General features: G+C 38.3%; 1 protein-coding gene across 7 annotated transcripts; it reads left to right on the plus strand.

Annotated features, from left to right (window-relative positions):
• The first annotated feature begins 13,242 nt into the window (after positions 1-13,242).
• Positions 13,243-60,522, plus strand: LOC149830022 (protein MLN51 homolog). 7 transcript variants are annotated; one of them, XM_090016257.1, is made up of 11 exons: positions 13,243-14,156; positions 35,595-35,697; positions 35,892-36,103; positions 36,204-37,057; positions 37,995-38,109; positions 39,528-39,650; positions 59,017-59,069; positions 59,173-59,221; positions 59,362-59,522; positions 60,029-60,123; positions 60,218-60,522. In XM_090016257.1, exons 1-9 carry the CDS (start codon positions 13,579-13,581, stop codon positions 59,387-59,389), a joined length of 2,115 nt encoding a protein of 704 aa, XP_089872383.1. In that variant the 5' UTR covers positions 13,243-13,578; the 3' UTR covers positions 59,390-59,522; positions 60,029-60,123; positions 60,218-60,522. The 7 variants fall into 7 exon arrangements, with proteins under 7 accessions (XP_089872383.1, XP_089872385.1, XP_089872386.1 ...); XM_090016259.1 differs by having other exon boundaries at positions 59,176-59,221; positions 60,197-60,522; XM_090016260.1 differs by having other exon boundaries at positions 59,176-59,221.
• Positions 60,523-60,948: the final 426 nt, after the last annotated feature.

Consider the following 60,948-nt stretch of genomic DNA (forward strand, 5'->3'; position numbering starts at 1 on the left):
TTTAAGCCCTTATCGACAAGAAAAATTGTTGGGTCTACATGATAAATCGCCTTAAAGTATAAACATCTTGTAAAATATATTATTATTTTATTTATCGTAATTTGCGCTTTAGAAGTCTTTTGGTATGTAATCAATGTTGGGAGGAGGTTTGCATTTCTTGTGAAACTTGTAGTATGTGTCTTATATTTTCTATTTCAATGTTGGGAGGAGGTTTGCACTTTATAAGTATTCTGATTTACACAATGATTAAAGCGCAAATGACGATAAATAAAGAAGGGCACTCATAACTTGTAAACATGACACTATCTTGGAAGTAGATTGGCAGCTATGTTGGGACACATTCTATTTATTGGATGTAAATTGCAATTCAATAAATAAAAAACTTGTTTAAATCAACCAAAAAAACTCAGATCATAAAATGTTTTCTTTTTATTATCATTACACAAGTCCAACATTGTGCAACCACTTACCTGAAAAATGCAGGTGAAAGCTTACTCAGATCATAAAATGAATCGCAACCTTGATCAATGGCCCAATAAAGCTTACTTGAACAACCCTTCTCAACCCGCTTAGATTGACATTCCAACAATACCCGCGAATCACTATGCTGCGATGCCACAAATCGCTATTCTACGATAACCACAAATCTCCATTCAGTGATGTCATGAATAGACTTCCTGCAGTAGCCACAAATCGCTATCCAGCGATGCTCATAAATCATTGTCTGTCTCACAACACGAACTATCCAGCGACGAAGACAAATCGTTGTCCAGCTGACAGCACACATCGCTTTCCCCCGATAACCACAACTCGCTATGCAGCGAATACGAAGTCGACTTACGCAGCTCCAAGCGATAGCCACAAATCGAAGCTTACACTTCCGGACAATTGAATCATCATTCAGCTGATAATCACTACTACAAATCGTTGTCCAGCGAATACGAAGGACAACCTCAACATGATCAGGCGGCGCGCTTGGAATTCTGTTGCGGAATTGAATAAGGAGGAAAACCAATCACAAACAGCTTTGAATTGTAACACCATAATTGTTTTTCATTTTAATCCATCACTTATAAGACTCAATGCTTTTAAGATTGCTAGAGTGTAAGAATCAATATATGCAAATCGATCGCACCAATGGTGTTAGGACTGTTTTGTTGTAAGCTTGCATTCAAGGATTGTTTACTTAATTTTTCACTAGACAAAAGGTCTCTGTAATTATTACCGTTATCCCAGTAAGGTAGGCCTTCTTGAAATCCAGTGGACTATGGCAATTATTCTTCTTCTCCTTCCTCTTCTTCTTCGTCTGTATTGATCAAGGTCATAAGACCACCTCATCCAATTGATGTACTACTTACACGCCTCGCATTTTCCACAGTACTCTACGAGGAAAGGGAAATAGGTCCTCAATAGGCTGTCCTAGTAAGGAACGGAACGTTTGTTGTTTACAAATCGCAATACACATATGCGTTTTGTACGGACAGTAAAGGATGTAGCATAAATTTTTTGATTTATCGTACATTATTCATTGATCACGGTGGTTGAGCAGTAGATCTTTTGGGTCATAAATAGTCGCACAAGTACTGGACGGTGTGATTATCTTCTACTTCGTGAACCGGCAATAGTCAAACCGACGGTTCCTTTATAAACCTGGAGTTCCTCCCTCGAACATGTAACCAGCTACATAGAAAATTGTGGTCGGTGAAGCAAACGAAGACAGCTACACGACCAACAATGGCGACTCATGCGTATATTGTCTACACATCGTCTTCATTTTCATCAAAATTCGTCTCTTTCATGTCGTATTTGCGATTTGTGTTGTGTACTCTATAATGTAATTTCAATATCGTTCGTTGCAATGTCCTTATTCATTTCAGTAGAACATCCACCGACGAAGTTGGGCGAGAACTTAGTCAATCACTCCTGGAGGACATCAAAAGAATGCACAATGAATTCGCATAATGCAACATGATCGGTAATTTTGTTCGTATGAAACTAGTAGGAGTTGTCTATATACGTAAGTCATGTGTACGTACGTTAACAACACCATATTTGTTGCAAACAGACTATATCCGATTTCGTCAGTTATATTAAAAGCAACGCACCAAGCAAGACTATAAGCATCGTCAACCCGTATTTCATGGTATATCAGTTGTATTTTATGTTGCTTTTGGTTATTGATTTAGTCCAGTTAATTCATATGTTAACATTGCTGTTAACAAGGTTTCGGTTTGCAGACTATCTTATGTCATTTGCCATACTCCAGTGGATTTAAAGACGGCCTACCTTATTGGGTTAATGGTAATCATTGCAGAGACCTTTTGTCAAGTGAAAAAGTAAGTAAACAAACCTAGAGTGCAAGGTTACAACATAACAGTGCTAATAACATTTTTACGATCCATCTGCAGATATTGATTCCTACACTCTAGCAATCTGAAAAGCATTGGGTCTTGTACGTGATGAATTTACACGAAAAACAACTATGGTGTTACAATTCGTTAGAAGTTGACAGTGGTTTACGGCTTGACATTTCCCATCTCGTAAGATTCCATCTATATGAGTATCGTGTCGTGTACTGGGGTCATGAATTTACCTTCGGCTGCATTATTCTCAGATCGGTTTCATCAAAGTCATTTTGGGAGTCGACGTTAGCGAGTGGATCTATCGCACGGCATACCATGCTCCTTTACAAAATAATGGCGTTGATTGCGGCGTATTTGTAATGAAGTACATTGAAGCGATGTGCAGAACCCTGTTTCGACGTTGTATGTCATTTCTTGGCCTCTGTTATTGGGGATTAAATGCATGTCTATTGGTTCCACATTATAATTTGTTTTTGCAGGTTGATATACCTGGATTCCGCAAAGAACTCTGCAAAAAATTGACGTCCTTTCTAATTGCAGAGGAGAAACTAACCGAGCCGCCACGAGGATCTAAAAGGCAATGACCAACGGTGCCCACCACGCAAGGGTAATTTCATGTTCGTCTATTTCAAGTAGATTTTAGAGACGGTACAACCAACTTGTGTGTAAGCTATAATATGTCGACCGAATATTAAAAGTCGTTGTTGAGTGCATGAATCACAATCCTTTTTCGCGGTTTGCATTTAAAGTGTCTCAGCAAAAGAGCGATTACTGATCAACAAACAAATCTTACCGCTATTGACCTTTATCATGGGCACATATCTTACAGCAAAATGTATATGTTCGCCTAAAAAATAATAATACTCAACAGAGATAAGGAAGGGTTGTTGTTCTGAAATCGCAATATTCTTCGGCGTCATTTAATGAAAATTGCAAGGAAAAGATAGGATTAATACGGTAAGCAGTCACAAATAATGAAAGCTTGTAATTGATAAAAGATGTGCACTCAACCCGCATGATTGACAGTCGTAGAATTAGATTGCGATGTATGCAATGAACAAAGTCTTCTAATGTTCGAAATGATAATAGTCAACATCGTTATGAAATGTTTGATGTTTAAACATCGCTTTATTGCTGACACGCACAGAATGAAAATCACAGAAGAGATTTGAGATGAATGCGGTGAACAAGAGCCATTAATGTCGCTTTCGTAATTACAAATAGTACACAACGATAAGACAAGTTTGTTGTTGAGAAATGGTGGTCTAACGTCAGCTTCACTACTACTACCATGAAATCTTGTGTAAGAATTTGAATTTTTTTTGAATTTTAAATGACGTTTCCTTTAATTATGATATTGCAGACATATAAAAAAAGTCTACACGGATACCTCAACTGCGTCGAAGCCGCCTATACACTCGATTCAAGAACAAGTCATTTTTGCAGGAATTGTTGGTTTGTTGGTTCCTTATTCGCGAAGCAAAGTGGAACACATCCTTAACCTGTGTGATGTGTCATTCAAATATTAATGAAACGTCCTATCACCCTCCGTCAGTTTTCAAATAAGTACGACATTTTTAATAAACAAAGAGCAAATCTTAAATAAAATACCCTCTGCATTAATAAAATTGAATAATGTCATGTCAGAGAGCTATTCTCAAAACTAATCAATGCGATTGGACCTGGTAGTTCAAATCACGGTAGCACATAGTGTGTGGGTTTGATTGTAGAAATATTTTTTGGTCTTATATAAATCCACAACTAGGGGTGGCAATCGGGTCGGGTTGGCGGGTTGGCGTGTCAGCATACCTCAACCCGAACCCGACCCGTTTATTAAACGGGTCAGCTGTGGCAAACACGAACCCGACCCGTTTAATAAACGGGTAACCCGACACGACCCGCCAACCCATTTAATAAATGGGTTGGGTCGGGTAAACGGGTTTTCAGGTTCGCGGGTCAGATTGGCAGGTCGGGTTGGCGGTTGACGGATCGGGTTGGCAGGTAGGCAGGTTGGCGGGTCGGGTTGACGGGTTGACGGGTCGGGTTGGCGGGTTGTCGGGTCGGTTTGGCGGGTTGGCGGGTTGACCCACCCGCCTAACCCGTTTATTAAACGGGTCAGCCGGGTTGGCGGGTTGGCATACCCCCAACCCGAACCCGACCTGTTTAATAAACGGGTTACGCAGGTCGACCCGTTTATTAAACGGGTTGGCTTAAGCCCAACCCGAACCCGCCTAAGAGGCGGGTTGGCGGGTCGGGTTGGCGGTTCGTATCAGAAATTGCCACCCCTATCCACAACTTCGTCCACACGCGTCCCAACAAATCGCCTTAGGTGTACATTATGAACTTACACCTCGACATTGGGTCGTCTCGAGTCACTCTCATCTAGCCATGCACTACATTCGTTCACGATGGGGCATATATATTACGATTTCATTCTCGTAAGTTCAGCAACACAATGATTTCTGAGAACAAACCTTTCTTATCGATAAATACTTCGTCATTTGTTCAAAGCAAACATTACGTGCCTTTGTGGACCACAAATCGCGAAAATCTATTTCCGCGCTTTTCGTTCACGTAATGCGAGTTATACAACCATTTTGGAACAACAACAAAATATCTTTCGTTGTACAGTATTTTTAATTATTGAAGAGCAGCATTACTAGCATCGGTTAAGCGCATACAAAACAAAACTATTTCTCAATACGATTTAGTTTTCGTAGATGAAGTAGTACAACGATTTACAAGCGTGTTTTGTAATGTTCAAATTATATTTCAACGGAGACAGATTTACAAAATTTGCCTACCGGAAGTCCTCCTACATATCTCCAGTCTGTCTCTCCGGTTGTGTTGATACCAAAAACCAGACGATTCAGATTCTGGCAAGATGAACCCCCGTCACCGAAATGACCGCTCCTCTGAAACCTCCTCCTCACGAGGAAGAGGACGCGGTGGAGCTCCTGCTGGCCACCCTCAGCGCGCCGACCGCGTCCCTCGCCACTGCTGTCGACCGTAAATTAAATGCCCGCGACTGCACCGCCGACAACTCCACGTCAGCCAACTCCACCTCCGCCGACCGCTCCTCACCATGTTGCGACTACACCGCCGGAGTTGGGCAAGAACGGTGATGGCGGAGCTCGTTAGGTTGTACAGACAGAGAAATCGATAGGTTTCACATTACATATTTTGTCTCCCGTTCTTTTTAAACTCAATCAAATTTCCGCATATTTCATCGCGTAATTCCGGTATATCTTCCTGTAACAAAAATATGTAATGTGAAACCAATATATAACAAGAATCCCCAATAACAGCGGATACAAAACTCATACAGCGTCGAAAAAAAGGTTCTTCTCCTTTATATATTGTTTCAATATGCTTCATTACGAATATGCCACAATCGGCCCCATTACTTTATACAGGAGCATCATCATCACAGAGCAACATCCACTCGACAATGTCGACACCCACAAGGTCGTTTAGGAATCTCGTCTGTGATAAAGGAAAAATATAGTACAGTCCGGTCCACCTCAAATAGCTATGATTCACCTATGGGCAGAAGCTTACCAAATGCATAGCGTCACGTTCAACATCACTGTGGCAGTCCAATGAGTTGTAGCACCGTAGTTGTTTTTCTAGAAAATTCATCTTGTATAAGACCCAATGTTTGGGATTTTGCCAAAGTGTAGGAAGTAAAATCTGCGAATCGATACAATAATTTATAATTCCATAGACATATCGTGATGGGATGTAATGACTAAACCTTGGAGAAGAGATTTGTTCACTTACCTTTTCAAAATTCGAAAAGTCTACGCACTCATCATCGTTGTTCCAACAAGGTAGTGCATCTAGGAATCCACTGGTGTATGACTTTCGCTGGACGTATATCTGTTGCACGAAATAGTAAGGTTTAACCACCAAGAAAAGTGAGTAAGTCATAAAAGCAAATAAAATAATGGCACGCCAGACATACCATGAAATAAGGGGTGATGATGCGTACTGTATTGCTCGTTGCGTTGCTTTGAATATAATTGACAAAATCACACATTGTCTGGTTGCAAAAATTTATGAACTTCAAAACATATAAATCGATGACCTAGAAAATGATAGTGGTTACATACGTACAAAATTATTGATAGTGTTCCTGTCTGCAAATTCATCTTGCATCTGGTCGATGTCATCTACGAACTCGTTAGGGCGTTGCCGCCCACCCTTGTCTGTGGATGTTGCACTGAGTGCACCATGAGCGTAGTATTCAGAATTCGACATTGAAATTATTTTTTACAGTAAACAACACAAGTCGAAATACGACATGAAAAGGCAAATGTTGACTAAACCGGTCAAGAGGTTTAAAAAATATACGTCTTAAGCGCTAGTGCGGGTACTGTGCAAGTGGTTGTCTTCTTCTTCGGCATCGTGCCTGGTCGTATTGCTCCCATCATCCTCTCCTTTGGCGTCATGCCTGGTCGTATTACTCCCATCGTCATCTTCTTCGGCGTCATTCCTTGACGAAGATATCGATGTCACCTTTGCAACGCAGATACAGAATCGACGTCGTTAGTCAAATATAAAGGAAACGTCCTTTAACATGCCGCCCTTTTTCGAAAACCGCCCGCAAATTAAATAATTGCGTTTTAAATAATTAAAAATACGTCTTTTCACATGCCGCCCTTTTTCGATAAATGCACGCAAATTAAATGATTGTGTTTTAAATAATTAAAAAACCGCCATTTTACATGCCGCCCTTTTTCGAAAACAACCCACAAATTAAATGATTGCGTTTTAAATAATTAAAAAACCGTCGTTTTGAATGCCGCCTTTTTTAAAAAACAACCCGCAAATTAAATGATTGCGTTTTAAATAATTAAAAAATTATTGTTTCAACTTCATATTATAACAATAGTTTAGTGGGAGATTGACCCGTCCCGAACAAACCCGTTTTCTAGGTATGAATAATCTTTGACGATTATTGAATTGATTATCAAATATGGATACATCGATATATTCATGCCACATATCTTAGCCCTTATCGGTTTTTTAACAACAAACGTTCATTTCTGACAGGGAACCATATCGTATCGATTTTGGTTGGCCGACATCCTATTGCGCAATTGCAATTTACTTATGATCATCAGTAGCGATTTCTGATCATCAAACTTTTCTTATCGCTATTGACTATTATCATTTACGACGTTAGAACTCGTTAAATTATTGTTCACGGCATACATCGCAAATCCTTTTTGCGATTTTCTATCGAGGCGGAGACAAATACAGCGATTGCTGGGCAGAAATGTTCTATCATAATGATGACGACCTTAATCAATGTCACACATTCTGAACAACAGAAATCTATTTTCGATTAAAGTTTATTTATTTACAAGATCCACAGACGAAACGTGTCTATTAGATATAATAATAAAGAATTAAACAATAAAAGAATGTCACGTTACGACAATTAATTATACAATTACAACAAATACCTATCGTGATAAAAAAGAATACCTAGGGTTTATTCTGAGGCACTTGACGAATCAGATGAAATATCATAGACTTGTTTCTCTCTTTTTATTGGTGGACTGTCTATCCTGGGTGACCTCTTGGTTACGTCCATCTTACTAAAAAAACTGATCATCATCTCTACCACTGAGTTCAATTGTATCCCCATATTGCTTACTTCTGTCCTTAATTTCTTATTCTCCCTCTTCATAAGCTCGAACCTTGCGGCAGAGACAATGTTCTCTTTTGTAGCAAGTGTTTGCTCTTTATCGCGTTTTGTTACTGAGGGAATCATTATTGTAACCAGAGAGAGACGATGTTTTGGTTGTAGAGGCTGGGCTGCAACATGAGAGAGGGCATTCGAGAGGCATGGGTTCACAATTTTCTCAATCTTTCGATTTCGCCGCATTGGTTCCCAATACCTTTCGAAATAGAAGGGATCAAATTGTCCTCCTTTATAATCATACGATACGACACAGACACCACCTGAGTTCCAAATTAATAATTTGTCCCTGTAGCGATTGCGCCAATTCACGTTCCTGCCCCCACCACTATTCATCTTCCTTCTCACTTCCAAAGGCTTATTTGGGATAGATTGCCCCAAGCCAGATTGTAGGAGAACTCGACTACCATGCTGCAACTCGACTTTATAATTGCAAAACAGCCACAAATCGCGGTCAGACAATCTAGCAGCCTCTGCAACAACGTCTTGGTCATCGTCCTCCCCATCTCCATAAGGTCTCCACAAAACCTGTACATTGGTAAATTTTTGTAATAACGAGTGACAAATATATTGCAATTTACTTAAGCATGATATGGCGACAACGATATGTACTACGGAAGACAATCCTGCAACAATGATTACTTAAGAATGCTAAACATTACAACGATTTATAATAGTCAATGATAAATGCTGACACGATTGTAAACAATTTTAGAACGTTTACCTCATTTAGTTGCAGCCCATCTAAAATGGACTTAGCATTATGAACTGTGACGTTTATTCTAGCTCAGCGACCGATCTTTGGAAAACCATAAATCGTAGGGCCACAACGTGGATGCAATGGGATAATACGTTCCCACGCCGAAGCCTAACAAAAACAATATTATTAGTAACATTACAACCTTCAATGAGATTAGTTTACAATTACTAAGTATGTAATAAAGAAATACATGAACAAATGACCAAAATTCTCCAACTGTTTTCGTATCATTACTCGCACGGTAGAGTTGACTATACAAGTGTGCGAGCATAACGTCACCCCAGACATAGTTGTCGACTTCGTATAAGTCTGCCAGGTACTGCAGTCACATGGAACTTATTCTCAAACCAGAACAATCGGAAAATAATATAAGACCAAAAAAATAAAGAAGGAAGTCGCGCAACTCTTGGTCAGCTGTTTCAGATGCACAAGTAGTAGAGTGACCTTCCCATTTATTATGAAAAAATAAGACTTTTATTGATGTGGACTTGATTCCACCATAAATACATTGACTCCATTTGTCCATCGACATTCCTAAAAGGGCCGTGCATTTTTCTCTTGCATTATAGTTTGAATGCCGTAATAGGACATTACTGTCATCGCACTTAAGACCAGTAATTCTCGCTACATCTTTTAGAGTCATGGTGATCTCAAAAGAATCAAACTGAAATGTGTTCATCTTATCATTCCACTTATTTACCAGGTGGGTCATGGTATTCCAGCAAGTTTCAAAATATTGCTGGTCCAAAAGGCCACCGAAGTGCATATTTCGTAATCGGCTCTTCTGATATGCACTTAGCTGACCATACCAAGACAGAACTACAGGCCATTGACACCGACCTCCGAGCTTTTCACCTCGTGCTTTACTTCTCCTGTGACCTCCCCGTAACAAAAAATAACATATTATTCCTACTAATTGTAAATTAGTTCCATTTGTACTTATAAATAATATTCTACTAATCGCTATAAATAATATTGGTTGCACACAAACTATCACAGTAATCGCTATACATATTAATACCTAACACAGTAATCGATGTACCAAAATCGCTAAACATATATTAAATCTTCACAGACAAGACAAATTTATTTACCTTGGTCGCTATTTTCTCATGTTCTTCCTCTAACCTAGGCCTTTCAGGTTGGTCCACTACCTCCCACTGTCTTTCCCTTTCCTTCTCTTCTGGCTTCAACCACTTCTTCTTTTTTCTCTCCTTCTTTTTCTCATCCTCCTTCTCCTTCATTTCTCTCTCATTTTTCTCGTCATCCTTCTCCTTCCTTTCTCTCTCATTTTTCTGGTCTTCCTTCTCCTTCATTTCTCTCTCCTTCTTTTTCTCCTCCTCCTTTTCCTTCATTTCTCTCTTCTTTTTCTCGTCCTTCTCCTTCTGTTGTCTTTCTTTCTCTTCCAAATATTGTTTTCTTCTTTTTTGCACTTCCTCCTCCTGCTTCTTCCTTTCTCTTTCCTTTTCTTCCTCCTCCTCATTCTCCTTCCGCCGCCTTTCTTTCTCTTCCAAGTCTTGTTTTCTTCTTTCCTGCACTTCATCCTCCTGCTTTTTCCTTTCTCTTTCCTTTTCTTCCTCCTCCTCCTTTTCCTTCCGCCGCCTTTCTTTCTCTTCCAAGTCTTGTTTCTTTATTTCCTGCACTTCCTCCTTCTGCTTCTTCCTTTCTCTTTCCTTTTGTTCCTCCTCCTCCTCCTCCTTCCATTGCCTTTCCTTCTTTTCCTCATCCTCCTTCTTCTGCCTTTGCATTTCCTTACCTTCCTCAAACTCCTTCTCCCTCCTTCGCCTTTCCTTTTCTTCTTCATCCTGAGTCTTATTCCGTTCCTTCTCTTCCTCCTCCTTATTCATTTGCTTTCGCCTCTCCTCCGCCTCCTTCAATAGCTTTGCCTTGTTTTGCCTTGCTTTATTCTCCAAGTACCTCATCTCCAATTCTGCCTTACTCTCCTCCACTACATTGTTAAAATGCCTTTCCCTCTCCTCCTCATTCTTTTTTTGTCTTTTCCTCTACTCTGCCTTCTCTTTACATTATCCTCCTTATTTCTTTGCTTTGCCTTCTCTTCGTCATCCTTCTTCTGCATTTTTCGTTCTTCAGAATTCTTCCTTTAATCCGCAAGCTCGATATCTGATGGATAATCCTTCGCATAATACAATTCCAAGGCTTTTTTCCTGTCTCCATCGTTCTCAATCTTAAGTATATTTTGGTACCTTTCAAAAACCTTAGATAGATGAGACTGACGGATCACTTCTCTAATACACAACCCATAGAACGACGGGGTATCTCTAATATGATGAGCCGCAAACATTGCTAACCTGCACAACACATTAAACGATCATCATGATTAGAAATTGTCGAAATGTTTGGGTTCATAAGTACACATCATTGTAATATTTATCAAACTTACAAATCGTTGTATAAGAAGCAACCTTCATATTGAATAACGAAACCTTACACGAAACTAACCGAAACGATAGGATTTTGGATATTCCAAATGTAGAGTAAGCAACAATAACAACTAATATGCAACAGAAGGTGGCAACGATGCTTCGACTACGCGTAAGACGGAAACATATGCTCTGAAACAAAGGAAAGGATGCTCTGTTGTACACAGATGAAAGCAAAGTATGCTCCGATAGAGTTTTCTGCTTAGGGCGAGAATGAATTGTTTTGAACTATTTAAATCCTACAACATACAGTTTGCTACATACGCAAACTTTGCGAAACATTTTGGCGCGATAACGATAGATGACAGTTTTGTCCTTTTCACGAACCGCCAATTCAGTTTTCTAGACGGAGAGCATTTATTTCTAGAATGGCGGTAAAGGGTGCTTAAGTCTTTGCGACAGTACCAAATTACGATGCAATATGATGCAGACACACATGGGGATACATGCCGGTCTGCATCTTATACATGGCGCTCTTTGGGAACACCCGAACATGAGATGGAGTACCGGCCCTGTTCGGGAGGAGAACATATAACCTGCTTACCTAAGGGAGCAACAAGAGCGAGATGACGTTGCAACACGGTAGACACTCAACATCATTTATTCCGTAATCACTTTGTAGCGGTGACAACCTGAGACTTTTAGCGGCAACAAAAATTGCTGCTAAAAGTGTTATTTCCGAATAAATGATGTTCATCACGCCGCTATTAGTTGCACACTTTAAAAAGGTTGTGTAACTATCACGAGATTTTTCTTTAAAAAATTCCAACTTGTTTTTTCGGCTCCCTCTTTTGCAAGCTATAGAGCCCAATGCTGGTGGCAAGTCGCACTATCATCCCTTTTAAGTTCTAACACGTTGGTTGATGTTTGTTGTGGTCCTCTCTCTCTCTCTCTGTGTAAAACTAAAAGAGAGGCAAGAAGTGATTGTCCGTGGGTAATGTGGTGCCATGTCCCATTAGCAACAAGTGTTTTAATGGGTTTTGGGAGCATTCCAAATGTCTTTAATAATGTTGATGGGCTGTAATTTCTTTAATAATGTTAACGAAATTTGTGTCTGATTTTTGGGGCTTCGGAATCTATGCTAAAATGGGTTTTGTGATGTTTTTTTATTTTATTTGTAATGGTAATTTTACAATGTTATTTTTGTTAGTTGCTAATGCTTAATGAGTTAATGACTATGCTTATGATTTTAATACTGGTATTGAGTCCGGAGCTGGGTTTAATTGGGTCTACTATAAGAGAAACCATACCCCAAGATGATAACTACATGAACCAGATCCGGACCATACCTGATAAAATAATAAATTTTTATTATTTTTATCGGGTCTTAATCGAAACTCCGGTCAGGTATAAAATTTCACTTATTATAACTGGGTTCATGTATTAATCGGCCCTTCAAATTCGGACCAAGGTTCCAATTGGGTCTTCTCATTTGTCATCGGACCCTATAGGGTTTGGTTCCGGGTCAAGTCTCGGTAAACCCGACCCGTTGACACCCCCCATTCTTAAAAGGCCACAAAAATTTATCACTATTTATGAAAAAAGACTAACTCTCTTGTTATTACATTCAACCACCTACTTCTGTGCTTCCCATTTATGTTTTAAAAACATTCTTGGATTGTTTTAAATGAAACAAAAACCACTAAAACCATCCTCATAATCTTTCTTTTAACAAGTTTTGGGCCGTTTATTTCACTCATAAAAGAAGGGGGTTGAACGTACTATTTAGGCAATATTTTTGAGATTAGTGACAGGCCAGGAAGGTTTCTGTGAATTACTCTAATAGAAAGTACAAAATCTAATGCAGCATAGTACAGATCTAATCATCTAATCAAGCAATTAATGTAAATTCCCGATCATCAAAACCCTAGATAATGCTGAAATTTCCGGGAAAACCATCGGTTGCCGCTCTTTATATATATATATATATATATATATATATATATATATAGAGAGAGAGAGAGAGAGAGAGAGAGAGAGAAAAGGACCGAGATCGCCTCAGTTTTCTAGATTTTATCTGAAGGGGATAGATCGATCCGTATCCTCACCCAACATCTGTATCGTCACCGGAGGAGCATCGATCGTACGATCTGACTTCGGAAATGTTCGGGTTTTCTCTTCCTCTTCTCACTTTTTCTCTGCGTCTCTGCGGTGGATTCGGCGTGAGAATTTAGGGTTCGACGCGAGGCCTAGAGTTTGCGTTTCTCGCGTGATCTTTGAATACAGCGTTGAAGAATTAGAGTTTTTCCTTCTTGCGGAGGAATTTCCAGTTTTTTGCGGGGTTTTGGGTTGGGGGGAGCGATGGCCGTGGAGGGAGGCGAGCCGGAATTGTCGCCGAAGCCGGCCTGGAAGTCTGTGGAGGACGACGATGAAGGCGAATATGAGAGTGATCCCGAGGCGGTGGTGCCGTTAGCGCTTCGGCGGAGGGAGGCGAGTGACGATGAAGACGGGGAGGTGGATGAGGTTCGTGAGCGGAGGGATCGGCGGGTGGTAATCGGATCGGAGGGGGATTCTGAAGGGGAAGGCAGGCCGGCGGCGTATGAGGAGGAAGAGGAAGTGGAGTTGGAGGCGGAGGGGGAGGAAGAGGAGGAGTTCGAGGATGGGGAGGAAGAGGTGGAGTACGAGGATGTCAGGGAAGGGGACGATGTTCGTCAAAGCGTGGTTGAGGTGGTGCCAACGGTGGTTGGTGAGGCAGGCGAGAGGGTATCTGGAGCCCGGGAGACTGAAACCGCACCTGCAGCGCCAGATTTTCTAGGGAAGAATCGGGCAGCGGGTTTGCCTGAGGAGAAGAAGGAGAACGAACCGTTTGCAGTGCCGACTGCAGGGACTTTCTACATGCACGATGATCGATTTCGTGACAATGGCGGTGCCCGCCACAGGTGTTTATCTCTCTGCTTGCTGATTACCCTAAAAAACTTGCCCTTATTCATTAAATCCGAGAACCTTCCTCTTGAATTTGTTATTAGCTCCGACAGATATAGTATCGGATGTTCATTAATCTGATTCTTTTCTACTTGGAGCTACTCATGGTTTTCTTCTTAAATTTTTATTGTTTGTGTTTTTTTTTCATTTGCCTCTTGCCATCTCAACAGTGGCTTGCTAATTCATCCCGTCGTTCTTGGTATTTTGGTGATGACAACTTAGAAGACACTTCTATAGGGTTCACAGGACACTTGTATATATCGAACTGTATGATGCAAAAGACATGTTATGGACCCTTTTATAGTGTTGAATCCACCCTAGTGTTGGATCCACCCAGTCAAGGATCCACCCGAGGAGCCGCCTAGCCTATCTCACGCAAGTTGGGACTCTGCAGGATTTATTAGAAGTCCATCCTAGCATGGAGTCCTACCCAGGTTGGGACTAAGGTGGGATGCCCCGTTCAATGCAATCCCATCGAGGGGGGGTATTGTGTTTGTTCATTTATTCTTTTGCCCCTTGTAAAGTCTATATTATAGATTTACTAGCTTAGTTATTTTCTTAATGAAATTTATTAAGAGATTTTTCTAAGCTTTATTCTTGGTTTTTGTTATTGTTTTCTAAGAGAACATATTCTTCCATCGCCTTTCTTCTACACCCGTCATTGACTTGGAGTGAATGCCTTTTTTCTCTTCCTTGCCATCGATCCCCATCCACCTCACGCTTCCCTGTGTAGCTAACAGGAGAGATGATTTTCTCTCTCCCCCAACGTTGCATGCCTCTTCCTTTTCTTTACCTATTTGTGTTTAAGATGCACCCTTTTGTTATCCTCTCGAGGTCGGATTTGTAGAATCTGTTCCTCCCTAAGGTCGGATTCTAACCGTGGCATCAAAGTAGGTCTGTCTCGGAATCCCGAAGATGCTCTCTTAACCGGAAGGATCTTCAACAACAAGGGCTCCAACCCTTCTCGACTTTGCACAATAGATCCAACTGCAACCAATCCCGACCTTAGAAAACCTTGAAAAAATTATAAAAAAAAATATTTTTACATAACTGATACCCCAGACCACATGACCAAATCAAAGCCCCTCTTAAACCCTAGCCTACCCCTCTGCACCAGCAAAACTTCGGATTCATAGCATTCTGTCCTGCAAGCAGGCAACACTTGACTTGGAGGGTGCAGTTAAGATGGATTCATCGTGGTGCAAGATAGACGATGCCTTGTGAGATTTGGAGTAGTTGCACGAATCAACTGAGTGAAGGAAAAGAATGAATATAGTTTGAATCATTTATTGTGCAGATCTTTCATCGTTCTTCGTGAGACCATATGAAGATTGTTAGAGAACGAATCTAGTTCTCCATGATGTGAATCTTGTTGGGAAGTGACCTTGCACGACGCCGAAATTACAACGGGATGAAGACTTCGCTGTTACGCTCAAAATCGCTAAGGAGTCCGAACTTTCAATCCTTCTTCTTTCTCAATGCTTTAGTAACCATAACTATTACTTTTAGTCTGTGCTTGTATGTTTTCATACTGCATTTATAGACATGAAAGGGTTCAAGTTTTGAGACACAACCCTGGGAGAAATCCCTTCATCCCCCAAGAGACATGTCTCTTGTATTGTGACTGTTGGAATGGCCTCCAAGAGTCACTTATGGCCATACGACCTTATATCTCCTACTTGGCCATAAGGGACTTCCTGTGTTTATATGCTTGTTCTCAAAAGGAACCTTGCATACACACTTTCCGATTTATCTTTACTCACCTTGTGTTTATATGCTTGTTCTTAACCGGAACCTTGCATGCACACTTTCTGAGTAATATTTACTCTCATTGTGTTTATATGCTTGTTCTCAACCGAAACCTTGCATACATACTTTCTGAGTAATCTTTACTCTCATTGTGTTTATATGCGTGTTCTCAATCGGAACCTTGCATACACACTTTCTGAGTAATCTTTACTCATTTACTACTTAGACATATTTGAGTTCCATCTGACTTACATGTTTAGTGAAAACATCCTCAGTGATTGCCTTAGTTAGCAGGTCTGCTACCATGTCACTTGAAGGAACATAGTCTACTGCTATTTTAGTTTTTATAAGCATATCATGAATATATTGATATTTAACTTCAATATGCTTACTTTTAAAGCAATCAACTCCTGTTTGTATTAGTCTTATAGCAGCTTTATTGTCACAATATAGTTGAACTGGATCTTTTGGAATGTCCAATTTCAACTCATTTAAGAAATGATTTATCCATATACCAAATGTGCCTGCCATGTTACAACCAATATACTCAGCTTTCTGTGTATGCTGTGCCATACACACTTGTTTCTTGTATGACCGTGCAATTGCCCCACCTCATAACATAAATATATAACCAGAGGTGGACTTTGCTTCATGTTTATCACCAACAAAGTCAGCATCTGAGTATCCTACAAACTTTAAACTATCTGACTGATAGCATAGTTTAAGTTCCTTAGTTCCCTTTAAATATCGAAAAATTCTCTTCATTGCTTCCTAGTGAGAGAACCTAGGATTACTTTGATATCTACTTACTAGACTTATATCAAAACTTAAGTCAGGTCTAGTAAAAAGCATTATATACATCAGGTTTCCAAGTGCCTGAGCATATGGAACATTCAACTTTTGTTGTCCATCCTTTGGACAGTCATTCTTACTTAGCTTTTGACCTTTTACTACATGAGTATCTTTTGCCTTAGTACTTTCCATTCTAAATTTTTTTAGAATGTTGTCAAAATATTTTTCTTGACTTAGACATAGCAATCTCGATTTCTATCTTTGTGGATTTTAATTCCAAGGATATATGAAGCTTCTCCCATATCCTTCATTTCAAATTGAGAACTTAACTATGATTTAGTCATATTTATCATGTCTATGTTATTTCCTGCAATTAATATATCATCAACATAGAGGGATAACACAGTAAACTTACTCCTACTATTCTTGGCATATACACAGTGATCCAGACTATTTGCCTCATAACCCAATTTGGTTATAGCATTATGAAAAGTCAAATTGGTGACTGCTTAAGTCCATACAAAGATTTATTTAACTTGTATACTTTATCTTTTTGACCTTTAATTTCAAAACCTTCTAGTTGCTGCATGAAAATAATTTTATTTAATTCACTATTTAATAAGGTCGTTTTCACATCCATTTGATATAGGTCAAGATCAAAATAAGCTACCAATGCCAAAATAATGCGAATAAATGCCAATTTGGCTACATGAGAGTAAGTTTCTTCATAATCAATCCCTTCTCGTTGAGTATAACCTTTTGCTACTAATCTTGCCTTGAATCTATCAATTGATCAATCTTCCTTGAGTTTTTTTTTGAGAACCCACTTGCTACCAATTGCCCTATATCCATTAGGCAAAGTGGCTAGTTCCCAAACTCCATTATTTTCTATGGAGTCCAACCCATCTTTCATTACTTCCTTCCAGAATTCAGACTCATTAGAAGCAATTGCATTTTCAAAACTTAAGTTATCAAGAGTTACATCCAAATTCATGGAATAACATAATTCCTCATTCAAGAATATATAGTAATCATTCAAATATGATGGAGGAGCTCTTGTTCTTTTCTGTCTAGTTATTGGTTGTGAAGTTTGTTTGTTATTCACAACTAGATCGTTATGCTCTAACTCTTGAATGGGTATCCCAAGATCATTTATGATATCTAGAAAAACATTATCATCTTCTGGATAAAAAATGCTTTATTGAGTTTTCAAGAATTCTACCTCTCTACTTTCTATAAATTCTTTTTCAGGATTATATAGTCGATATCCTTTTGATCCCTTTGAGTATCCCATGAAGATGTATTTGATAGTTTTGCTATCTAACTTATCTCTCATTTGACTAAGAATCAACACATGAGCAGATGACCCCCACTTTCGCAAATAACTCAAGTCTGGCTTTCTACCAGCCCATAATTCATGAAGAGTAAGCTTTACCGCCTTAGAAGGAATCTTATTCAGGATATACATAGCAATGCAAATTACTTCTCCCCAAAACTTTTTGGAGAGATTTGCATGTGTCAACATGGATCTTGTTATATCCATTAAGGTTCTATTCTTTCGTTCTACTACACCATTTTGTTGTGGTGTATAAGGCATAGTTGTATGAGGAGTTATATTATTGCAAAAGTTTTTAAACTCATCAGAGTTATATTCACCTCCTGTGTCAGATCTAATAACCTGGATTTTTCTTCCTAGTAATCTTTCAACTTCATGTTTGTATGCTTTAAACTTTTCTAGAGCTTCAGATTTCTTAGAAATTAGGTATATGTGTCAATACCTAGAGTAATCATCTATAAATGTGATGAAATATGATTTTCTTATATGTATTTATACGGTTAAAGGTCCACAAATATCTGTGTGTACCAGAATTAACAAATCACATGATCTACTTTCCTTAGGAAAGTGTTTTCTTGTCATTTTTCCTGATATGCATGGTTCACATTTTTTAAATTCTATATTTTTAAGGGAATATAATAATCCCATGCGAATTATTCTTCTCATTTTATTGACATTTACATGCCCTAACCTTTAATGCAATAAATATGCATCAACATTAAATGCACAATCAATATAAACAAAAATATTCATTGTATTACTCTATGTCACATAGGTACGGGTGCGGACCCGGGTGCGGGTGTGAATGCGGCGATGCGACACTTTAAAAAAGCATGGGTGCGGGGGTGCAGGGAGTATATATATATATAATTTTTAACAATTTTAAGTTAACACTATGTGTATTTGTGTGCATTTATGTATTTATATATATAATATAGATAAAAATGAACTTGATTAGGGTTAACTGAATCTACTTTTGGATAGAAATGGACCTCGGTGTGGTTGACTTCACCTAACACAAAGGAAGCTGTGTCCAAGTGTCGCACCCGCCTAGGTGCAGGTGCGACGCGGGTGCTGTGCCCTATTAGAAGAGTCCGTGTGACATGGGTATTACTTGTAGAAGGAGTTACATTAAGAGGAAAAAGACCATGGTTAACATCATAGCGACTCCTGAGCTTCATTTTTCATCTTTTTCAATAGTGACCTTGTCACCCCGAAAGCGGATTTCAAAGCTCTTTTTAGCAAAATCTCTCACTGCTAAAAGATTATTTCTCATAGAAGGTACATAAAGTATATTTGTTAGTAGGAGATTGGTCCATTCTGCTTCCTATAGGTCCCTATCCCGACCACATCACTATAGGCGTTATTTCCCATATACACCTTATGATTTTCAGGCTTCAAATCCTTCATTTCCACAAGTCCTTCCTTTGTCTTAGATACATGCCGCGTCGCCCCTGAATCAATCCACCACCCTGGAAGATCACTATATGCGATCAATGATTCAGACACAATGCTTACTAATTCTTGTTCTCCATTTATTTGCTTTCTTGGAGTTTCTTTCTTGGTTCTATTTGTGCAATTATTCTTGAAATGCCCAACTTTTCCATAAGAGAAACATGCTTCCCTGATTGCAGTCTTGGAGTTCTTGGTTTGCGCTGATGCTTCTTGTTGAATTTACAACAACAACAACAACAACTACGCCTTCATCCCAAAACAATTGGGGTCAACGATATGAACCAAAAAAGAAATTCATTTTGGGTCTTCCACATGAATCCTTTTCCTCCAATCATTTCTATCCAATGCCAAATTTATTCTTCTTAAATTTCTTGAAGAATGTGCCTTTAGGCTTGAACTTGTGAAAAGTTGCGGGGAAAGACTCTTGAGTATTCATAACTTATCCCCTTTTTGTTTTTTGACATATGCTCTTGCTCAAGAGCTAATTGCAGAGGGAGCTCTGTTAGAGTAAGGATTTTCTGGTTTAACCTCATGGCAATCGACACCATCTTCCATGTTGGAGGAAGACTATTTAATATGGTGGAGATTTGCATGCGCTCGGAAATATCATTTCCTGATATGGTTAAGTCCTTAGCCATTACCAACATTCGATTCACATGATCGACCACGTTGTTTGACTCTTTCATCCTGTAAGAGTTGTACTGTTCTAAAAGAAGTTGAATGTGGGTTTCTGAAGTCATATCATACTTTTTCTTGATTTCTTACATCATTCTCTTCGCAGTGTCAAAATCTTCAAATACTCGGATGAGATCATCTTGCATGAATGTTAGAAGAGTTGCTCGAGCAAGTTGATTGTCTTCAATAAACTTGTTATGAGCTTTCTTCTCTTCTTCAATCGATTTATCAATTAGTTAAGATTTCACATTGTTCAATCCGTATAGGGTATTGTCACGTGTCAATAGATATTCCATTTTTCTTCTCCACATTCCAAAATTTGTCCCATTGAGTTTTTCGATTTTGGATAACCCAGTCATGACTATTCGATTTGCCATTTTCTTAATTATAAACAAATATTAAAATTAAAGTATATTCCAACTAATATTTATAAATATAACTAGTTTTGATCATTTTAAACTAGTTTATCATGCAATATGATCTTTAAGTATGCAAGAAACTCACAAAAATTGCTAAATTTAAGCACTTTTTGACAAAGATAACTAGGTATTTTTTTTAAATCCAGAACCACTTTATTACAATTTCAGAAAGTATTAAGAGAGGTTTTGTGTAAACAAAAATCACAGAAACCTATTTCTGCAACTTTCTGAGTTTATCAAAAAAAGATAAACCTCTTTTCTGCAATTTTCAGAAAGGCAGAAGCCTTTTTAAGCAAAAACAGAAACAAAAATCTCAAAAAGATTTTTTTTGAGTTAAATAGAAAAATTCGACCCTCTTTCTGTAATTTCAGAAAAGATCAATGCCTTTCCAAAATTATGATTTTTTTTAGTTTAATAGAAAAGGAAGGAACCACTTTTCTGTAATTTCTAAAAAGTCAGATACTGTTTTCTATTTTTCAAGAAAAAGTAACCCCTTTTTCGAATTTGCAATAAATGTCAGGTTTAATCTGATTTTTTTTTAATAAGCTTTATATATTAAACGAAGGGAACCCGATTAGGGTTTCTTTTCATTTAAAAAAATATGTTCTAAGAAAGGAGGGGAGCTCGCCGCTGCCCGCCAAAACGGCATTGGTTTTTCTGGCAAGGGTTCCTCCGGCAACTTCCCCCGGCCCGTCCGACGATGCACAAGTAAGCACTACCTTTTCCCCCTTCTCCTTCCTTTTTTTTTCTTCGTTTTTGTCTGCCGCTGCAGACGGACCAAGGCGGTCTGGTGGCAGCTCACGGCGCCCGCCTCCCGCGTCTTCCTCTGACCTGTCCGGCGATGCCCAAGTACGCACACCGCACCCGACGGCACCTGACTTTCAGTCGGCGACAAGATGCCGCAACATACTAGGTGATTGGCGGTTGCCTGTTTGAAGACCTCCGTCGGCGAGGGTTTTGAGGGTTCGAAAGAAAAATCCGGCAACAACGCCACTATAGACACCTCAGCGGCGAATCTCAACAGTCACCGCCTTCTGCCGCTGCAATTTCTCTCCGGTGAGAGGGCGGATGCCAAAAAGAAAGAGGGAAGAGGGCAGCAACCGAACCCTTTCCCTCTTCCCCTGTGTTTTTTTTTGCTTTCTGCACTGTGACCGTGCCGTGAAAACAAGTGGTCCGGTCGGCAACACACTGCTACCCTTCTTCGTCAAGGGGCCAGGAAACCCCTGCCGTCCGACACACACACACACACAGAGAGAGAGAGAGAGAGAGAGAGAGAGAGAGAGAGAGAGAGAGAGAGAGAGAGAGAGAGGGCCACCACCGGTGTTCGTGATATTTTTCTTTTCTCTACCCGAAAAAAAAAAACAGAAGAGTGTCAAACACTTTCGCCTATTTTTTTTTTTCAAGTTTACGCAAATCAGGAACCCTTGGTTCACCGATTTGTTTAAATACGAAAATAGAACTAACCTCTTGTTTGTTTGTTTTTTTTCTTTATGTGCCTCTTTTCTGTTTATGAGTCTTTGTTGTGAAAAAGGTGTTCCGGTGTGGCGTCACCGCCGATCGATTCCTGCATCAACACACCTACACGCACAGGCTGCTTTCGGCAACACCGTCAGAGGTCTTTATCGAACTTGCGCAACCCGTGCTCTGATACCAATGTTGGGAAGCGACCTTGCACGGGGCCGAAATTGCAGTTGGATGAAGACTTTGCTGTTATGCTCGAAATCGTCAGGGAGTCCGAACTCTCAACCCTTCTTCTTTCTCATTGCTTTAGTAACCAGAAGTGTTACTTTTAGTATATGTTTGTATATTTTCACCCAAGAGACATGCCTCTTGTATTGTGACAGTTGGAATGGCCTCCAACGACCTTATAAATCTTGCATCATTCTTCGAAGAAGCCTGCATAACCATGCAGGCACCCTAATTGATTGAAGATGCCTATAAAACAAGGAAACTCTGCAAATCTAAAATTGTGCTAAACACTTAAGGGAATATTGCTTGGTGTGGTCATCAACCCTACTTCATTAAGAAGAAATTATGATCAATAAAGACATGCACGAGCCCACAATGAATCTGAATTTTCATTGCAAATGTTTCCAGGCCTTCATCAACAAAGAGCATACCATCTTTGATCCGAGCGGCAAGAATGTAGGTCATGCTGCAGTTCATAAAGGAGAGTCGCTTGGCGGACATATGGTCCTGCCCTATCTTGAAGATACTTCACCTCAACCGTCTAAGATTCTGGGGAAGAGGAGGCAGAGGAAGGATGGTCGCTTGTGTTAGAATGCTATGATCTCCAGGTTCACCTGTGCAAGAAAAGTGAAAACACGATAATGAAAAGTGTTCTCATTGTATTAGGGTATGAGTATTTAACTAATACATACTTTTAGGGTACAAAATACCCTTTAATAACAGATAGAATTACAACACTATGTTTGGATCTGGATCCGATCCAGTACAAAGGTCTGGTCTAGTCACTTCTTTTCAGCCTCCCTCAAGTTGTGCATGGTCTTGAACCATGAACAACTTGCTTTTCAAAAACCAGAATTTGTCCTTTGTGAGCCCTTTGGTGAAAATATCCGCAACTTGCTCATCGGTTCGCACAAACATAGGCTCAATCTCCTTTTCTTTAACCTTTTTCCTGACGAAATGTTGATCTATCTCAATATGCTTGGCTCGACTGTGATAGATGGGATTAAAAGACATATTAACGACACTTTGATTATCACACAACAGAAGTGATCGAGCAATCGGTTCTCCCATCTCTGTTAAGAGATGTCTTATCCATGTAGCCTCAGCAGTGGCAGCAACCATCAATCTATATTCAGCCTCTGTACTCGACCTAGCAACCGCCTTTTGCTTTCTACTGCTCCAAGACACCATGTTTGACCCAATGAAACTACAATACCCAGATACTGACTGTCGTTCATCTGGGTCACCCGCCCAATCAGCATCAACATAAATAATGATTTCATGGCCATTTTGATTTGATTCACTTTTCCTGTACACCAGGCCATCACCATCTGTACCTTTTAGATACCGTAGTATTTGCTTAACTGCCTCCATGTGCAGTGTATGAGGTTCTTGCATAAACTGAGATACCTGATTAACCGAATACATGATATCAGGTCTAGTAAAAGTTAGGTATTGCAGCATGCCAACTATGCTGCGATACTTAGTGGGATCCTCATATAAATCTCCTTCTTTAGAACTCAGTTTCTGATGGATGATACTGAGAGTTGCTAATGGCTTACAATCTTTCATGCCTGCCCTAGTAAGAATATCCATGGTGTATTTGTGTTGAGTAAGAGTAAGGGTATCACATGTCTTATCAACTTTCACCCCGAGAAAATATCGCAGATCTCCCAGATCCTTCATTTTGAATCTCTGATTTAATAGCGTCTTTACTTCCTCAATATGACCTCTGCAGTTCCCTGTGATAATAATATCATCTACGTATATCAATAGAAGAGTGGTAACATTTCATTTATTGTGAATAAATAATGAGTGATCTAGAAGAGATCGAGAGAAACCGTGCTTCTGTATTTCCAGTGAAAAACTCTCGAACCATGACCGAGAAGCTTGTTTCAATCCATAGAGTGCTCTTTTCAACTTGCATACATACTGATTGGCATCTTGTTCTGCGTAACCAGTGGGTTGCTCCATATAAACTTCCTCCTTTAGGTCCCCATGTAAAAAAACATTTTTTACATCTAGTTGACTCAATGTTCATCCATGTTCAATGGCTAGACTCAAGACAATACGAATGATCCCCATCTTAACAACAGGACTGAAAGTTTCATCAAAGTCCTGTTCTTGTTCTTGTGTGAACCCTTTAGCTACAAGTCTAGCTTTATACTTTTCAATGCTCCCATCTGGTTTATATTTTATCTTGTACACCCACTTCGATCCAACCACATTTCTATTTAGTGGTCTCGGCACAACTTCCCATGTGCCACATTCATGTAAGGTTTCCATTTCTTCATTCATCGCTCCAATCCATCTTCTGGAACTCGCAACTTGATAGAATGTGAGAGGCTCATCTTCTTTATTTATGGACATTAGGAACAGTTGAAAATCCAAAGAAATTTTTTTATAGCTTACCCACCTGTCAAGCGGATGTCGGGTCTGGGTGGATCTCCTGACGTCCAACATCTGTGGAGCGGAAGTAGAAGGACCAACATCGGTGCCAGGGATGGATGGGGGCCCTTTCTCACGCCGGGTGTAGACAATACCCTTATACCTTACTGGCTCAAAGTTTTGTGTAGTAACCTTTTCTGGTTGAGAGTCATCTGCTGATTCCCCACATACCTCTTCCTGCAACCTGTAGGACAATCATCCCTAGTATTGGAGAAGAGTTTTGAATTTAACCATGGATAATTCACCTCAACACTGGGACTAGGAGTGGCAACATGAAGGTTTGAATTAGCAGGTGTATTCTCAAAATTCATCTCGTCAAACACGACATTTCTTGATATTTTGACACGTTTGCTTAATGGATCATATCACCTATACCCCTTGAAGTCTTCAGCATATCCCAAGAACATGCACTTTAAGGCTTTGTCCTGAAACTTATGTCTCAATGAACCATCAATGTGAACATAGCAAACCGATCCAAACACACATAATTCATGATAGTCGGGATGAACGCCAAATAAAGAGAAGAATTGTGACTTATTTTCTAAAATAGTCATGGGAAGTCGATTTATCACATGGACTGTGGAGTGAAAAGCTTCTGTCCATAGGGTGATAGGGAGATTACTTCCATGCATCATGCTCATTGCACTTTCAACAATATGTCGATGCTTCCTCTCAGCAATCCCATTTTGTTGAGGTGTATGTGGGCAAGACACTCTTCTCTTTATCCCATTATGCTGAAGGAAATTAACAAAATCATTAGAAGAGAATTCACCTCCTCCATCACATTGAAAATTTAGAATGTTTGTAGATAAATGATTTCTGACAAAGGAATGAAATTTTTGGAACAATCCAAAAACTTCTGATTTGTGTTTCATAAAAAATATCCATGTATAGCGTGAATAACTATAAATGAAAATAAGGTAATATTTACTGCAAGAAACAAAAGCAATTGGGGCAGGACCCCAGACATCAGGACATATGACCTCAAAGGGCATTGAAGCTCTCTTATTGATTGAATTGAAAGGCAAAACACGACTCTTACATAAATGACAACTAGGACACTTTGTATCACTGGCTTCTGGACTCAGACTGGATTTAGGAATGAAATTATTCAAGACAAGTTTTTCAATAAAATGACGACCACAATGACCCAAACGACCATGCTAGAGAGTTGGCTTATTACATTCAGAAATGGCAGACACATAATCGGAAGAAACAAAAAATGGATGTTGATGGCGCTTTAAGGATGAACAGGCAGAATGAACTGAGAATGAGGAATCTTCTTGAAAGACGTACATGTTGCCTCGTCTCTTTCCCTCAGCGAATGTCTCCCTCGTGCGAAGATCCTTGACATAAACAGAAGAAGAAGTAAATTCAACTAAGGCATTAACATCATCAACAAGTTTTGAGACATAAACAATATTCTTCTGAATATTAGGAGCATGAAAAACATTTGAAAGATTAAGAGAAGATTTGGACATGGGTATAATGGCATTTCCAATATGTGAGATGGAGTGATGAGAACCATCTCTTGTGACTATGCTATTTTTTCCAACATAAGGAGTAAGATTCAAGAGCTTACTCGCATCACCCGAAACGTGGGTCGCGACTCCCGAGTCAACGTACCAAATACCTTTGTCATTTTGTTTCATGTTCAAGCTTGCCAATAGCAACTCCTTTACTTCTCCATCCCTCTTAGCCTCTGTTTGTGGGGTTTTCCCCTTATTTTGAGGGTTGAACAAACAATTTGCTTTAATATGCCCTTTCTTATTGCATAGGAAGCAAGTAGGAATGGGCCTTTGTCCCTGTATATTGGGCGTTGGAAGTAAACCACGACCTCCAAAAGCATTCCTCCCTTGTCCTCCCCTTCCTCGAAAAGAATTTCCTCCTCTACCTCTACCATAAGTCAGTCCGGTGGCCAGCACATCCTGAGTCCCTGAATGGGTATGGGTGTCCTCAGAAAACCCTTTCAGGGTCATTTCATACTGCAGAAGTTTTGCACGAAGATCTTCAAATTTTGGAAGCTCTGGGAGACACAACAAGGACGTCACCAGAACATGATAGTCTGACCCCAATCCACTCAAGGTCTGTTGCACTTTGTCTTTATCACTGACGAGACATCCTATAATAGTCAATTGATCTGTGATGCCTTTCATTTTATTCAGGTACTCCATAATAGACATTGAATCTTTCTTCAACATTTGAAATTCTCGCTTGAGAAAAACGATTCTCGCTTCAGAAATCTGCGAATATGTCTGAACTAGATTGGCCCATAGTTCCTTGGCTGAACAATCATCGGGAATGGCTACAAGAACTTCTTGTGAGAGTGTTGAGGTGATGTATGCCACTAATGCTTGATCTCTTTTCACCCAAGCAACATAATCTGAATTTTTGAAAAGAACAATAGATTGCGCCCCTTTATCGTCCTGCTTTTCCTGCGAAGTGAACTTTGGAGGGGGTGAGACTGTGGAAAAGTTGAGTCCATTGGAAGATATTGTGGGAAGAAAGAGAAATTTCAAGAAAATTTTCTGAACCAAAATTTTAACTCACAAGGAACTCAGTTACTTGAATATTCTGTCCTCTTTTTTTTTTTACAGATATATTGTATTCGGGTATGATCAGAAAGGAAAACTGATCAACTAACTGAATATCAACATTAACGCAGTTCCAGATTAAGTAGAAAGATGAAACGAGAGTATGAATATTTCAAGATGAAGAATATTGCAGTCTGATATAGCAGAAATATGAATTTCAGAGAGTATAATATTCAGATCGACAGTAAAGAAAACTGACTATCAACAGGAAAAAGGTTCCAGATTAAGAAAGAAAAATAAAAAAAAACATGAAAGACAGGAATACGAGTATTTCGAGATAACAATTATGCAAACTGAAAACTCCCAAACATTAATTTCACCAAGCACAGGATTCTGGTCGACTGCCAGAAACGGATTGATGTCTCTTCACGTCGAGAGACTCATAAAAAAGACGTCAAGAGACCCAAAACGAGGATCCTTTGGTTTTCGAATAGGTTAACTGATTCTGAATCTCTAGAGATTCAGATCTGAAGAAGAGAGTAAGTCTGTTATGAAGAAGAGATAAGAAAAGGAAGACGTTGACGTCCTTACCATATCTGGAAACAGAGAAGAAAAGGGAGAGAAGACGCTCAAATCTGGTTCTTACCAGATCTGCAAACAAAGAAGAAAAGGTGGAGAAGACGCTGAAATCTGGTTCTTACCAGATCTGCAAACAGAGAAGAAAAGGGGAAGAAGACGCAGAAATCTGGTTCTTACCAGATCTGCAAACAGAGAATAAAAGAGGGAGAAGACGCTGAAATAGGGTTCCTACCAGATCTGCAAACAAAGAAGAAAGGTGGGAAAAGACGCTGAAATCGGGGTTGAGGAAAAATCAGATTATCTTCTCTCTGTGATCATTCCTTCTGAAAAAAAAAAATCTCAGGCCCAGTCTAACACTGCTCTGATACCATGTTAGAATGCTATGATCTCCTGGTTCACCTGTGCAAGAAAAGTGAAAACATGATAATGAAAAGAGGCTGCAGAAAAAACAACACGATAAAGTGTTCTCATTGTATTAGGGTATGAGTATTTAACTAATACATACTTTTAGGGTACAAAAATACCCTTTAATAACAGATAGAATTACAACACTATGTTTGGATCTGGATCCGATCCAGTACAAAGGTCTGGTCTAGTCACTTCTTTTCAGCTTGGTCATGGAAGTGTTGGTCCAATGGACCAGAAGTAGAGGAGACGAAGCGACTTGGGAAAATGAAGACTGGCTGACGGAGTTCTCGCCTTGAGGACAAGGCGTGTTTGAGAGGGGTGGATTGTTACAGAGCCTTTTCTGCTCCAGGTTTGACTCAGAAGATTCGCCTCAGTGTTGGATTCGCCCAGTCCAAGATCCGCTCTAGAGGAGCCGCCCAACCTATCCTACACAAGTTGGGACTCTACAAGATTTATCAGAAGTCCATCCTAGCTTGGAGTCCTACTTAGGTTGGGGCTATGGTGAGACACCCTCCCTGAAATCCCATCCACGGTGAGATTGTGTTTGTACATTTACTTTCTTGCCGTTTGTAAAGTCTATATATAGATGTACTAGCTTAGCTATTTTCTTAATGAAGTTTGTTCAGATATTACTCTAAGCTTTGTTCTTGGTTCTTGTTCTCCTAGTGAATGTATTTCTTGTTAAAATGTACCTCCCAAAATCTTTGTTGTAAGTATAAATATATATACTTATATACATAGAGATACATATATATATATATATATATTATATGTATATGTATCTCTCTCTCTATATAAATATATATATTTATATATTTTATTTTACCCGAAAGGGCATTCTTGTAATTTCCTTTCTTGCGCATATTCCATTTGTAATATGTTGTAATTTTTCATCTTTATTTTTTGTATTTCCTTTTTTTATTTTTATTCTTTTTTTCTTTTTCATAAAAAGGTGCATTGGGGGTCCCCCAATAGAGTCGTTGGGGGCCCCCCAACAGTCACAAAAGTGACCGTTGGGGGCTCCCCAACGACTCCTTTGGGAGCCCCTTTGCACCTCTTCCTTCTTGTATAAATAGGGGTGTCCCCCCTTGTTTTTCCTAAGCTTGAGAGTCTCAAGCATTTACTTTTTTTCTATAAAATACATGCCTTAAGTGCATGTTTGCTACTTTTATGCTTTTTGCGTATTTTGTTCAAGTGTTGTGAGAGTGCCTTCGTGCACATCTTTTATAAAGTATTATGCTTGTATGCGTACTGTCTCTTCATAGACAATTTCACATGGTATCAAAGCACGGTTGGTGATAGAGGATCGTGGGATTCTTCTCTTTTCGAGTGCCTCGAAAAACGTGCATTCAGATCTTTGGAGGTTGAAGTGGTGGATCTTGCTTCTCAAATATTTTAGAAGAATCTTGCGCAAGCTAGAATTTGAAATATTGTGTTGGTACGCGCTTTCTCCCTTCCTCTTTACCTCATAATGGGCGAAAAAGAGCCTCATTTTACGCTTGGCTTCAAATTAAATGGGTCCAACTATCATGTTTGGGCCGAAAACATGGAGGCTCACATAAAAGGATAGGGGCTATGGGGTTATGTGCAAGGCACAATTCCGGAACCGGAACCGGAACCCAAAATAACTGAGGTAAATGGAAGTGAAATCAAGATTCTTGAAGGAGAAGAAAGGGTCAAAGCTCTTGAAAAATATTCTAAGAAGCACGATAAATGGGAAATGAAGAATTTCAAGATTCTTTCTTGGTTCTTTTCATTCGTTGAAACTAAGATCAATGCCAACATTATTAAGTTCAAAAAGGCATCGGAAGCTTGGCACTATCTTGAGAAGATGTATACATTGAGGGATCTATCTCATAAGTATTATCTTCAGAAGAAGGCTCTCTCTCTTACTCAAGGAGAAATGACTATTAGGGAATATTTTGCCGATCTTTCCTCCATTTGGGATGAGCTTGCCATGCTTGAACCAAAATGGAGTGGAGAGGCAATTGAACTCCGTCATAAGCAACTTAAAGAAGATCGGTTCTTCAATTTTTTGAATGGGCTAAGGCCCGAATTTGAGCAAATAAGGTCTTCTCTTCTATCCTCATTTACTCCTCCCTCTCTTGAAGATGTACTCACCAAATTAAGTGGTGAGGAGAGTCGTATGAGTTTATGTAAACAAGGATCAAGTGTTCTTGTGGGTCCTTGTAATTATGAAGAAAACAATGAGGTCAATGCCGTATCAAGACCCGGGAACAATGTAAAAACCTATCGTCCCCCTCCTTTTAAACCACAAAATCAAGGTGAAAATGGTGGGCAAAGAGGAAAAAGGGACTATAGCAAAATTATTTGTCATTTTTGTAAAGAACCCGGACATATCAAACCCATATGTCCCAAATGGAAAAAGCTTCTCGCAATGGCTACCACCGGTGTACCACAAAAGGAGGAGGCATCATCAAGTGGGTCACTCTCTTTAAATCAAATAGTGGAAGCCCTTCAACCTCTCCTCAAGGGAGCTACCTCCGGTGCCGCCGTGTCTACTTTATCGTTTCCAGGTAAAGTCTCTTGGCTTTTGGACTCCGATGCATCTTTTCATATGTCCCTAAACATGTTTTCACTATCCGATTACTCAAAAAATATTTCTCTCTTTTGTTTCCACTGCGGATGGAACCTCTCTTGAAATTAAAGGAATAGGTAATTTTGAAACTCAAGATTTTTTTATTCCAAAAATTAGATTTATACCTAAACTAAACTTAAACCTTCTCTCTGTTTCTCAACTCTCGGACCATGGTTGCGATATTAAATTCTCTTGTGATAAATGTTTAATACAGGATCGCCGGTCCGAGAAATTGATTGGGGAAGACTTTAGAAAAGGAGACTTATACTATATATACTATATGGAATCTCTTCAAGTTCCAAAATCTTTTTGTAATGTTGCCCAAAACAAAAATATAAATGTGTGACACAAAAGACTTGGTCATATTAATATCACCAAGTTGTCTTATTTACATTTTGCAAAAGACCTATGTAAAAGTTCATTTTCTTGTAATGATTGTATTCTCGGAAAAATGCAAAGTTTACCCTTTGAGCAAAAAACCATGTTCTCCTCTAAAACTTTCGAAATTGTTCATTCGGATGTTTGGGGACCCACACCTGTTACTTCAAAATGAGGCTTTTCTTATTATGTCATTTTTGTGGATGATTTTTCCAGATATTCGTGGATCTATTTTCTTAACTTCCAACATGAAGTTTTTCGTGTTTTAAAACCTTCTATTCAATGATCAAGAATCAATTCAACAGTAACATAAAGATATTTAGAAGTGATTCTGGAGGAGAATATCTCTCCAATCAATTTAAAGTATATCTTGAGGATCACAGAATTGTCCACCAAAGGTCTTGTCCTAAAACACCTCAACAAAATGGGTTGGCCGAAAGAAAACATAGGCACATCATAGAGACCACTAGGACCCTTCTTATTTCCCAAAACATTCCTAAACTTTTGGGCAGAAGCAACTCTTGCTTCTGTTTATCTGATAAATCGCTTACCATCTAGGATATTAGGAAAAATATCTTCTTTTGAGATATTATATAAGCTTGAACCTGATTATAATAGTTTACGAGTTTTTGGGTGTAAGTGTTTTATACTTACGGATAAGAACGACAAACTCTCTCCCAAGGCTATCCCTTGCGCCTTTCTTGGATATTCCGAAACTCAAAAAGGGTTTCGTTGTTATGATCTTTGAGATGATAAGTTATATGTCTCTAGAAATGTAACTTTTTTAGAAAATGAAAGTAGCTTTGAAAAAAATGTTTCTCAACAAGAAAATTTTGATTATTCCTTCCTATTTGACTTATTGTGTAGTAATGATGATATATCTAGTGATGACGATGTATCATCAAACCATGATGAAGAAAATGATGGTGATGTTGGTGAACATGACTCACTCAATGAACAAGATAGTAGATTTTCAAGTGACCCAATAACCTACTCTCGTAGAAACCAAGACACCTTTAGAAGTGCTATTGACCAATATAGTGAGCTTGGTCCTACCCTCGATCACCGAAGATCTGAGAGGAATAGGAGACCTCCAACTCGTTTTGTTTCTTTTGATTCTTTCTCACCCTGATATAAGGCTTGTCTTAGTGCCATTCACTCTTATTTTGAACCAAGGAATTTTGAAGAAGCTAAAAAATGTATAAAATGGCAAGAAGCTATGCAAAATGAACTTAATGCCCTTAAAAGGCCTGGAACTTGGGATTTCCAAACTCTACCCATAGGAAAGAAATCTATAGGATGTCGATGGGTTTTTAAGGTTAAAACTAAAAGCAACGGATCTCTCGAAAGGTATAAGGCTCACTTAGTTGCTAAAGGATATGGGCAAGAGTATGCAATTGATTATGAAGAAACCTTTGCTCCTGTAGCCCGAATGGTGACAGTTAGATGTCTTATTACTATTGCATCTATTAAAAATTGAAACATTTTTCAAATGGATGTGAAAAATGCTTTTTTAAATGGTGATCTTAACGAAGAAGTATATATGGATGCCCCACCAGGCATGAAGATTCCTAAAGATAAAGTTCTTCGTCTTCGAAAGACCCTCTATGGTTTGAAACAGGCCCCCAAAGCCTGGTATGACAGGTTTACCAATGTAATGTTGGAAAATGGTTTTTCCTCATGTTATACTGCCACTGTTCTATTTACTAGAAAATCTAATGCAGGGATTGTGATACTACTACTATATGTTGATGACATGTTAATTACAGGTGATGATGTTCAAGGAGTCAAGGGTATTAAGTCCGTCTTGACTTCAAAATTTGAGATGTCAGACTTGGGTTTTCTGACATATTTTTTTGGAATTGAGGTTGTCTATTCACAACGTGGTTATTTTCTATCTCAGTCTAAACTTGCTTATGAGATTATTGATAGATCAGGAATTTCTGATGACAAAGTATGCGAAACTCCTGAAGTCGTGGGATAAAAAATGAAGATTGATGACGGTGTTCCTCTAACCGATCCTACTCCTTACCGGCAGTTGGTAGGTTCTTTAATGTACCTCAGCATTACTCGACCCGATTTGTCACATGCTATACACATTGTCAGTCAGTTCCAGCACACTCCTACAACCGTTCATATGAGTGATGTCCTTTGCATCATCAGATATTTGAAGGAGACAGTAAATAAGGGAGTATTTCTATCTTCTTCTTTTGAATTAAAATTACTTGCTTATACTGACTCAGATTGGGGATGTGACCCTAGTAACCGTCACTCCACCACTGGTTTTTGTGTTTTCTTAGGTGAGTCCTTAATCTCATGGCGATGTAAAAAGCAACAGGTCTCTCTGTCATCCACTGAAGCCGAATATAGAGTCATGACATCTACCACCATGGAAATTGTATGGATTCGACGCCTTTTGGAAGATATGGGAGTGTTTATCAGAGAACCAACAAAGTTGTGCTGTGACAATAAAAGTGCAATTTATATTGCCAAGAATCAAACCTTTCACGAGCGAACAAAGCATATAGAGATGGACTGCCATTATGTCAGAAAAGAATACTTGAAGAAGGCCATTGATCTACCATACGTGACGTCTGAGTATCAACTTGCAGACTTCTTCACAAAAGCTCTATGTTCGCCCAGATTTCATTTCCTTCTTGGCAAACTTGCGGTTATCGCACCGTAAGTTTGAGGGGGGGTGTTAAAATGTACCTCCTAAAATCTTTGTTGTAAGTATAAATATATATACTTATATACATAGAGATACATATACATATATATATTATATGTATATGTATCTCTCTCTATATATAAATATATATATTTATATATTTTATTTTATTTTACCCGAAAGGGCATTCTTGTAATTTCCTTTCTTGCGCATATTCCATTTGTAATATGTTGTAATTTTTCATCTTTATTTTTTGTATTTCCTTTTTTTATTTTTATTCTTTTTTTCTTTTTCATAAAAAGGTGCATTGGGGGTCCCCCAATAGAGTCGTTGGGGGGCCCCCAACGGTCACAAAAGTGACCATTGGGGGCTCCCCAACGACTCCTTTGGGAGCCCCTTTGCACCTCTTCCTTCTTGTATAAATAGGGGTGTTCCCCCTTGTTTTTCCTAAGCTTGAGAGTCTCAAGCATTTACTCTTTTTCTATAAAATACATGCCTTAAGTGCATGTTTGCTACTTTTACGCTTTTTGCGTATTTTGTTCAAGTGTTGTGAGAGTGCCTTCGTTCACATCTTTTATAAAGTATTATGCTTGTATGCGTATTGTCTCTTCATAGACAATTTCACATTTCTTCCTCGCCTTTCTTCTACGCTCATCATCGACTTGGAGGGAATGCCTTTTCTCCCTCCCTTGCCGTCGACCCACTATCTACCTCACGCTTTCTTGTGTGTAGCTGACCAGGAGAGAAGACTCTCTTCCCCAACGATGGTGCCCCTTCCTTTTCTTTACCTATTTATGTTTAAGACGCCTCTCTTGTTGCCCTTAAGGCTGGTTGCCACTTATGACTATCCTCCTCCTTTATCCAAGCTTGGTATTGGCATTAGTACGGTTGAAACTGCCCTAATGATGGAGTTAGGAAAAACAACATCCATCTTATTATGCTATCAACACGAAATGAACGGAATTAAAGGGGCGAAGCCGGACCTCTGCCAACTTTAGTGCTAAACAACCCCAACACAAAATTGCAACTTTTGTCTATCTTATCTTCTGCCTTCGCCCTTTTTTACTAGAATCAAATCCAGTCCAGCTTTGCAGTTTGGACTAACCATTTTTTTTCCTCCCAAAATAAGAGCTTCTTCTAGGGACATTTGAAAACTTCGACCTATAAATTATGAGTATTATCTGTACCACATCAGTCACTTTCTAAATCTTGTTACCTTTAACTTAACCCTCTTATTCTATTTGATTTTCAGTTCGTGCCATTTGATATAGTTATCATGGTAGTCGTCAGGATTATGTGTTATCAAGTGTACTTTAAGTGTAAACCTTTGTGGTGCTTAGATGCAGCTTATTCAGACAAGTGGGTTAAGGTGGAACACCATTGAGCTCAATGCAATATCCCACGTTAACCACTTCCTGCGTAGATGTGTGCATCCAAATATCCTACAAAGGTTTTGCCCCTTTATCATTGAATATTTGCTTTTGCTGTCCGTGGATTTGTTTCCCGTGGTCATTTGATGGAGTATAACCTAGTTTGTTACTGAACGATAAGTGATTGTTGTGATGTTTGTTTTTGGTGTCTGTCTTCAGAGGCCCTTGTGTAGTGCAGTTGAGGTTTTTTTTTTCTTGTATAGTGCTTGAGTGGATAGTTATAACATATGCAGGCGTATTCCTGGTGGACGAAAGCTATGGGAATCTAAGGATGACCGAGCATGGGTTCATGATAGGTTTGAGGAAATGAATTTGAAAGAGGAGCAATACAATGAGGTAATTTACTGTGGATTTTCTAGCAGTAACATTACTAGGATAATCTCTTTTTTATTTCCAACCAATGGGTGCTTTGTTTTTTTTTCTTGTCTATGAGAAGTCAGGGTTTTTTCTGTGAAAACACAATTTACATTCAAGCTCTTATGGCATTGCTTCTAGCTGGAAATCAAAACTGATTCATTTTACTTTTGTAGAAAAGAAGAGGTTCCAGAGGGAATTTTAGAGGGCATGGTAAAACTAGGGGCACAGAACGGGGCTTCACAAGAGGGAACAGATCTAGAAATTACGACGAGAATAAGACTGACAGGACTCCAAATCAACCACAGAGAAGTGTTAAAGGCAGAGGGCCAAGGAGGTATGATGCTGCAAAGAATAATGCTGATACGCTGCCATCGCATGACAAGCAGTGAGCACTATAAATCCTTTTCCTTTGGCGGGTTAATATAGTCAAGTGTTAGATATGGCTGTCATTTTTTATGCTGTGATTGTTAAATTATTTTTCTCAGGCCTACAAAATCTAATGATACGTTTGCAAGTACCAGTGGGGGGAGGTCATCCTCAGCTACTCCTACTTTGCAATCTGAGCCAGTACCTCCTTGTAAACATGTTTTTGCCTCGAATTTAAACTCTGCGTCTCCTCCCTTTTATCCATCTGGATCATCTGGTCAAGATATTTCTGCTACCCAGAAAAGGGACCTGCAAGTTGGAAATGCTGTAAGAAGCATACCAAGTTCTACCTCCACAGATGAAAATATCATGGGTTCAAACTCTAATTTGTCAGTACGTGAAAAGGCAGCTGTTGATCCTACTGGTCTGGATAGACTTTATGTTGACCAGGCCATGCGTCCTGTTATCAGGAAAGCATTGGCTAATGTTCAAATACAAACATCTGGGTCTTCTTCATCTGTTGGTGCTGCTCATTCTCCTCAACCCAAGGTTCAGGGAAGGAGGTTGGCAGCCACTGGGCAGATGAATTATCAGTTCACTCCATCTGCAAGCCCAATGGCCAGAGTTTCCTCCCAAGCACCAGTTGCTGCTCAGCAAAAGTCAGTTAAAGGTCAATCAACTATAAGGTCTTCAGCTCAGCAGTTGAGCCAGCCTCCAGGAGGTGGACCTCAGGAATCATCATCTGATTCTCAAGGTCAATCTGTTACAAGCCTGCCTGAAGTCGGTGAAGTGGAATCTCCCCCAGGATCCAGTAAGTCTAAGTCTGCGTTGGTTGGGACAGGAAAAGTTGCTACTCAAGGAAGTGGAAAGGGATCTTTCCTGTACAGTGGTGCACAAGTTATTGGAGCTGCAAGTGCAGCAGCTGCTGGCCGTGGTGATCAAAACTATACTCCGACTCCTGCACTTTTGCCAGGTAATGCTTCTTTCATGAACCTTTTCTCAGATTTATTTTTGTGTCCAGATCAATGGTTTATTTGATGCATTCTTCCAGTTAAATGCTGCATTCTGTTAGTTATGAGTTTGACTATCGGATTTGTTCAGCATTTGAGATGTGTAATCTCTCTCTTTCGTCTCCCAATCAATTATTGGTAAGCAAGTAGCAGTAAGCTTGTTAGATTGCCAAATCCTATCTTTCGTCTCTCGTTACTATTAGTAAGAAAGAATAGAGTGCTTAGCTCAGCAAGTGCTTTGCTCAGCAAGTGCTTTGCTTAGAGAGTCTTTCAAACCAGTAGTTCGGTACTCTTTGTTGAGAGCAAGTGTTAAGAGGTGCACAATGGGTGCCTTATATACCTCTAAGTTTAGAGGCTCTAATTGATGTCATCATACTTACTGAGTAACCATTACTGTCAGAAGTACAATTATGTGTTCAAAAAGCACGACTAGAATTGGATTATTAGACTTATTTGTAATTGATGCTAATAACAATAAGTCTATTATGACATTTTTTTGGTCTAAGTCTATGACCACCCAGTTGTGGGAAAGTCACAGAGAGAACAACTAATTCTCGATTTTGACCTTTTTGAATCACAAATGCTTGCATTGCAGTGGATGGTTGGTTGAATATTATCTCGGTCGGATATTATCTCTTCATTGTTAAAAATTTATGATATGATCACTGCATTCCACTATTGCTTCGAAAAGTGGGTGTGGTCGCTTTTTTGTTATGATTGCTGGCTACCTGCATTTTGTAATTGAATGCCATTTTTTTATTCCTTCCCTTCTTTATTTATATGCAAATGATAACATTTGATAAGCTCAGATGCATCAAGTATTTATGTGCTCAGGCAAGTTTCCTTCTTATTTGTTTAACAAATGGTTAAATTTCCTTTAATTTAAGTCTGGATCTTTAGTTATGCAATTTGGAGGTCAGCATCATGGTGGTCTTGGAGTTCCTGCTGTTGGCATGGCATTCCCTGGATATGTAGCACAACCACAAGCAGGATTTGGAAATTCTGAGATGACATGGTATGCATGTTTCTGCAACTTTTTTTTTATTTCATACTCAATTTCTCTCTCTCTCTCTCTCTCTCTCACACACACACACACAGACGCGCACACGTTCTAGCATGATTGCAGTAAATTGATGTCCTTCAAGGATGCAATTTGTAGTGTTATGAAATATGAAACATGATTTAGCATTGTGGACAGCTTTTGTCGGGGTTACATTAGAAAATCCCAAATGCATGGAAACCATCAAGCACTAGTTGATCCTAGAAGACCAGTCTAGCACACACACACACACATGCTAGCACGATTGCAGTAAATTGATGTCCTTCAAGGATGCAATTTGTATATACATTTGGACAAAATCTGGTGTTATGAAGTATGAAGCATGATTTAGCATTATGGACAGCTTTTGTCGGGGTTACATTAGAAAATCCCAAATTCACAGAAACCATCAAGCACTAGTTCATCATGGAAGAGCGGTCTGGCTCGTTCATTTCCTTTTCCTTTGCCTCAATTTTTACTTTGAGGCTCTCTTGATGCATTTTGCATGTGAACTGATATTTAAATTACTTAGCTGCTTGCTGGCTGACCTTATGTCCAGTTACTGAGCTTTAGAAGGGTTCTTTATTTTTTCTGAATTTTCTCAAAGCTTGGACCAAAGTTGTTGAGATGTATGTGTATATGTAAAAACATGAAGGTGTTGTAGGGTCTCATTCCTCTTCCTTTACTGCCCCTTCATATGCTTTTGTGTAGTCTGAACCCTAGATCTTATTTTTTGTGAGGCTGGTTTGAGGGCCTGTCCACAAACTCTACTTGAGATTAAATTTAACTGAAGCCTTCACAAAGTTTGGGCCAGCCAATTCTGTAGCTTACTGATGGCCATGGGATGTGCATGTATTTTGAAAATATTCTGGTATTTCTTTCTTCATGGCTTTGCTAGTGTCCTAGCCCAAGATACAAATTTTGTTCACATGGTCTGAGTTTTTTATTCTTTTCTAAATATGGATTTAAACTAGACCTTCAACATTGGTCAAGCTGGACTGAGCAATATTTTATTTTTGTTGTCCATTAAAAATTGAGTATGAGATCCATGCAAATCAATGGACGGTTCTGAGAACTGAGGTATTCAAATGCCCCCATTTGGATTACCTGCATGTGCATGATATGATGCTTGATGGTTTCATAGTGATCTATGGGATTTAATTTGGAATTGTTATGTTTTGCTGCATGTTTTGTGTATGAGATGTAAATAATCATAGTAGATCATTTTAAGATTTGCCAAAACAACTACTTTAGGAGTTGCCTTCTAATTTTCTGAAATGTATCCAAGATTTCCTTGTTGTTTTTGAAAATGCACTTAGCTTTTAGGGATCCAGTTATTTATGGTCTACCTCAGTGAAAAATGGATGGTAAAGTAAATTCCATTTTGGTCTCAGGTTACCTGTTCTGGCTGGCGCTGCTGGAGCTCTAGGAGCTTCATATTGTTCCCCTTACTTTGCTTTTGATGGTAGATATTATACTCGCCCATCAGGGCAAACGTCATCAGCTGGGGCCTCCAGGTAAAACTTGTGTTATTTATTATGTTGTTCATTATTGTTGCTGTGTGCTATATTTTTTTATTTTCCTTCTACATTTTTTAATCTAAAATCTAGATCTGAAATTGATATGATATTATTTTATTTAGTCATATCTATTATTCTTTTGCTAACCAGAACACTTATACCCATATTTTCGGAGTTTGGAATATACATTTATTTTAACCATGTTTCTCGGCGTTTTCTTTTAGAACTCTGTTATGTGTATTTTTTTTTATCTTGTGTTTATGTTGTGTCAAGACCCAATTAACTTTGGAAATGGATAGGTTGTAAGACCGATTAGGGCTGTCACCTAATTGGGCTTCATCCATTACCAAATTGGTTCTTTGCATGGACTTCCATAGTGATTAAGAATCATAGCCACAATCATCTTGAATATTTTGAAGATATCATGATACTCATAAAAGAGTTTTGTGAAGTGGTATTAGGATTGTTTTATGGCATGCTGTTATGTAATGAAGTACTAGTGCAAATAACAATGTCACAAAGTGACTACAATGAATGCACTAGTGCAAAAAACAAGAAGCCTCTACCGGGCAAAATACAATATGCCACAAAGGGCTAGGCACCGAACACACACAATATGAGAAATAGAGAGATTGAAAAAATAATATATTGAAAATGCCTAAAAGCATTACCTACAAGAGAGGGGTTCAACCCCTATTTATACATAATATGGGACCAAAGGGGAGCCCCATAGAGTCGTTGGGGAGGGTCTCAACTGTTAAATTGTATCTCATATATATATATATATATATATATATATATATATATATATATATATATATATATATATATATATATATATATACCCTCTAGGGGTAAAATTGTCTTTTCACATGTATCATGCATATTCACTTGAATATGTTTTTTCTTTCTTTTTTTATTGTTTGGAGGGGTCCACCATATAGACGTTGGACCCCTTGTAGCCTATAAATAAGGGGTGTTTTTCCATTGTCAAGTATGCTTTCTAGTGCTCTCTCTCTCTCTCTCAATAAAAGATTATTTTTTTTATGCCATTGTGCATTTATGCTCCTTTGTGAGTGTTTCCTTGTGCCTTTATGCACTTATTCTCTTTGTAAATCTTGTGGGTTAATCAAGTCATCTTTGAACTTATATTTTTACATGGTATCAAAGCTTGGTTCATGAGAGGCTAGCACGTATGCTTTGCGTCATCATAGTGGTTGCCTCGAAAATCGTGCCCACTCTTCATTCTTGTTTTTTTGGTGTGGAAAGCTCTTGCAATCTACTTCCCGTTTGACGTGCTACAAGATATAGCTAAAAGAAGACCCGTTGTGGTAAGTGTTCAAATTGTGAAGATTCTTTTGTTTCTCATAAAAGCTCCTCAATGGCGTTAAAGGATTCACATTTTTCCCTCGGATTCAAATTGAACAGGTCAAACTATCATGTTTGGGCCGGTAATATGGAAGCTCATATAAAGGGAAAAGGACTTTGGGGCTACATCAAAGATACGATTCCGGAACTCGAGCAAAAAATTATTATAGTTGAAAAAAGAAAAATAAAAGTCCTTGACGAAGAGGAAATAGTGGAGGCTTTTGAAGAATATAACAAGAAGCATAAAGAATGGGAAATGAAAAACTACAAAATTCTTTCTTGGATTTTTTCTACGGTTGAGACTAGGATTAATTCCAATATTTTGAAATTTAAAAAGGCGTCTTAAGTTTGAGAATATCTTGAGAGGATGTATACGAGAGATTTATCTCATAAATATTACCTCAAAAAAAAGGTTTTAACCCTTCAATAAGGCGAAATGACTATTAGAGAATATTTCGCCGAATTATCATCTATTTGGGATGAGCTTACTATTCTTGAACTAAAATGAAGTGGAGAAGCCATTGAGCTACGACACAAACAATTAGAAGAAGATCAATGTTTTAATTTCTTGAATGAGCTTAGACCCGAATTCGAGTAAATAAGATCTTCTCTTTTATCTTCTTTCACTTCTCCACCTCTTGAAGATGTTCTTACTGAGCTAAGTGGAGAATAAACTCGAATAAGAATGAGTAAAACCAATTAAAGTGTTCTAGCTATGCCTTCAACCAAAGATGAGAATGAAGGAGCCTATACCGTCTTTAGGCCGGGAAATAATTTGAAAACCTATAAGCCTCCTCATTTCAAAATAAAAATCGAGTAAGGGAAGAAGACGACCAAAATGGAAGATGGAATCAAGGAAGAGAACATGGAAACTTATTTGCCATTTTTGTAAAGAACCAGGACACATTAAGCTCGTTTGTTCAAAGTGGAAGAAGAAGGTGGTTATGTCCACTACATTTCAACCACACAAGGAGGAGAATCCATCTACTTCCAATAATGGAGCATTATCATTAAGTCAAGTCATGGAGGCTCTTCAACCCCTCTTCAAAGGATCCATTTCCGGTGCTGCCATATCATCTTCTTCTCCTCTCGATAAAATTTCTTGGCTTTTAGATTCAGGTGCCTCCTTTCCTATGACTCCCAATATTTTTGCACTTTCTGAATACAAAAAAAATGTTCTACCTTCTTTTGTTTCAACCGCAAATGGCGCTTCTCGAAATCAAAGGAGTTGAAAACTTTGAAAAACAAGTTTTTTTATTTTCAAAGTTAGATTTATGCCAAAATTAAATTTAAATTTGCTTTCGGTCTCTCAACTCTGGGACCATGGATGTGATGTTAAGTTTTCATCAAATAAATGTTGGGTACAAGATCGTTGGTACAGGAAGTTGATTGAGGAAGGTTCTAGGAAAGGAGATCTCTACTACATGGAGTTTCTACAAATTCCAAAACATTCTTTTTGAAATCTTGCCCAACATAAAGATATAAATATTTAGCATAAAAGAATTGGGCATCCTAATGGCATCAAGCTTTCCTATTTACATTTTGTTAAAGATCCTTGTAAAAGTAATTTCACTTGTAATGATTGTATTTTTGGGAAAATGAGAAGTTTGCCTTTTGAACAAAGATCTATGATCACAATCAAACCATTTGAACTTGTGTATTCGGATCTATGAGGACCGACACCCATCATATCTAAAGGAGGATTTATATATTAGGTTATTTTTGTTGATGATTATTCTAGATATTATTGGATATATTTCCTTAAGCATAAACATGAGGTTTTTGCATCATTTAAGACATCATATGTTGATTAAAAATCAATTTAATGAAAACTTAAAGATTTTTAGGACCGATTTCAGAGGTGAATATCTTTCAAATGAATTTAAAAATTATCTTGAAAACAATGAAATTGTTCATAAAAAATCTTGTCCTAAAACACTTCAACAAAATGGTCTAGCCAAAAGAAAACATAGACATATTATTGAAACCAATAGAACTTTGCTTATTTCTCAAAACATTTCTAAAAGATTTTAGGCCGAGGCGGCTCTTGCATCCGTTTATCTTATAAATCGTCTTCATTCAAAAAATTTAAATAAAATCTCACCTTTTGAAATTATATATAAAAAAGAACCTGACTACAATAGGTTGAGAATCTTTGGATGCAAATGTTTTGTTCTTACCGATAAAAATGCTAAACTCTCACCGAAAGCTATCCCTTAGTACATTTCTTGGATATTCCGAAACTCAAAAAGGTTTTAGATGCTATGATATTAAAAATGATGAATTATATGTTTCTAAGAATGTAACTTTTTTTAGAAAATGTTAGTGGTTTTGAAGAATGTGAACCTTACAGAAATAATGTGGATTACTCTTTTTTGCTTGAGTTGTTATCTAGAAATGATGATGTTTCTAGTGATGATTAACTCGTATATAATGATCTTAGTGATGATGAAAATATAGAAGAGAATAACAACTCTCCTTATCAATCTCTTGATCAACCTACCGAAGTAAGAAAATCTAGTAATCCTATCACATATACACATAGAGATAGAAACACTTTTAGAAGTGCAATTGAGAAATATAGTGAATCTAGTGAGCCTACCTCCACAAATAATCTAAATCCTCGTAGAACTGAAAGAGCTAGAAGAATTCCTTCTAGATTCATATCCTATGAATCATTCTCACCTAAATATAAAGCATGCCTTAGTGCCATCCATTCACATGTGTAACCTAAAAACTTTGAAGAAGCTAAGAAAATTGTCGAATGGAGGGAAGCTATGAATAATGAACTTAGAGCTGTTAGAAAGGCTAAAACTTGAGAATTTCAAGATTTACCTAGTAGAAAGAAGACAATAAGATGTAGGTGGGTTTTTAAGGTCAAGACCAAGAGTGATGGGTCTCTTGAAAGGTATAAAGCCCGTCTAGTTGTCAAAGGGTATAGTCAAGAATATGTAATAGACTACGATAAAACTTTTGCCCCCGTTATGCATATGGTTACTGTTAGGTGTCTTATTACTATTGCAGTTAAAAAATGAAACATATATCAAATGGATGTCAAAAATGTCTTTTTAAATGTTGACCTAAATGAAGAAGTCTATATGACTGCTCCTTCAGGTATGAACCTTCTTAAAGGTAAGGTTCTTTGCCTATGAAAAGCCCTTTATGGTTTAAAACAAGCTCCCAAAGTTTGGTATGATCGATTTAATAACTTAATGATGAAAAATATATTTACTTCATGTTTTACTGACACTGCCTTGTTTGTCAAGAAATCCAATGCAGGAATCATGATCTTATTATTATTTGCTGATGATGCTAATTACAGGTGACGATGTTAAAGGGATTAAGAGTACAAAGTCTATACTAAAAGATAAATTTGAAATGTCGGACTTGGGATTTCTGACATACTTTTTAGGCATTGAAGTTGCCTATTCTCAGAGGAGTTATTTCTTATGTCAAACTAAACTTGCATTTGAGATTATTGACATGTCAGAAATTACAGATGATAAAGTTTGTAAAACCCCTGAAGTGGTAGGAACAAAGTTAAAAATCGATGATGGGGTTCTCCTAAAAGATCTCACTCCTTATAAGCAACTTGTTGGGTCTTTGATGTATCTTAGCATCACTAGACCTGATATTTCACATGCCGTTTATGTTGCAAGTCAATTCCAGCATGCTCCTACATCAGTTCATATGAGTACAATTCTCCGAATCATCATATATATAAAGGGATCCTTAAATAAGGGAGTATTTCTATCTTTATTTTCTGAGTTAAATTTAATTGCTTATACTGACTCTGATTGGTGAGGTGATCCAAATAACCGTCACTGTACCACTGGTTTTTGCGTGTTTTTAGGTGAATCATTAATTTTTTAGAGATGTAAAAAGCAACAAAAGGTGCCCCTGTCATCTACTGAAACTGAATACCGAGCCATGACAACTACAACCATGGAGATTGTTTGGATTCGCCAGTTGTTGAAAGACATGGGGGTTCATGTTCAAGGGCACATGAAGTTATGTTGTGATAACAAGAGTGCTGTCTATATTGCCACAAATCACACTTTTCATGAGCACACGAAGCATATCGAGATGGATTGCCACTATGTTAGAGAAGAATATCTGAAGAAAGTTATAGATCTACCTTATGTAACATCAGAATATCAACTGGCTGACTATTTTACTAAGGCACTCTGTTATCCCAGATTCAATTTTCTCTTTGGCAAACTTTCAGTCATTACATCGTAAGTTTGAGGGTGGGTGTTAAATTGTATCTCATATATATATATATATATATATATTTCTTTGTAATACCCTCTAAGGGTAAAATTGTCTTTTCATATGTATGAATATGCTTTTTCTTTTCTTTTTCTTCCTTTTTTATTGTTTGGAGGGGTCCATCATATCGACGTTGGACCCCTCCAACGGTCATAAATATGATTGTTGGAGGGGCTCCACCGTCTATATGGGAGCCCCCTCCTTGGGTCCCCTTGTAGCCTATAAATAAGGGGTGTTTCTCCATTGTCAAGTTTGCTTTCTAGTGCTCTCTCTCTCAATAAAAGATTACTTTTTTATGCCTTTGTGCATCTATGCTCCTTTCCGAGTGTTTCCTTGTGCCTTTGTGCACTTGTTCTCTTCAAGTCATCTTTGAACTTGATATTCTTGAAGATATTTTCACACCAACGACTCTATGGTTGGACCCCTTTGCCCCTTCACAAATGAAAAAAAGTAAAGAAATAAAATAAAAAAAGATAAAAAATGTCCCTAGTGGACATGTCTATTTACATAAATAGAAAAGGACTAAATTTCCCCTAGTGGGCATTACACTAGGAAACAAAGAAATAGTGTGTATATATATACATATATTTTAATACCCTCCCTCAAACTATAGATGGCACTTTTGTTGTCGCAACATAGCTTCGAGAGAATATAAATGAAAACTCCCATGCCTTTAAGCAAAATTCTTAACCAAATAAGTTCAGTTATAGTGGTGGCCATTGCCCTGTACGCGGCTTTCCCCCTTAATCAGAGATAGTATAAACAATTAAATTTGGAGACGAAGAAGATTATACGAATAGTCCTTTTGTTATAGTGTTATTCAAATATCCGATAATTCGTATGATGGCTGCCATGTGAATAGTAGTAGGAGTGTTCTGGAAATGACTTGCACTGTGTACAACATGAGTAATGTCGGGCCTGATAATAGACAAATATGTTAGAGATCCGATTAATTGACGATAAGGAGTGTGATCTTCTAAAGGAGGTCCATCATTGGCTCTCATCTTAACATTGATTACTTCTAAAGTCTCCACTTTCTTTTCGTCAGTTAAGCCAGACTTAGCAATAATATCTGATGCAAGCTTGATTTGAGAAAGAACATATCTCCAAAGAGAATATGCAACTTCAATCCCTAAAAAATATCTCAGAAATCTAAAGTCAGACATATCAAAATTGTTTTTAATAGACTCAATGCCTCTTTTATCATTCGTGATGATCATGTCATCAACATACAAAAGTAAAATAGTTATGTGATCCCTTTAATTCTTAACAAAAAGAGCAGCATCATTATAACAAGTAAATCTGCTATCAAGAACAACTTTATTGAAACGGTCATACCAAGCTTTTGGAGTTTGCTTAAGACCATAAAGAGCTTTATTAAGCTTAAGTGTTTTTCCTTTTTCAATTTCAAGACTCAGCGGATGATCCATATAGTCTTCTTCACAAAGATCTCCATTTAAAAATGCATTCTTGACATCTAGTTGATAGATACGCCATTGTTTGATTGATGCTAAGGCTATTAGAGTTTTAACGTTCGCCATTCTTGCAACTGGAGCAAATGTTTCTTCGTAATCAATTTCATATTCTTGTGCATATCCCTTAGCGACTAACCTAGCCTTATACCTTTCTAATGTTTCATCACTTTTAGTCTTTACTTTATAGATCCACCTACAATCAATAGCCTTTTTGCCTAAACGGATAGTTACAATTTTTCAAGTGTCAGCCTTGTTGATTACTTATAATTATAGGTTCATGGCATTTATCCAATGAGAGTATTTCTTAGCTTCTTTAAAGTTGTAAGGCTCATGATAGGAATTGATCATTATTAGACAAGATCTATAATTTGGAGAAAAGGAGTCATATGATACAAATTTTTTAGGAAGTCTAATGCTCTTAGAATATCGTCGATGTAAGGATTCCCCAACTTGATCATTTAAAGGGAGATTTTGTGAATATATGTTAAAAGCATTTTGATTTTCATTTTCCTCACACTATACATGTAGGGATGGCAGCGGACCGGGGCAGGGGACAAGGTGTCCCCCCCCGCCCCGTTTCAAAATCCGAACCTCCACCCCCGCCTCCATCCCCGTTTCATGTCCTCCATCCCCGGTCCAAACGGGGGCGAGGCGGGGCCCCGTTTCCCCCTTAGTCTATAGTAATCCTTTGAAGGATTGGGGACGGGGCGGGGCGGAGCTAGGCGGGGATTGGGACGGGGCGGGGAAAAGCGTAAATCCATCCCCGCATGGGGATAGATTTTAACCTTCATCCCCGCCTCCATCCCCGTTTCATGCCCTTCATCCCCGGTCCAAACGGGGCGAGGCGGGGCCCCGATGTCCGTCGGTCCACTGCCATCCCCATATACATGAATATCATCAGGATTCTCACTAGGAGAATCATTTCTTTGATGTGAATGGCTATCGGAAACATTCTCATTATCATAAATTGTATCATTAGATTTTTTTAGTCATCTATAGGAAGTAAGTCAAATAAAAAAGAATAATCAACACCTTCCTTGGATTTTTTATTTTCAAATCCATTTTGATCTTCAAGAAAAGTCACATTTCTTGAAACATAAAGTTTATTGTTTTTAACATCATAACACCTATATCCTTTTTTATTTTCACCATAACCAATAAAAGCACATTCAAGGGCCTTTGATGAGAGTTTGTTTTGTCCTTGAAAGAGAACAAAATATTTACAACCAAAGATTCTTAATCTTTTGAAATTCGGAGATATTTTAAACAATTTTTCAAAGGGGGAAACATTTTTTAAAGATGAGGATGACATCCTATTTATAAGATATGTTGCAAAAAGAGCGGCTTCAGCCCAAAAATTTTTGGGGACATTTTTAGAGATGAGAAGGGTTCTTGTGGTTTCTGTAAGGTGCTATACTTTCTTTCGGCAAGACCATTTTGTTGTGAAGTTTTGGGACAAGATCTTTGATAAATAATGTTATTTTGTCTAAGAAAATTTTAAAATTCTTTTCACATGTATTTCCCTCCCGAGTCGGATCTAAAGATAGCTATATTATGTTGAAATTTGTTTTTAATAAGAATAAGGAATTCTTTAAAAGTAGAAAAAACATCAGATTTGTTTTTGAGAAAGTAAACCCAATTTTATCTAGTCAAATCATCAATAAAGACAACATAATATGAATAACCTCCTTTAGATATGACGGATGCCGGTCTCCATACATCCGAATGTACCAATTCAAATGGTCTTTTTGAAATGAAATTGCTATATGAAAAAAGGAGAGAATGTATTTTTCCAAGGATGCAATCATTGCATGTAAATTCCTTTTCATTACAAAAATTCTCAAAAAGAGGAAAAAGATACATCTTAGATAAACTAGGATTTCCAAGTCTTTTGTTCCAAGTGACAACATCTTTTATTTGAACATGATTATAAAAAGACTTAGATGGTAATAACAAAAAATCCATGTAGTATAGGTCACCTCTTCTATGACCTTGCCCAATCCGCTTCCTGGATTGGAGATCCTGCACATGGCAATTTGAAGATGAAAAAGAGCTTAAATTAAGTTTTGGAATAATTCTAATTTTTGGAACAAAGAACTTTTTGTTATTGTCTAAAGTGGGTTCAAGAGTTCCTATTCCTTTAATATCCAAAGATATACCATCGACCGTAGAAACAAAAGATTTGAAAGAATTAGTGTTGGATTTGTTTAAAAATGATGCATTTGAAGTCATGAAATGAAGCATCCGAATTAAGAATCCAAGAAGGCATACCGGGGGTTGATGAAAGCACAACACCGGAAGCAGAAGGTGTGGAAGAGTTATTCCTCACAAATTGTTGAAATGCTTCCGCAAGTTGTGCAATGCTGTCTTTGATATCTCCATCTTCTTTTTGATCTTCATTTGAGTTGCTTGAGTTCTCTCCAACAAAAGCCATTTTTGTCTTTGGACAATCAGGTCTAAGATGCCCTGATTCATTACAACGATGACACAATTTTTCTTTCACCACCATTGTTGTTATTTTTCAAAAAATGAGGAGGCTTATATGTCCTTATATTATTACCCGATTTAAATACCGCATATACTTTATCAATATCCTTTTTTAGAGCCAAGCGTGTTTCTTCTTGGCATATGTCGGTAAGAATTTCACTAAGAGGAGTTGAAGCCCTATGAAGTAGGGATTCTCGTAGTTGTTCAAATTCGGGTCTAGGCCCATGAATAACTTGAAAGAATCTTTTTCTCTCTATTTGTTCTTGCCTAATGGCAATATCACTTCCTTCTCGTTGGGGTTTAAGGATAACAAGTTCATCCCATAAAGGAGATAGAGTGTTATAGTAGTCTCTAATACTCATATCTCCTTGCTTGGTTTCTCTCACCTTTTCTTGCAAAAAGAAATGTCTAGCAAGATCTCTTTGAATGTACGTACTTTTCACGAAGAACCATGTTTCATTTTGCCTTCTTGAATTTGGCTAAGTTAGCACCACATTGTTCATGAACAATGCCAATATTTTGCCTTGATTACTTTCCCGATCTTAAACTTTGGATTGGTAAAATAAAAAGACTGAATAATATGGATTAACGCAAAGGACGCAGACACAATTCAGCAGACAAGAATATGCAAACTTGATGCGCAGGCCGAGATCCAAAGGGTATCAAATACGCAAATATGTCTGGTTGATCGATGTATTTGATGCTTAAAAAAAATTTTAATCACGCTGATTACGCTAGACTGCGCAAGTAGGTCCAGCAACGTTTGGTGCCCATGCTGGTCTCCCAGCACACTGACCAAGAAAATAGAATTTTTTCTTCTCTTGCAACTCTGGTCGCGCTAGGCTGATGACTGAACAGGTCAGCACACACAGGTCACTCTGATCTGTGTGATTTGCAGGGATGCATGACCTGCTGTAATACGATAAAAAATGCGAAAGAAAAAAGATCTTGAATGCCAATCTGGGCACGCTAGTGCCAATGGTCTGCAGATCCAAATCGCAGATCTGTGTGATTTGCATGGACTGCAGAGCACGCACGCTGATCTGATCAGGCCGAGACTGTGATCTGAGAATCACGCTGGAAAAATGTGATACAGCAGATCCGTGATCTGCTGTTCTTGCTGAAAACCCAGCACAAAAAAAATTATTTTGAACAGATTCCGATCTGGGTTGCTGAACCCGAATCCACTAAAAAAATAACCAGATCGGATGTGCGATTTCAGAACAGCATGTGTTTGGGCCAGGATCTGCCGTCCACGAATCAAGTGATCTATGAATCACACAATTATGCGTGATTTGCAGATTTTTTGGCACTTTGTGAATCCAAACAGATCTGCATAAAAACGCTAGTCACGCAGATTTGTTTCATGGCCTCTGGCTGGATTAACGCTATGCGTCCTCAAAAAGAAATAACTAAAATGAAAGAAAATAAAAACCAATTAATTATATGTTGCGTGAACTAACTTTTATCCTAAATTATATGGCAACGAATAAACGAATATCATGCTATGCAATATGCAATGCTGAAATAGGCTTTATGCATTCGATGAAATAAATAAAAAATCTAATCTAACTGCAAAAAAGTAAAGAAACGAGGGAGAAGAATACTTGGGAGTCGCTTCCGATGGAGGGTTGAGAAAAGAAGTGGTCGGTCTCTGAGGTAGCACGTCCACTCTGATGAAATGAGAAGGGGACGCCGACGAGGAAAGGGAAAGGAGAGAAGAAGAAATAGGAGAAAGAGAACCGGCGGTAGAGAGGGAGAGAAGAGAGAGGAGAGAGGGGCTGGCGTGTTTCTCAAGAGAAGAACCCCCCCCCCCCCCCCTCTTCTTGATTAAGATTATTTATAACTAAACCTAGGGTTAAAAAAATACTTTTTAACAACTCTGCTATTTTTTACTAAATTCACAAAACTACCTTTTCTAAAAATTAATTTTCAAAAGAAAGGTTGTTGAAAGAAATCAAATTCCCAAAAACCACTCAAGTGAGATTCATTTTGTGCGATTTTTTCACTTTTTGAAAACTAATCAATGCCCTGTCAAAAGTCGATAAACAAGGATTTTTAATCTATTTTCGCAATTAATCATGCACATAAAGTATATATAATATCAATACAAATTATGCATGATCAGCCTTTGCCTTTTTTTCTTCATTCAAGGCTTTTTCCTCATTTCCTTCTTTCTTGGTAAGCTTTAGTTGAGGTTCCGGAACCGTACCACATATAAATCCCCAAAGTTTCTTACCTTTGATATTGTTTTCCATAGCGTCCGCCCACTTCCTATAGTTACTCCTGCTCAATTTGAATAAAAGATCAATCTTTGCATCCTTGCCGACCATTATGAAAGAGATGAAGGAAAGAGGATAACAATGTGTGCAAAATACAAGCACACAAAAATAAATGAAAGTCCCAAGAGTGTTCCATCACCCAAGGGCTCTGATACCATACAATGAAGTACTAGTGCAAATAACAATGTCATAAAGTGACTACAATGAATGCACTAGTGCAAAAAACAAAAAGCCACAAAGGGCTAGGCACCAAACACACACAATGTGAGAAAGAGAGATTGAAAAAAATAATATATTGAAAATGCTTAAATATGGTTGGACCCCTTTGCCCCCTTCACAAATGAAAAATAGAAAAGAAATAAAATAAAAATAAAAAAGATAAAAAATATCCCTAGTGGACATGTCTATTTACATAAATAGAAAAAGACTAAATTCCCCCTAGTGGGCATTACAATAGGAAATGAAAAAATAGTATATATATATATATATATATATGTATATTTAAGTGGGTGACAAATTATTACCCCCTGTTTGGATCACTTTATAAGTTGCTCCATGCCATTTATGCTTATTTTAAATAGCCAGTTTTGGTCTTTGAATCTTTTACTTTTATTTTTTTTAATAACATTTTATAAATTTCACCCCTTTTTTCAAAAATATTTGGAGACCTTTTTTTTTTCATTTTTACAACTATTTTTTTTTCCATTCCACCCCCATCATCACCACTTCTCCATTTACTACCACCACCATTGCCACCACCACCGTCCATCACCATTGTCATCACTACCACCACTACCATTACTGTGATCACCATTGCCACCACCACGATCACCATTACCATTACCATCATCACCACCACCACCACCACCACCACTGCTACCATTACCAGCGCCACCACCACTACTGTCATTACCACCACCATCCACCACTACCACCACCACCACCACCATCTACGGTCACCATCATCACCACTACCCACTAATCCTTTTTGCTTCTTCATTATAATTTGAATAGTTGGTGATCCAAACATTCACTTAATTAAAAGTAAATGCGAGATTCTTTATAAAATGTGCTTAAATTTATATACAATAAGTAAAATAGATCCAAACAGGGCCTAAATTTTATTTTTTATGATTTTTTCTACATTGAATCATTTCAAAAATATCAAAAAAAGTATCTTCTGTATGTTTATTTTTTTAGTTTCTTCATTCCAAAAGAGTTTCCTGGGTAAATGGTTGTTGTTGAAAAAGGTGAATAGTGTTTCGGGTCTGGATCCTGTACCAGGCCCGAATTACTATTCACCTGTCCAGACTCAAGTTCTTTCCTGTATAAGTGTAACTTGTTTTATTTCTTTTGTATTCGGGTTCGGATATTACACCAAACCCGACCCGACCCACTGTATATACTTAAGTATATTAATACCAACATTAGGTCACGATTTCATAAGTGAAATCGTGACAGCCGCAGTCGTGTTTTGCATCCCTCTTCTCGTCTCTCTCTCTCCCTCTCTCCTTTTCTGTTTTCTCTTTCTTAATGCAGGTACAAACGAAAATCTAACATGGTATCAGAGCGTAGATCCATCTAGAGGAAAAAAAAAAGGTTCTGGCTCGTGACAAAGATCAAGAAATTGAGGTTTTCGCTGCTCTTCTTCGTCTCCTCTTTTTCTGTCGTCTTCTCTTTTTCTGTTCTTCGTCTCCTCTTTTTCTGTCCGTTCCTCTTTCATCTTTCTGAAACCTCTTGTGTACTCACACCCCACGTGAGTTATCTCTTTGTGAATCTGTGATTCACGTGAACCCTATTCACGTGAATCCAGATCGTGGGTTGACAGCAGCATTTCACGTGAACTAGTTCACGTGAATCATCCTTTTTCTCCCGGGCATTAAACTCGTGAATTGATTCACGTGAGACATTAAACTCACCCTTATTAATTGTTTGATTCCATTTTTCTTTTCTACATTCTCTAAAATTTTATCTCTGTACCCTCGGATGCTATAGGGTTTCTCTTGATTCCTATGTTTGCTATGCATTATTATTATTCTTGATCATTCTTTATTGTACTAGCAAAAAAAAAAGGAAAAAGGGATACGTGACTTGTGATTTTTTTTTTCTTTTCTACGTAAGTCTTCTTCTTGGTGCATAGAAAAGTTCAAGTTCCTTCATCCTCTGAACTTAATCGTCTGTGATCCTCTGACAGCCAAAAAAAAAAAAAAGGTGTTGGACGAGGGTTGAACATTTCTGTTGATTCTTAATCTCTATGGATCCCTATCACTCTCAATCAAATCTCTCTTCGAGTTTTCTCAACCAACTTGTTTATGAGAAGTTGAATACCTCAAATTTCTTGATCTGGAAGAGGCAAATTATTCTTTTCATAAGGAGTCAAGGCCTCTTAGGCCATCTAGATGGAACCACTCCAGTTCCACCAGAATTTAGTCCGAGAGAAGAAAAAGATGATAAAGGGGTGAGTTCCATCGTGTATGTCAAGAGTGCTGAATTTTTCAATTGGGAAAGAAAAGACCAATTAGTTGTTGCATACATCACATCAACCCTGTCTCAAGAGATCCTCCTTGCCATTCCTGACAATTGTACAGCTCTACAACTCTGGGAACGACTGGTTCAGACGTATTCGCAGGTTTCTCAAGCAAGAGTAGTTTTTCTAAAAAGAGAATTTCAATTGTTAAGAAAAGATTCCATGACCATCATGGAATATTTGAACAAGATGAAGGTGATCACAGATCAACTTGCAGTTATAGGGTGTGCCGTTAGTGACAATGACATGGTTCAACAAACCCTGAGTGGATTGGGGTCCGACTACAATATGATAGTCACTTCACTATTGTGCCTCCCTGTTCTTCCTACCTTTGATGAGCTACGAGCCAAATTGATCCAGTATGAAATGACTCTGAAGGGATTCTCTGAAGAAACTCATAATCATCCAAATTCTCAAGAAGTTTTTGCTACAGGAGTGACTTATGGTAGAAGACGGGGACGAGGAGGACAAGGGCGAAGTGGGCACGGAGGGCGTGGTTTACTTCCCACTCCAAACATGTTTACTCATGCGCAGAGAACAAGATCTATCCCTACTTGCTTTCTTTGTAACAAAAAGGGGCACATCAAGGCGAATTGCTGGCATAATCCAGAGAATAAAGGAAAGAGTCCACAGATAGAAACCAAGAGAAAGTTCACAAATACCAGAGACAGTGGAGAGATTAAATATTTGCTGATATCTGCCTTGTCAGAGTTAAAGTTGAAGCAGAGTGATGAAGGCACTTGGTTTGTCGATTCCGGAGCAGCGACTCGTGTGACAGGCGATGCAGGTAAAATTTCTAACCCTATCCCTTATTTTGGAAAAAGTAAGATTGTCACTGGAGATGGATCCCACCATCCTGTTTCACATGTTGGAAAGACTGTCATTCCCATGTCACATTCCACTCTTACTCTTTCTAACGTTCTTCATGCTCCTGACATTAAGAAAAATATTGTCTCCGTCTCCAAACTTATTGATGATAATAATGCTTCAGGGAAACATTCGCTGAAGGGAAGAGACGAGGCAACATGTATGTCTTTGAAGAAGCTCCATGTCATGATGTTCGCTCTTCTCACCTGATTTCGAAGCCTTCATCAGAGTCGTGTTCATCCTCTTCTGCCAGTGTTTTTAGTATCTCTGAATGTAATAAGCCATTCTTATGGCATAGTCGGTTAGGACATTGTGGGAGTCATTTTATTGAGAAACTTGTTTCTAATAATCTCATTCCAAAGGAAAGTCTTAATGGGGATGAGAGTAGTCATAAATGTTCCAGTTGTCTTTCATGCAAGAGTCATGTATTACCTTTCCATTCCATTAATAAGAGAGCTTCAAAACCTTTTGAGATTATTTGTTCTGATGTGTGGGGACCCGCCCCAATTGTCTCTGGGTCTGGAAGCAGATATTATCTAATCTTTGTTGATAGTTATTCTCGATACACCTGGATATATTTCTTAAAACATAAGTCAGAAGTCTTCTCTTTGTTTCAAAGTTTTCTTTCTTTGGTTAAAAACCAATTTTCTGAGTCTATTCAGTTTTTCCAATGTGATGGAGGGGAATTTTCATCCCGTGATTTTATTTCTTTTCTTCGAAATAACGGAATAGGAAGAAGGGTGTCCTGCCCTCACACTCCTCAACAAAATGGGATTGCTGAACGAAAACATAGGCACATCGTTGAAAGTGCCATGAGTATGCTTCATGACAGCAATCTTCCCATCGATCTATGGACAGAAGCATTTCATTCTGCCGTGCATGTGATAAATAGATTGCCAATGGTTGTTCTGGAGAATAAGTCCCCTTATCACTGCCTCTTTGGAGCTCATCCTAGTTATCAGGATCTGCGTGTTTTCGGATGTGTTTGCTATGTGCATATTGATCGGTCCCTGAGAAACAAGTTTCAAGACAAGGCCCAGAAGTGTAGGTTTGTGGGTTACGCAGATGACTACAAAGGATATAGGTGTTATGATCCCATCAACAAACGTATCAGAATCTCAAGAAATGTTGTCTTTGATGAACAAAATTTTGATGACAAAGCTGATGCAACGAATATACCAACTGAAGTTTACTATCCTTGGTTGAGTTCAGAACTTTTTGCTAACTCCAGTGAAGCATGTTCATCAGATTGCGTGCAGCGAGAAGAAGAGATGTCTGAAAACACTGAGACGTCGGGGCCACATGATTCAGAAAAAATACCGGGCAGATACAAAGGCATTGTCTATTCTAGACAGAGACCGATAACATCAAGCCATTCAGATCATGTACCAGTCAGTAATCCGACTCCTTCTCACACTCTTGAGGTCAGAAAATAGAGCCGCATACGACATCCCATTGACAGGTGGGTTAGTTATAACAACTTCTCCTTGGATCTTCAACTGTTTTTAACTGCTCTCAATAAGGAAGATGAGCCCACTATATACTACCAGGCAGCCACTTCTACCAAATGGGTAGAAGCCATGAATGATGAAATGCAAGCTTTACATGAATGTGGAACTTGGGAAGTTGTTCCCAGACCGCCTAACAAAAATGTTGTCGGGTGTAAATGGGTCTACAAGATAAAGTACAAGCCAGATGGAACCATTGAACGATACAAGGCAAGGCTCGTGGCAAAAGGATTTACTCAAGAAGCAGGGCAAGACTATGATGAGACCTTTAGTCCGGTTGTAAGAATGGGAACAATTCGGATTATTATCTCTCTGGCTGTTGAGCATGGGTGGAAGTTGAGTCAACTTGATGTAAAGAATGCTTTCTTGCATGGGGACTTAAAGGAGGAAGTGTATATGGAGCAACCCCCTGGATATCAAGAACAAAATTGTAAAACCCATGTGTGCAGGTTAAAGAGAGCTATCTATGGTCTGAAGCAAGCATCTCGGTCTTGGTTTGATAGCTTCTCACTAGAGATTCAGAAACATGGATTTTCACGTTCCATGATGGACCACTCATTGTTCATTTTCAAAAGTCAGACTGTGACCACTCTGTTATTAATTTATGTCGATGATATTGTTATCACAGGAAACTCTGCGGTCCACATCCAAGAAGTAAAAGATTTACTAGGTCAGAGGTTCAAAATGAAAGATCTTGGAGCTCTACGCTATTTTCTTGGTGTGGAAGTTGATAATCAGACTCATGGCTTGACACTCACTCAGCACAAGTACACCGTGGATGTTCTCCGCAAGGCAGGCATGCAAGACTGCAAACCTCTGGGAACTCCGAGTGTGCTTCATCAAAAACTTAGCGTCCATGATGGAGATCTGTGTGATGACCCCACCAGGTATCGAAGCATAATAGGAATGTTACAGTATCTCACATTCACTAGACCTGATATTGTTTATTCAGTCAATCAAGTGTCTCAATTTATGCATGCGCCACGTACTGGACATATGGAAGCAGTCAAGAGGATCCTTAGATATCTGAAAGGGACTATTGGTGATGGACTGACATACTCACCACAACCATATGGCAAAAATGAACATAGACTCACTGTATATTGTGATGCAGACTGGGCAGGAGATCCTGATGAACGAAGATCTACATCAGGATATTGCATCTTCATTGGAAGAAATTTAGTCTCTTGGAGCAGTAGAAAACAAAAGGCTATCGCTAGGTCAAAAACTGAGGCTGAGTATAGATCTATGGCTGCTGCTACTGCAGAAGTCACATGGATCAGACATCTACTGACTGAAGTAGGAGAAAAGATCTCCCACACTATCTTGCTATGTGATAATCAAAGTGCTATAAACATGTCATTCAATCCAGTACATCACAGTCGTGCTAAGCACATTGAGATTGACCAACACTTTGTGAGGCAGAAAGTCGAAGAAAAAGAGATTGAGCCTGAGTTTGTTAATACTGAAAGACAAGTTGCAGACCTATTTACGAAAGGGTTAACAAAGGATCGTTTTTGGACGCTTAAAGGCAAGTTGTGCATGGTCCATAACCATGATCAACTTGAGGGGGGGTGAAAAAGGTGAATAGTGTTTCGGGTCTGGATCCTGTACCAGGCCCGAATTACTATTCACCTGTCCAGACTCAAGTTCTTTCCTGTATAAGTGTAACTTGTTTTATTTCTTTTGTATTCGGGTTCGGATATTACACCAAACCCGACCCGACCCACTGTATATACTTAAGTATATTAATACCAACATTAGGTCACGATTTCATAAGTGAAATCGTGACAGCCGCAGTCGTGTTTTGCATCCCTCTTCTCGTCTCTCTCTCTCCCTCTCTCCTTTTCTGTTTTCTCTTTCTTAATGCAGGTACAAACGAAAATCTAACAGTTGTTTCTAGATTCTTCATAGAGTTGGCCTATGCCACTAGATGGTGTTTGTAATGAGAAGCACCTTGTTGAACATTTTGGTGTCATTTCAAGATACCCTTGAGATGGAGTGGTTCAAAATACATGTGTTCCTATGGCATTGCTTTTCTTAATTGAAAAAAATTGCTATATCAGATCAAAATTTTAATCACCATGTGTTGTGGATGAAAAGCTCTAGGTGGTTTGGGGAACCACAAGTTTTGGAACCATTTGTAAATAAACCATAAAATGTATAGGTCTTCTGATTCCATAAAAAAAAATGGTGCCAAGTTGTATTTATAATCAACTAGGACTATGTGTCAATCAGATGTTCCCCACTTTGTCTAATGGCTCTGATAGGTAAGGAAGGGATATAATTGTCAAAGCAGTTTCTCCATGCTGTCACAACCTCATTTTGCCATTATCTAGTATACAATGTTGTAAATTCATGGCCGTCTTCAGAATTTCTAGACTGTTATGTCTTGTTTATTGGACTCAAATTGTGTCACCTTTTGCTCATGAATTATGAGAGATGAAACTAATTATCGGGAACTTCTCAAGAAAAAAAAAACTGTTTCACACCCATCACTACATTATTGGCCAAGCACAGTTTTGTTTCTGTGACTTCTTACCTGTAAATTTTGACTAATTTTTTTTAATGCAACAGAGTTTCCAATTCCAACAAATCAGCTAGCACATGGAAAACTCCACAAAGACCTGGTAAGACATTTTGCTGTCAGTGAATTAGGGATCGTCATACCATTCACAATTATTTGGCCATTTAAATCTTTTCAATTATCCCTTGAAATTTTTTGCTTTTCAGCAGAGCTGGTTAATGACGAATTTGGGCAAAGGCAAAACAAGCCTCGCAGGCAAGTTATAATTCCTTAATTTAAATGGAGCTAATTCAAGAAGTGTACTGTTGACTTTTTCACCATTTATTTTTATCTTTCAGAAAGACCAATATGTTATTTGTTTTCAGAAAGACTAATATGTTATTTGTTTTCTACAGATATTCTGAAATGAATTTTGGCCAGTGAAGTACATAGTATGAGTGCTTTTGAATAAGAAGCTGAAGGTTCTGTGCTGCAGGACTACTTCCCTCAGCCCTTGGTGGTATCTGGCTTTTATCCAGGACCACTTTGGGCAGTTTAAGTATCCAAAATATCATAGGTATGTGTCGTAGTCTTTTCAGATTCATATGCTATTGTAACTGTGTGATCTAAGTCTACATACGATTTATGAGCCATTTTCTATTGGTATTGTTTATAAAACCTTCTGGAAGACGCTTGAACAGGATGACCTTTATTTTACTGGGTTTGTGATTATATCTACAGAATGTAATTTATGCATGGCATCATCCACTAAATGTCATACTGTACTGCATGGTCATTGCAGTGTTGCACATCATCTCCTAGAGTTCATGCATTTCTGTCTTGCAACCAGTGACCAAAATAAATTAAAGCCATGGCTGGATCACTTTTGTTCATCAATCTGCATTCCCAGAATCTACCTTTGTTTTCCTGAAAAGCCCAATCCCAGATCTATTGGATGACCATTTTACTTATTGTTTTATGATGGGAAAACTGCTGGGTTTCTAAGCCGAATATTAGCATTTAGTTTGATTCTTATGTCGGAGTTACAGAAAGTCTTAAGAATTTTGCATGGTTCTTTTGCAGTGTGCAGCTGTGTTGTGCCCTGCATCTTCTGTGGCTGATAAATGTGACCATCATTTCTAGCGGTTTCATGGGTTTCCACTTTACTTATATTGCCGGTAAGGATGCGAGGTAGCAGATCATCTTTATCGCATTAACTGCCCATCTGATCATCGATCCTGAACTTTGCAGTGGTTCCGCTGGGATTTTCAGGTTTTGGCTTGTTTGTTGAAGCTTGTGGAGAGGATGCTGACGTGCTTCTGTTTTCCTCTTCTCGTTCGTTTTTTGTTCTGATCTTACATGTTCAAGAACTACAGATGTCGTTAGGCTTACCTCTATATGATCTGCTTAATAATGCAAATTTTTGAGTTTTACTCTGTCATGTTGATTGAAACAGATGATTGTTAGTGCTTTTCCCTTGTCCGTTTTCAAGTTCTTGCTAGTTTTTCCTTTTCTTTTCTGGGTGTTCTGTATTCGTTAGTTTGATTAATCTGCAATCGGAACTTCATAGGCTGCCACTAAAACTTTGGTGAACTATAGGTAAGACGTTCAATCTGCCATTTTGCTCTTCTAAAAGATTTGAGTAAAATCATTTTATAAATCTATGTAAACCTCTACTTTGAAGAGGTATGTTCCCTATAAAGGATCATCGGTGTCGTCTGCATTGAGCAACATTTCTGAAAAAAAATCCAAATTGATGACATGTTATTCCTTATTAATGTGGGTTTTTTTCTTCAAGTATGGCCTTGGAAAAATTATTGCCCATATTTTATAGAAATTAAAGTCACACCATCTTATAATTATGGAGTTTTAAACTCGCTGCACCCTAAAATCTAAATTAAGGGTTTGAAAAATCAAGCACCTTGGTTAGTTATTTCTGTATTTAGATTTCCACGAATTTATCATAGAATTTTGTTCCACGTCAATCTCCGAATATTATATGC

This window comes from Nuphar pumila, chromosome 8, assembly GCF_984573655.1.
Source record: "Nuphar pumila chromosome 8, dmNupPumi1.hap1.1, whole genome shotgun sequence".
Taxonomy (NCBI): Eukaryota; Viridiplantae; Streptophyta; class Magnoliopsida; order Nymphaeales; family Nymphaeaceae; genus Nuphar; species Nuphar pumila.

What these genes read in the sequence shown, in the direction of transcription:
- LOC149830022 (XM_090016257.1), top strand. Translation starts at nt 13,579, where the DNA reads ATGGCCGTGGAGGGAGGCGAGCCGGAATTGTCGCCGAAGCCGGCCTGG. An exon ending in AATGGCGGTGCCCGCCACAG is followed by an intron (nt 14,157 to 35,594) that starts GTGTTTATCTCT and finishes TAACATATGCAG; the next exon opens with GCGTATTCCTGGTGGACGAA. An exon ending in GACTCCTGCACTTTTGCCAG is followed by an intron (nt 37,058 to 37,994) that starts GTAATGCTTCTT and finishes CTGGATCTTTAG; the next exon opens with TTATGCAATTTGGAGGTCAG.